Source organism: Embiotoca jacksoni, unplaced genomic scaffold (genome assembly GCF_022577435.1).
Source record: "Embiotoca jacksoni isolate LCO1_2020_lvr unplaced genomic scaffold, fEmbJac1.0.p SCAF_27, whole genome shotgun sequence".
Lineage (NCBI taxonomy): Eukaryota > Metazoa > Chordata > Actinopteri > Embiotocidae > Embiotoca > Embiotoca jacksoni.
The window spans coordinates 2702456-2772795 of NW_027185378.1; the positions used below are offsets into that span (position 1 = coordinate 2702456).

Here is a 70340-nt window from a genome sequence, read left to right on the forward strand (position 1 = left end):
CTCAGCCCCCGCACGCACGCGCACGCGCGCACACACACACACACACACACGCACAGTAATTCACACCCTTAGCAAAATGCATGGACACGACACACACACACACACACACACACACACGCACACGCACACGCACACACGCACCTCAGTTGGGGGCTTACTCTATTGGCTGGTCTTAACTGCTTTGTAGTATTTTTAGGCCTGTTATTCTGGGGCCGGTCCGGACAGGCCACGAGCAGAGTATAAAAGCCTCCCCCCTGCTGACCGGGGACCACTGAGAGCACACAGTGGAAACATCTCCGCCGATACTCCAGCAAACATCCACCTGGCATTTTCAATCCTTTCAGGGTGAGTAAAACATTTAGGCAGTTAAAATCAACCCGGACAGGGTTTACCTTTCATTTACTTTTGAATGTGGAGCCGACATAAATCAGCATTTTTTTTTTTGGCGTTATCAGGGGTAAAATCCTAAATTGTGTACATCTAGATGGTGCTATTATTTTACCATTGGGGTTGGATTCACTCCAAAATTGGGGTGTTACCTTTCAACATCACTCTCCAGCTAGGTCAGAGGTCACGGCTGCAGCTCAGTGTGCAACAGATCAGTAGGACTTGATGACCTGCAGAAGGGACACTTGAGCCAGGCGGACACTTGTCAACAAAAGCTGCTTCGGCCTGGGTCATTTAGTTGAAGGACGGTCACTGTACCAACCTGCTTTCCCCTTTAAAATAAAATAAAAAAATAAATAAATATATAGTTTTCCAACAATGTATGTAATGTATTTTTCCATCAGTCTGCAGGTTCATCACATACAGGAAGTTAATGTTGCTCTAATGTGCTGCAGCTTTTGACGTTCTTTGTGCAGTTAGCTGCGACAGTGACTAATGACTCCAACCTTTTGCGTTCATTTATGGTTATGAATAGACATGATATAATTGCCAATTTGTCACTGTCTTACATAGAATGAACCATATAGAATAAACCTGCAGCTTCCCTCCTCGCGTGCACCGCGTGCCAGAGGGCTGCGGGTCTTTTGTGACGGGTTTCCTTCAGCGTCTCATCTGAAGCAGAATAAGTGACTGAAAGCCGACCTGCAGGTTTCAGCTCAGAATATCTCAACGAAAACGTTAAGATTCCGTCTTCTTTCTTTCAGGACGCCACCATGCAGCCAGCATAATGTCAGCGGAAGTTGCAATCCAGAAGTTCTCCTTCCCGTTTGCCTGCGCCGCACGCCTTCCTCAGCAAGATGAGGTGACCCAGAAGGGCTGCGCGCAGGTGAAGGCCCTGCAGGGGAATCCGATCTTAACCAAGCCGAGTCCCGTTACGGCCGTAGGTGCTTTGGTGCACAATGAGAAGCAGATCCAGGAGAGTCCGAAGCCTCCTCCGGCGGCGGCTGTGGCCCCGGTTCCGGTCTGTGCCGAAGCCCCCCGCGGAGCCGTGCTCTCCAGGCAGAGCGTGTTCGAGAAACTGACGGTGGAGAGCGAGGACCAGCGTCCCGCGGCGAAGAGACAGCTGTCGTCGGAGAGCGCGGCCAGGACCATCACCGTGGTGAAGAAGAGCGCGGTGAGGAAGGAGGCAGACGAGCGGAGACACCCGCAGCAGAAGGCTCAGCCGAGAGGGAAGGCGGCGCCGTGGGCGGCCGCGGCGGGGAAGAGGAAGAGTCGAAAGGACCTCTTCAGCGGCTCGGAGGTTTTCCTCAGGGTGGACTCGCATGTCATCAGGGCCGGAGCGGAGGTGAGGACGCCTGCAAACTACAAACCCACTCTAACACAAGTTAGAACAGTTCTTCTTCCGAGTTCTTTAGTCTCAGCGGTGACAAACACCACATGTCAAGATAAACAAAATGACCAATTTAAAGCCAGACACTTAAATTATGTCATCCACTCCAAAGATCTCACTCACGTCTTAAAACCTGGACGGTAACCTGGTTTGTTCAGGAAACACGATGACGCTGAGAGAAGCTGACAAATAGGAGGACGAATAAAAATGAAAGTTTCTGATTTCATCTGACTGTGTATACATACATATATATATGTGTATGTGTGTATGTGTGTGTGTGTTAGCTGAAAGAAAAGTGTGTGTACGACGTGAAGACAATCGTGCAGAGCATCACACTGGGAGCCAGAAACGAGCTGGAGAAGCTTCGTGCCATCTGGGTCTGGCTGTGCCACAACATCGGTGGGTTTACTCAACTATACAAACTGCGTGCAGTATTAATCAAAGTGCTCTTGTTATATTTACACCTTTGAGACGACTTCGATTGTTGTTTTCACAGAGTACGATGTGAGCGGGTACCTCGGGCGCTCGGAGAAGCTGAGCTCCGCCGAGGAGGTGATCGCGGCCGGTCGGGGTGTCTGCTGCAGCTACTCCAACCTTTGTGCAGAGATGTGCAGGTAGACGGTCTGAAAACCGAGGCCACGAACAACAATCTCTTACATTACAAAATAATGTATGTTCGACAGTGCTGCTGGCCATTTTTCCATCTACGGCCGACTTTTTCCATCTTCTGTTTGCCGAAAACAAACGTGGAAATAAGTTTGACGCGAGTTGCAGAACAGAGAAACCTTCAAAAACGAGCTAAAAGACACTAAAACGCCCTGTAGATACGAGGGGAGCTGCAGAGTCAGGCAATAATCGAGGGTTTGTCGTCGACAGCGTTCACTTAACACGAGCTATAGAGACACAAGTACACGCTCAAACATGTATTCATCTATTCAACATTCAATGCCGAGCTCTCTTTCGCGTCCTCGAGTTCAAGGCGGACGTTTCCGGTAAGACAACGTGAAGTGAACTGACTGGATTTGACACCTCGAACGACGACCTTGAGCTCGAGTTTGAGGACACAGGATGGAAAAACAAAAGGCAGCGAGCGTGTTTGTGTGCGGTGTGTGCTTACAGAGAGGTGGCCATCGAGTGCCAGGAAGTGCCGGGCCACAGTAAGGGCATCGGGTACCGTCAGGGCCAGAGCCTGAAGCACGTGAAATCCGATCACCTGTGGAACGCCGCGCTCCTGGCGGGACAGTGGTTCCTGCTGGACGCCTGCTGGGGAGCAGGACGGGTGGATATGGAGCACGAAAGCTTCGTGAAAACGTATGCAAAAGGAAATTATCCCAGCAATCATTCAGTGGCGACGTAACGGTGTGCTTTTTTTCCTTTTCTTTTTTTAGTCGAGTCTCAAACCAGTCTGCTGTCTCCATCTGTTGCCTCCAAGGTTCGATGATTTCTATTTCCTGACTGACCCGGAGGATTTCATCGATTCGCACTTCCCTGACGAGGAGAAATGGCAGCTCCTGGACGCCCCCGTCCCCCTGGAGGAGTTCGAGAGGAGGGTGTTCAAGACCTCGGCCTTCTTCGCCCTGGGGCTCAGGCTGATTCAGCCTCGTCACCGTCACATCGTCACAGGTCCTCCATCAGCTTTTAAAAAAAAAAAAATTAAAAAAAAAAAAATTTTTTACAAGGGGCATCGCTTATTTAAAACTAACAGAACCGGTCTTAAGAAATTCGTTTGTTTACCTACTCAGATGACGGCGAGGCAAACGTGTCCCTCGGCTTCTCCAGGCCGACGACCTTCACCTACGAGATCACGCAGCACCAGGACCTCCTCCACTGTGGCGCTGCAGAGCAGGAGTCCAGCAGCTCCTCGTCTGGCCTCCTGACGGTCTCCCATCGGAGCATGAAGTTGCAGCTGCTGCCGCCCGCACGAGGCACGTACGACGTGAAGGTGTTCGCCCGACCTGAAGCGGCCACCGCGCCTCTGATCTGGGTCTGCTCCTTCACGGTCGAGTGCCCGACCCCGAGGGCCATGGAGGAGATCCCGGAGAACCCCTTCATGTCTTGGGGTCTGCAGCCTGCTGCGGGATCTCTGGGCGTCGTAGGCAGCAGTCTGGGCAGCGAGGCCGCCGAGGTGGACGGAGGTGCGTTTGATTTGGTGCTGAAGACCTCCAGGCAGCTGACGGTTCTGTGTGAACTGGTCCACCCGGAGATGGAGGCCGCCGTAGCCAAGCGCTGCGTCGCTACTCGGATCCAGCCCGACGTCCTGACCTGCCACGTCCTCTGCCCGCTGCGCGGCTTCTACCGGCTGTCGGTGTTCGTGCGGGACTACGACAAAACAGACGTCAAGTTCCAGAACGCTGCGAACTTCCTGCTGCACTGCAAAGGGAAGGTGATCGGTCCAGATGAGCTTTTCCCTCCCAACCTGGGCTCGGCGTGCGGTCCGGGCACCCGGACGTCCGAGGCAGGGTTGTCCAAGTTCAGTCACACGACCGCGGTGGTGAGCACCCAGCAGGGCAAGTGCAACCTGACCTTCCACAACCAGCGGGACCTCGAGCTCCACAGCGTGCTCAGCAAAGGAGACAGCAAAGCGGCGCTTTCCCGCCACTTGTTCTGCACGTACACGGACAGCAAGGTGACGGTGAGCGTCAGCCTGCCCGGTGCCGGGGTGTACCGGCTGGGCCTCTACGCCAGGCTCGCCCCGGGGGCAGATTTCAACCCCATGTGCGACTTCGTTCTGAGGAACAGCTGCGATCAGACGGGGCCTCCGTTCCCCAGCGTCTTCTCCGCCTGGAGGAAAGGCTGCGTGCTCTTCGAGCCCCGCGTGGGGCTGCTGGAGCCGCTCGCCCGGGTCCGCTTCAGGGTGCGGGTGCCCGGCGCGCAGAGGGTGAGCGCGGTGGGAGAGACGCGGGCCGACCTGAAACTGAACAAGAGCAGAGTGTGGGAGGCGGACGTTTTTACGGGAAACGGCCCGCAGCAACTGAAACTGGCCGCGTCCTCGGGGGAGTCCGGTGACATGGCCGTTTTGATGACCTTCGACATCAAGCAGCGGGAGGGAGGAGTGTGAAATCTAGACAAGGCGGCTGACAGGGAACTCGCGCAAATCCGACTGGGGAGGAAAATATTTGCTCAAACTGTGAGCCGTGATCATTCAGGTTTAACTGCATCAACATAACAGATGGATCCGGATTAATGCCGGTCACAATGAAGTGCGGCAAAATCCGACTTTAAAAGTTATTTGAAAGCTATTTTACCACAAAATAACCTCTCGAGCGTGACGTTGGTGCTCAGCTGTGATATTACTGATAGAGTGCATTATTATTATTGTGTTAAGACAATGTCTGCATTTTGAAATAAATGGTTGTCAAAAGGTGTGCAATAATAAAAAAAAAAATAGACTGTGAAGATGATAACTAACTAAAGTTTTGTTTTCTGACGATTATCTTCAAACATTTTTTTACTTTTAGGACTTCCTGGTAGAGACACACGTGCATCTAAAACTAGATCCAAACATACTTGCATGTATGGAAAGGTATATAATGTTTTGCGTCTATAATAAGCCCCTCCATTTCCTTTTTATGTTGCATTAGTATTAAATGAAAGCAGCACTCAAGACTTCAAGTAGCTTTTTGCGCATGCTGTCGATACATCCTCCCTTCCTGATGATTTGTTCTAAGAGCTTCCTGTGTTCCTCTGGCAGGACTGATGCATTAGACCGCTTCACTTTTAGGTCGCTGTGCCTAATGAACGGCTGGCTGGGTAACAGCACGTACTCAAAACTCCCAGGTAGCCGGAGGAAGCGGCAGCCTTTTTCTTTCCATCCCGCCAAAAACGGCGCAACTCGTCACGGTGACCCGGGACCGCTCGGCAGGCTTTGGCAGACGCCAGCGAGAGTGATGAGTGTTTACATGTGGCTGTCATAATAGGCCACAAATAGCTTGAGCTCGGTGCTTCAGTAAAAGTACAACAATAGCAGGGTGGTGTGTGGGGGGGGGGGGGGCTCATGGTGGAAGAGATACGGTAAGGGTGTGTTTAAGCGTATCTGGGCGGTCGGTCTTGCCTTCGAGTCGCCGGGGAGAAACTGGCGGCGAGCTTGGTGGCAGGAGAGAGGGCGAGGAAACGCTGATGTCAGAGGTCAGCCATGTGGAGCACTGTATCTGCCTGGCAACAACACAAGGGCACACACACACACACACACACACACACACACACACACACACACACACACACACACACACAGCAGCAGGAAGCGGAGGGATATGTGGGACAGGATTCCTCACATTCTCTCAGCACCATTTCAGCTGCCGTTTCTCTTCCACAAAGTGCATTAACACACACACACACACACACACACACTCCGTAGATCCCCGTCACACACAGAGCTCTCTGCAGACGTGGGGGTTTAGATGCAGAGCGAATTCATGTTCTCTCACCAAGTGACAAATCCAGGAGTATGCTGCAGTGGCTGAACGTGTCGCTGCAGACATCCGAGGACCAAACAGTTACCACAGCGACGGAATGAGGATTTAAAAAAAAAAAAAAAGAGAACATGTTGCATGAAGGAAATACAAAGAATCAACTCTCATCAACCATATAAATATTTAATGTATTACGTGGTGCAATAAATACAACAATTAGTTTATAAAAGCATCAGTTACAGGAAAAAAACAGAAGTTAAAGTAGTTTTGTGCAAATGCATTTCAGTTTCGCTCACTTTTCTGTGAACGCCCTTTAAAAATGTGCAAGTCAGTTTGGCACTTTTGAATTTTTTTTGTTGTTGTTGTTTGTTTCTCGTCACAATGGAGAGCAAAAGAAGTTATATTTTCATGTTACTTTGGACGGCCTGCAGATCGGGAAGAAGAAATGAGCCCTTTGCTTTTTTTTCTTTTTTTTTTCACACATATCTAATTCTGCCATCAAACGCCTGCCAACTGGAATCACAATTGTTCCTTGACGTGGATTAACACATTTATTTTTTTCCTCCTGCTGCCGGTCGCTGCGCAGCTACAGACAAGAAGGTATTAACCACAATTTCACCTCCATCTTCTATAAAACTCAAAGAGTTTGACAGGGCAAATGTGTAATCTCGGGTACGGAAATAGTGGGTACGCCTGAGCTGTCTGGACTGTGAGGTCAGCAGCCTCTGATTTCATTTGAACCCTGATGGGACAGAACAACCCAAACAATTAGCATCAACAGCCGCCCGAGGCCTGAGAAATACTTGGTTGAAAGAAAAAAAAAAAAAAAAAAAAAAAAAATCTATTTTCAAGCTGCCTTTTTCCCCCCAATGAGAACAAAAATACCATTAAAAACATCCACTTCTTCAGGAAGGGCGCACGTTCCACCGTCGCTGGCCCTGGAAAATGCTGCGTCGCAACGCTGCGGTGCGCGGAGAAACGTGGCGTTTCCCGCCTTCGCGTAAAGAAAAAACCGAATTGACACCAAACTTTGTTTTTGTCCTATAACTTCAGCTACAACATGGCTCGGCTCCACGTAGAGGATGAAGAGTGCTCAGTCTGCCAGAGAGCTGCGTGGCGGGCACACGGAGGGGCTTGTGGGGGGGTGGGGGGGGGGTGGGGGCTCTGTGTGTAGGGGTGGGGGTCCCGCGCGCAACGAGTGGGGAGCGCCCCCCCCCCTTCTCCCCCCTTCACCCCCCCGACTTTAGTCACAAACTCAATCCTCCTTTTTTGTAGATTTGATACAAAAACGTCACGTTTTTATATCCCAACTGGGGCTGGGCATTAAACCCCACAAAATAAAAGACAAAACATCTTATTATTCTAGATGTTAATGATGATTTTAAAAATAAGTGGTTTCTGCTGTGGTACCCAGCCCCATTTTCCACCGTCTTTTTTTTTTTGGCTAGTTTGTAAGAATACCTGAATTATCGCGGAGCCAGCCGGCGGCCTCCCTCCGTGCGACATCGCCTACTTTACCCTCTGGCTTTAGTATATATATATATATATAATAATAATAATTAAAAAAAAGACAACATTGCTTTAAAGAACGACTCCACGGATTCCTTTCACCAACACTGTTGAAGGACAGATCTTTGCCTGACAACACCCCTCCCCGACCCCCTCCCCCTCCCCCTCAGCCCCCCCACCCCACCCGTGTCCCGGGGCGAGAGGGATGGAGCGCAGCTTTAATCTCTGCATTACTTAGCTTGTAGCCAAGGCACTGCTGGATCAGAGAAAAACCCGACGTCTCACAGCTGATCAGACTCTCAAGGTTTTGTTTTTCTACAAAAAAAATTGCATCTGATTTTGCGGTTTTGTGCGAGGAAACCTTTTTGTTTGCATCGAGAGTGTTCAATTCACAGTCTTACAAAAATACTATTTGTTCTTTTGAGGTAATTCAAATTCTTCGCGGACATGTAAAATAAATGCGATTTCTTTTTCTTCTCTTTGCTGTACCAGTTTGGTGAAAGGCAAGTTTTGTCAAGAGTATACGTAGTCTCATATATCACATGACATCTCAACAACATGCTTAATAGTGAGGACGTACTTGTAGTAGCAGTCGTGTATATGTGGGTTATGTACATCTTACGTAACCCTCCGCTCTTTAAGGAACTACTTTTTGGATCGCTCGGCCAATTAGGGGGTTTCGTTTTTTCCCCTGCTCTTTGGAGTGCGGCGTTTTTTTTTGTTTTTTTTTTGTTTTAATTTGTGGCACCCTCGGTCTCCCATACGTCTGCCTCGCAACTATCTCGCTGTCAATCAAAAGGAAACTCTACAGTATTACGTAACAAGAGAACGATGCCAACTGTTGCTCCAGATAGGCGGCTTAGAGAGAACATCTCTGAAACACTAAACGGAGCATCCAGCTTAAACAAGTTACCATTTTGTTACCAGAGGATTTACGTTATTTATGATCTTGTTCCATTTGAAAATAAACGCCGTCTTCTTACATTCGTAAGCGGAGGTTGTACTTTTGTTGTTGTCGTAACCGCCGAACCTCGACTTGTTACGTGAGCTACAAGCATTTAAAGCCAGGAGTCCCTCCGACCTCACAACACAAGCCGCGAGAGACCGAGAATTTAGCAGCTCGTTTGTTTTCCTTGTCCTTAAAGAGCTCTTCGAGGGTACTGCAAGTGGAATATATAAAAAAAACACGAGGAACAATTGCACTTCTTTTATAGAGTAAGGACTGTCAGAGAGGAGTTAATGGAATGAGTAAGATGAGGTGAGCTCTTCCTCTTGCTGGCTATCTGAAACATGCCAGGGTAACACATGTTAGAGGCATACTTCACTGCTATGTTATGTGCTATTCTACACTATGTACGATTGGTATAAAAGACAGTGGCACACCTAGCGTGGTATGGCTTGTTCAGATCAGAGGAGACTCTGCTGAGGGGACGAATGGGGCCAGCAGTGTTCAGGCCGGTTAGAATCAGCGCAGATAGAGACGTCATGTTCAGGGAAAATGACTTTCCAGCAATGTAATCGCTTCGTGTTTGTCTGGCAGGTGGAAAATTATGGATCCTGTCAGTTTCGCTGGCTGTTGATAGCACTTGTCAGACGCACATCACGATGTTAGCGGTCAGTGCTGATCTAAATATATCTTCTCAGATAAGATCCTAACGTCAGCACGTGTTCGCCCTCTCGTAGCAGAAACGCCCCTCCGATGAGACCCGTCAGGGTCAAAATTGGCGGAGTACTCGGTGCTGACTGCAGGCAATATTTGGTACGGTGGTCAAATGTAATGCACCGTGTCGTACCTGTGTGGCAGCAGCGGTACGAGTGCCTTTAAAATGCTCCTTTACGTGTCCAGACAGACCCGGACCACCTGACCCAGACACGGTTTCGCCTGTGTGCGACTCTGCTGACCCCATAACGAATGAAATCCATCAAACCTCCAGACGCTGCGGCAGGGTTCCTACACACGTTCAACTTTGAAATCCCAGCTTTTACTTTGAAGGGCTTGTTTTGATTAGATATCAAAACCAACTCATTTCAGAGGGTTTTACATCACCTTAAATACGGAGCTGCGTAAATAACAGCTCAGGTTTTCGAAAGAAATTAGACAGATTTAAAAAAAAAAAAATTAAAAAAAAGTGTGTAGGAACCCTGATAAGAAGAAGACATGAATAGAACATTAGTGTGACACACAATCGCAGAGCAAACAGCAGCACAGCGACTCATCTAAACACTAAGACTGACTCTGCAACATCAGACTACTGATACAAAGCCTTTTACCTTTTTACTAACGGCTCTACTCGTGTTTACCCAAAACTAGACTGGACCAGTGTTTTCCCAGATTATTTCATTTTGCCCTTTTTCCTACCCGGATGACACAAAAGATTAAAAAAAATAAAATAATAATAATAAAATCATCAGACTTAACCAAATGCAACAATAAATGGTGCCCCGAGTGATTCACACCCGCCTTAGCTTAACTTCCTGCACCTCCCCCGTTAACTAGCAGCATTATAAAAAAAACTAAAATAAAAAAAAAACCAGGATTCGGTGCTTTAAGGGAGAGTTGGTGGCGGACGCGTGACGTCGGTGTTTTAATGCGTTTCACAACGACAGCGCTCTGCTGCAGGGGCTGACGTCCGTATTACTGCGCTCTCATTAGATTGACTGCAGGAGTCTTAAAATAAAGCGCGGGCACGGCGTGTAGCCGTGTGATTAAACGGCATCGTTCATCGGCAGCAACGCGGCCGACAGACTGTCCCGTTGTTTACAGCCCGAGGGCCGAGCGCTCCCTCGGCCGCAGCGTGGCCCGCAGACAAGCTAACAGGTGGGCCGTGGATTGGGTGACAACAGAGGAGGACAAATTCATGAGAAACACCACCAGGGAGCCCACCAGAATCACACGGCTCTCCATGCCTGCCCAGAAATAGAGGCATTAATTTGCCAACTGCGATAAACAGAAACGCTCTCCGCTGTAGGAGTGCGCGCCTGGAAATTCCTCCCCCCTTCGATTGCGAAAGTCTCATCGCTCGCCGGCTTAGTGGCGTAATCACATCGGGTTAAAAGACGGGAGTCTCGTGTTGCGTAATGTTTCGGATTCGTCTGCGGCGATGAGCATATCTTCATCTCCGCATGTACATGTTTTGATTTGAATAAACACCAAAGTGCTCACGGCCCGGTTAGCGGCGGAGCGAGGCGAGCGGCCGCGTCGTGACACCACCGGCTTGATAGGTGACAACACGGCTCGAGAAAACAAAACAAAAAACTCGCTTATCCTTTTCTACGAAACCGCATCGGTAAACAAAGTGACAGTGTGTAGATGAACGGACTTCCAGCAGCAGCAGCGGCCCGTGAGGATGCATGCGGTGTGACCTCACGGACCGCTCCAGTGGAGTGTTTCGCTACGTAACCCCGGTGCCCTCCCCCAAATCCCTCCCCCCCCCCCCGCGGTGGTTCCCTTATGGAGTTGACTCAGACAGACGTACAGGCGGACTCCGTCACGGGTCAAACAGGTCACGCTGCGCCTGCAACTCCAGCTGACAGTTGAAGTGCTCGATCTCTTGGTTGGCCTCGGCGATGTACTCCTTGATGAACTCATCCATGTCTGCAGTGACAGCGATGTAAAGAGAACAGCGCCACGATGGCCGACACACACACACAGATACAAACGCATCTGCACGACTCCTGGTTACAAAATACTCAAAGACTATACTCATATACTGATACTAGTTTTAAAAGGATACTGGGATGGAAGCTTCTCTTCTCCCCAAAGATGTGCACATATTGATAACCGTTGTAGAAGTAGCCCGGTGGCAGAGGGTCCAAGTGTCTGCTCACCTAAACAAAAACATTTAATAGCAAGGTCAGTCAAGGTTATAGGTAAGTTAATAGTTTTCAACGCCAGCACAAACGCTCCTAAAAATGATAGAAAACAAACAAATCGGAGCACAAAACGAACCCTGCAAATGTCCGACCAGAAGTGTATTTAACGTGAAACATTTTGCTCTTGCGGTGATATTTCATCATAACCAATATAAAAGGCAGCCTTTGGAGTTTTTTGTAAATGTTATGTTTTTCCCCCCAAAAAAAAATAAAAAATAAAAATATATATATATATATATATATATATATATATATATATATGTATATGATGCGTCACAAGCTTTCACAAGCTTGAAAAGCAATCTTTTGGGGGAATATTATAAAACCTGCCTAATTTCCATCCATGTTTACAACAGCTACTCGTCTTCTGTCTCTGGCAGGTGCCGTGCTTCAAAAACTCTTCAGAGTAGCTGCAAGCTGTCCTGTACAGACAACACTCCAGAAAAATGTACACTATGTTATATTTAACCTGGATTACAGTTGCGTGCCTCCACCAGCCTGTCAAGTTGCAGCTTACACCAGATCTGTCCAGACTGACAGAATACACGTAGGAAGACTTTGAAGGAATTTGAAAAATCAAGCTGATCCCGATACAACAGAACGTTGCGGCCGGGACAGCAGGCGGTGCTTCAAATACGGATGATGCTGCAAGAGCCGAAAACACGGATGCGTCACGCACATCTTCAACCCGGCGGCACGGGAGATCCATAAGTTCGTCGCAAACTCCAGGCGTGCCAGATCGTGTCGTCCCCGAGATCTCGCCTGTCACGAGTCTGGGACGGACGTGGCAAGCAAAACTACTTGAACAGAGACAGGAGCACTTTGCATGTACATCAGGCTCTTCCACATGTGCTGCACAAACGTCCAAGTGCTCCTGCGGCTCTCCAAGTGTTTTTAGTGGTTTTGGACCCTTTTATGTTGTTATATATCACATCATAAATAATTATAATGTATTACATAGTGTAATTATCATGCTGTCTTGTGCAGGTGACAACAGCTCCTCACAGTTTGGAGCGTGTTACTTAGACAACGGAGACTCACGTGTATGCTCTTGATTTCCTGTGTTGAAAGGGTACTTTTAGTCTTCTTGGTTTTCTTTGTGTGCCTCTGGAAAACATCAGAGAGAAACCACGGCCTTGGTTACACAACGCATTATTTCCTGATACCGGACTGATGCCAACACATGTACACACGGGTCTCTATGACCATCAGACGCAGTGCAGCTATTGAGCGGTCTACCTGCTTGGCACACAGTCTCAGCCAGTCCTTCAGTCCGTCCTCGGCGAGGCCGACGCCATCAAAGACCAGGAAACAGGAAGCGTCGGTGTCCTCGGGGCCCGGGGTCGGAGGGTCGGCGCTCTGGTCGGAGACAATGCTCAGGCTGCCGCTCGCCGCATTGTAGCTCACCTCCATCAGCTGCTCTGAGCCTGGAGGTTTTCCACAGATGAAGGAGTTCAGATTGGAGCCTGGCATTGCAGTTCACACCTCGTGCGACACCTGCTGCAGCAGCTTCGTACGGTCGGTGGGGTGTTAATGCTTTAACATCCATACAGCCCTTCTGTTCCCCCCCAAAAAAATGGCTCACAGAACTCACGTGTGTCACAAAACAAGAGAAATCAGGTTGAATATGTCCCAATTCAATGAAAGTATGTATTGAATATACGACAGCTAAATACAAAAAGCAAAATAAAATAAGTGAGGTGATGTAAATGATACAGTACCCTGAAGACGGGGACTAAGATACCCACCAGGGGAGTATTAGTCTCAGGATCATACAGCTGTCACACTCACTTCATACCGTAACTTCCCAACTCTCTCCAACGACCTGTCACCTGCACTCTCTCCACATGCAACGACTCCACACACGTCTTCACATTAAAAAAAAAAAAAAATTAAGTTTAAAAAAGGAAGGAGCGAGAAAACTACGTGGAGAGAAACCAAACCGGGTGGACTATGAGCTGAAGTCTAAACACCAGACACCAGAGCAACAACCGAGCAGTGTTCCTACCGTCGGGAGCTTCTCGCCTGCCTTGAGAGAAACCTTTTCTCTAATCATTCCCAAAACTGGGAAATGCAAATGCAGGTGAAATATTCGCCAGGGAAAGAAGTCACATTTGTTTAGTCGTGCTTATCATTAGCGAGGTCTCTGGAGGTGAAACAAAATCTGATTGGAAAATTTCAAAAGGTAGCAATTAAATGAAATAAAAAAAAAAAAAGATGTAGCTCCTACCGGAAAACCGGACTTTTCCCCAAACGTTGTACACATTTCCTCGGTAGGGGCTCGGCCTGAGGGACGGCTTGATTGCTACGGAAGAACAATGCGAATATTGTCAAACAAATGAATGAAAAATGTCCTGTTAAGCAAGATTTGCAGTTAGATATTGTAAGTGCATCCTTCGGGAATAAAGATTATTGAACAGCGGCGGCTGATGATTACTTTGAGACCTCAGCTGTCTCCATATTTGGAGGGAAAAGACAGCTTATGTAACCATAACCAAATCCTGCCAGCTCATATCTGGAGCTCCAGTCACGTGTAAGAGTCCAAAAAAAAAAAGAGGAGGAGGGTGGGGGAGCGAGGGGGGGGCTCTTTTCCATCTCACCTTTACAGCGGGTGACAAATAGAGGCCTCTCCAGGGGCCGGTTGAAAGCCAGGCGCTGCTGGGTGAGGACCAGAGTCCCAGAACCGGAGAAGAAGCGCCCTTTGCACCTAGAACACAGAACACGTGCACATTACACAAATGGTGAGAAAGTTAAGTGGAGAGCACGCCAAGTGTTTGGGCTACATTTCATCTTTGGCTGCAAACTTGTTTACTCTACCAGCTGCTCGCGGGAAGGAGGCCAAGTGTTTGTGATTCGCTGGTGAAAAACTGTGAGAGATCTGCAAAAGCGTTCATTCTCTTTAAATCAGCAGGCGAAGGAGTTTACCCTCCTGGTCTGAGAGAGCTTAAAGACGTTTAAGAAGCACCTCTGACACGACACCCCGCTAATGCTCGAAGATGAGTAAATTGAAGGGGCCACACGCTGGCCGGACACCCCGTGTATCATCTGAGGGGAGGATTTAGCAGAGGTTCATATTAGGCTGACCATCGAGGCATGAAGGCTGAGTGGACCCGGTCCAGAGGGACAAGAGACCCCCTCTGTGTACATGGAAACTGCACTGCCAACAGCTTGTTACTGCGCTGCCAGGAGGCAACTGGTGATAGAACACAAGATGCCCTGAGGGGCTTTACAGCAATCAGCGGCCAGCGGCCAACCCCCTCCCCCCCTCCCCTCCACCACCACCACCACCACCACCACCGCAGCTGAGTTGCAATTAAACTGCATGGAGGTGCAGAGGAGGTGGGGCCGAGGAACGCCGGAGCAGGAGACACTCTGGAATTTTGGGGAGGACACGGGAGGACATGGTGGGGACACGGGGGGGGGGGGTCTTACCATCCGGGGTAGAGGACATAACGCGCTCGCAGCATCTGTGACTCGCTGAAGCTGCTTTCAGACAAAATCTGATTCACGTCTTCATTTCTAAAGAAGGACAAAAAAAAACACAAAAAAGAATAGCATTTAAACAGCAACATGAAAAGTGACATCAATTGAGTACTTGAAATTGTATAATACCAATGAAATATCCTGTGAGTATAGAATATATTGGGAAAATGTTCATTACACATTCCTGTGCCGACTGAGCGGAGCTTCTGACCCGACGGATTTAAACACAGACTCGGGAAGAGGAATAAAACCGGAGCCTGGATTGAGTATTTTCGAGATAAAAGCGTTTAAGTGACTGTTCGCAGCATTGATCTCGATTCTGCGGGCGCCTACCTGGTGACAGCTCCTCTCTCTGCCAGTATGAAAGCAGCGGTGGGGTTGGCAGAGCGTACCAGCTCCCGAACATGCTGCATGAGAGGGTGCTTCTCCTCTGCTGTCAGCCCGGTGAACACCACTGCGCTCACAATGCCTGACACACAATGAGGCACAAAAAGAAAGTGTGAATTCTGGGAGAGAGAGAGAGAGAGAGAGAAAAAAAAAATGGATCGCTTTCGTAGAAATGCAAAAAAATAAATAAAAATAAACGTCGGTCTTGCTGCCGAGATACCATTTTTCACACTCGGCTTGATTTACTGGCATCACTGCTTCTGCCTTCTACCTGGGAGTTGAATTGATGGCAGGAAACCCAAATAAAATATGTGAAAATATGTCACTTCAGAATACAAGATGAGGTGTAAAGTTTGTCAACATGCAGATGGCTGAAACAATGGGGTTCTGAACCGATCATGGTTTGGCCCTTTAGGTTTTTATATCGCAGCCTCCATTAAACCTCAACGATGCTTTGAGTATGTGTGAAAAACACAACCTCCAAACCTTAAATGTGCTATGAATGGGTATTTCAAGGTGCGCGTCCCGTTCTCTGTACAACACTACGACCTCCATATTTGTGTGATTTGTCAAGCGGTCAAAGAAGGACGGCCCTGTTGGAGGGTTGAACGGCACCACAACACATTTCACTCGTCACGAAAGTAGTCACACATGAAGTCTCCATATTAAGCTGCATACAAACATGAATAAATTCCCTGATTCAGAGTAAATGAACAAATGGAATCAGTGAATGGTTTATAAAAAGATCTAAATGTAACTATAAACAGTGAGAAGAACATTTTTCAACAAGAGGATTCGTTTTCTGAAACAAATTGAATATTAATGTGGTGTCTGCTCAGTATATAATGAAAGAAGTTCATCCTGTAAGTGCTTAAGATGGATTTGGTGGTTTGTTGTGCGACAGACAGAACTAACCTTGGCTGCACTGCTCCAACAGCTTCGGAAAAGCAAACCTAAAGTCACAGATAAGAGAAGCAGTTCAGTCAAATATACAATATAGTTGAGTACAGGGCGAGACGTGGCTGTCAGATGTAAACATGGTCCGACTGAGATGGTCACTGCTGCGTTGTACACTCAGCAGAAAGACTAACAGGAGCTGTGTTTTAATTGAATCAGTTGACAGTCTTTATTTAACCCATGTCTTGTTCCTCCACATCATCACTAATCAGAACTGTATTTATGACTGATGGGTGCGTGCCAAAGTTTTGTGCGGCAATAAACAAGCTAATTCCGTGTTATGGCCCTTGGCTAGCGGGCCCGGTTATCCATCATGAGGCATTTTTCATAGCATGACATCATGACTGTGACTGGCAACTGACCAATGCAAAAGCTCTCTGTAATCTAATTCATATAAGCTATTATAATAATTCATCCTGGGGTTTTCAAATCTATCAGAGTTACACACCACTTTCTGCATAACCATTATGAGCTAAGTCTCCCTCAAACCCACCGCAGACCCAGACCCAGACCCCCCCCCCCCCCCTTAGCCCGAAGGCTCTCAGAGAGCCTGCGGGTTGGTGGTGGTGGTGGTGTGGGGTTGGAGGGAATCAACAATTGGAAAGGCATTCATCTTCCATGTCCTGATGTAATGAACTGTCTGCATCCATCACAAAGAATAGATCATGACTGACTGATGAGCTTCACTGAGGATGGTGCGCTGGTCACGTGGATCTGAGGGGGATTAAAGGACTACGCTGAAGGGGGTGACAGGCGGGTCAGGCCTAAGCTGGGCTAACCACACCCAATTAACGCCCTGGTAGGGGCCCGCGGACCTCCGCACAGTCTATGGCAACGGACAGCAATAGGGGGGCTTGTTGACGATGCCTCAAATGGAAAAGTGCAAACCGCATTGCTAACTAAACCTCTTGTTACACATTTTTCCACTGATGAAGCAAGAAGGATTGTCAGAGTTTGACTGCTTAGCTTGCAGGACAATCATTGTCTTTAGACTTTGTTTTTAATATTATTATTTTATGATGTTATATCACACGTGAAGAACCAAATTATTACGTTGCAACTGCTTACCAGGGCATTTGTTTTTAATACCGACTGGCTTTTCAATAACATTTCTGGTTAAGACGGACAGTTTCCAAAGCACGCTGCAAAAACTGGACCCATCGAGACGGAATTCATCTGTGTGAGAGTATCACTAGCCAGCCTAGCTTGACTGTGCATTAAAAACAGCCTATTAACCGGAGTGGTATGTCATATTGTGCGGGGCAGCTCAGTCAATCTACGACAGTGAGAAGCTCTGTAAGCTACATCTAAAGCCCGTAACAAAAGGACGGTGAGATTAAATGTAGGGCTGATCCGCTCTGTAAAAAGGGACACAGCCTTCAATTTTAATAGCTAAAAGTGTCATGTAACCTTGTCCTGGAAACCTCCAGCGCTTCAACAATTTATCAGCATCCATCCAGCGCCGTCTGCATTCATCTGGTGTGTCTGTATGTTGCTAGACAACATAACCCGAGTGAAGCCCTCGGCACTGGTTTGTTTGAGTTCATGTAACCTCTTTAAGTTTGCACAATAAGCAAAAAATAAGACTAAATACACGGGTGACATTTGTTGCTAGGTGCTCACCTTTTTGCTCACATTGGTGCCAGGCTGCTACTTGTGCAAATAACAAACAAACGGAAGCTATTTCTGGTGAAACAACGTGTTTTTGAAGCACGCACACAGATAGGTGGATAGAGAACTGTGCAAGCAGGAGTTACTTCAGTATTTCTTTTTAATGTGAATCTGGGTCAGTGAATCCACTTTAACTTTAAACCTGGATGTCTGAAAATGTCTTTGTCTTCTCTCGTGAAGCCAGTTATAACCTTTTTTTGAGCCGTGTTTCGAAGCTGCTGGTTTTGTTTTTCCTTTTAAAAGTAGTTGGGACCCAGGAATCCTACCTGTGCTCCATGCAGGAGGCGAGAGGGTTCACACAGGCAGTGACGGCGCCAATGGTGAAACATGCCTGGACCACCGGGTCGGGATGGAAGAGCACGGCCTGGACCACATCCAAGACATCAGTGTACCTGGGAGTAGGAGCGTTCGTAAAATGTAAACATCAGAAAACAGTAAAGTAAATCAGTATTTTCTTTTTTACTGTCTGTTATTGTTAAGATTAAATATCCCAACGCACTAACCAGGCACAGATTGAATAATAAGTGTATGGACAGCTGGTTTTTCTTACCCAGGTGAGAGCACCAACAGACGGGGTTTGCCTCTTGTGCCTCTCTGGCTCTCCAGGAAGCTCGACAAATACTGCTGGAGGTGAGAGGCTGAGAAGCTGTCAGAGCCGGGCTCATAAACCACCCACCTACGGGGGTGATGATTGAAGAATTTGTGTCATATATTTGCGTTGTACGTCTTATACTGTATTTATTATGATAATGTATTCATGGTGAATTCTCTCACCTTCCACGCTCCTTATTCAGGTGGACCAGGAAGTTGCAAAGTCTCTTGTTATGGCTGCCCGGCAGTCCAGTGATGACGGTGATGACGACCTTTTCACACGTTAAAAAGTACATGTCATTAAACTGGGATGGCAAAAAGCAACCAGAAAAAGTATTTACTGTGTCGATAATATTCATTAAAGAGTCTATACACTCACCTTGTCTCCCTGGCCTCGGGCTGGGTTCCTGAGCTCTGCAGAGGGGAACAGCACCCCCAGGTGGTCAAACAGAATGGGCTCCTGACCGATGCTGCTCAGAGCAAAGTGCTGAAGAAACCTAATAAAGGCCAGAATACAGCTTCAGTAAACAGAAAGGAAGTCACAACTGACTGGCACACATCGATGAAAATATAGATATAGATCAAATTAGTGCTTTTTCAGCAATGTTTTTAGTTGTTATTGATTGTGTTTGAGCCATTTTACAGAAGCAAGTTATGCAAAAGCACTAAATTACTAGAGATGAATTCTTATAAGCGCTGTTTTGCATGTTTATGTTCGGTGCAAATGCTTGAAGAATTGGAGGTGTATTTATAACAGGTGGGAGATTTGGAAAAAAAAAAAAATCTAAAATCTGTAAGTCTCACGTCTTACGTGTTTTAGTTCTACTGACAGAGAAAAATGTTCGCACTGCTGATTTTGGCCCAAATATTGAAGCTACATTATCTTGTATACTTTCTCTCGGCTGAAAAGACGTTCTCGGAGTAGATGATCAACAGTGTATCAAATCCAAAACTCTATTTTGGGAATACATACTCATGATTGAGTACTACCCAGCATCAGGTTTTACTACTTGTTAAGTCTAGCTCCGAAGCCCTCTGCTATGCACTCTGTGTGTACTAACATGTCCTGCTCTGGCAGCTGGGAGTAGGAAGTCTTCAGACTGCCTCTGCGTTTGGCCACCGGTGGCTCCTGACCGTCGTGCAGCTTCTGCAGTCTGCCATGCCTGAATGAGAAAAAAAAAAAAAAAAAAATCATGATATTTTCTTTTCTTCATACTCTAATTATTAACCTGAGCAAAATATATTCAAACATACTACATGATAGCTGAAACTGGTAAAACAAAAGATGTTTGCTTACATGTTTTTCTGGTTCCAGGTCAGGTGCTCTTGGTCCAACATTTGCAGAGTGAGACCAGATTCAGAGTTTTTCCACACTTGCAAAACCTACAGCACAAAGATTAAAAGTTTATATGAGTATTATTATAAACTTTAGAGTAAAACTGTAAACTGAAGATCGCATCTTCACCCTCAGTGCCAAAGGTCAATAGCTCGAGGTCTCACCTTGGAGTAGAAGGCCCTGTGGGCTTTAGACCTGGGCTGAAGAGCAAACACCAGACACTGATCAGAGCTGTGCAGCGGGAACGGGAGGTGCGGCAGCAGGCTGGCTTCATACTCCACAAAGAGAGAAGCCACAGCGCTGGAGTCCTGGTGAGAAGAGGAGACACGGGTCATACAAGAAGGTACCAGGAAGTCTCAAAAATATAGACCCATTTTAGCGCAATTTTACATAGAAGCCAATAAAATTGTCTTTTTAACCAATAATGAGCGACCAGATCTCTCAAACATACTACACAAAAATAGTGTTTGTATTATTCATACCGGATCAAAGAACCGGATGTTGTTGATGTGATCCTTGGACAGAGTGATGCTCCCGTATTGAGAATGGACAAACAGGAGTCCCTCAGAGAAGAAAATGATCTTCCCTAAAATCAAAATGACATTCAGAGGTTGTTTTTTTTGTCATAAAATTGTACAACACTGGACCAAGAATAAGACAAAAACTTTCAGAACACGTGTGAGAGAGTCACCTTCTTCAGGTGTTGAGAGCTGGCCGCTGGAGAACACATATGCAGCATCTGCTCCAGTCAGAACTGTCCCCAAACAAGTGCCGTCCTCTTTCTGTTGAACACACATATGGTCATTGGGCCGCATGAACACACATATCAAACATAGGCCGGGAAAAAAAAGCAATGCCTTCAGGATGTGAAGCTTCTGAACTCACCTTTGTGAGGTCTTGGGCTTGTTCAGACTGCTTCACATCAGATTCCATCTAAAAAAACAACATGACAATAAAAAGTTTTCCACCACAAAAAGAAAATGGTTTATTTCTTAATTAATTTTTTAAGCATCAATTAATGTGCAATTTTTTTTTTTCTGCACCACACTTACCAGCCAGCAGGCGTAGCGAGGCACAGTTGTAGTCAGGATGGTGTAGCAGCTGTCTGAGGACACAGCGCCATCTACAGGAGAGGAACCAGATGTGTTAGACATGGAGCATAAAGAGCAAATCCAAAGAATGACAACCACAGAAGACGAACAGCAAATCTGATTCTCCCTGCGGGTAAAAAGCTATTTTTAGACAATTCCTCTGTTGTTTCAACACGACTTTTGGCTTTTTCTGCTAACAGTGACCTGCAGATTTGTAGCCTACTGCTTGTTGTGTAAATTACATTCCCTTTGTGGTTTCAATCAGTAATCAATCTTAATTAGTCTTAATCTAATCAATAAAGATTGTTCAACCTCTCTGCTGGATGTTGATGCTGGACTCCAAGAAGGATTCAGAGAAGACCACCGATCCCAGGTCGCCCCGGTCCCTCTGCAGGTCCGGGATGTCGTGGACAGTCAGGGAAGCCTTGAAGAAAGCAGAACGTTGTGTAAACAAGTCATTTCATTCAGATATTTTGATCAAGCAAATAATAATGTGCTTCTTTAACTTACTGTTTTGACTACATAACGGCAGCCTTCATCAGTCAGAGGAATTATCCTGAAAACCAACAAAACGGCAAATTTAGATCTGAAATTTCATATCAAGAAAAAGGGTTTTACGAAAGCAACACAGTAAAAATGCCTTCGTGCTCTGTCAGAAAATAAAAATCCATTCAAATGTCCAGTAAAGACTTGTTAACACTCACAGTCCTTGCTGATTCACTGCTTGAATGCTGAATTCACATTTGGACCTGTAGAGAGGAAACGGAACCAATTCAAACAATAAATATAACTTTAATTGGTATAAGGTTGGATGAAGGTCTCATACTGTGGACAACGGTGAAAAATGTAAATCCATCTGTACCTGAGAGAACTGCGGTACTGACTTAAATTCATCGAGTCCAACGCCATCAGAAAGGTGTTCTCTGCCACATCTTTAGCCTGCAAACATTTTTCTGAATGAGCAACTGTACATGCTGTAAAATGAATGTTAAAATTGGTGCTCTTTGTATTTTCTCACCTTGGTGGCGCTGGTGGTGCAGGAGTAGCATTTGATTCCCGAGAGGACTGCTTGAACAGCAGCTGAATAAATCTGTGACAAAAGTCTAAAAAAAATAAAAAATAATAATAACTTTTCCCTTAGACATTCTCAAACATTTAACAACCAAAAGCTTCCAGGGAAAAATATAATAAGCTACAAAATGAAATACTTACAAGACCTCAGTTTTCTTTTGCTGCGTGTTCTGATTTCCTGTGGGAGAAATACAGAGCATATAAACAAAATATACAAAATATACCCTGCATGTAGAGTAACTACACCCAAAGCCACGTTTCACACTAGTGTGTCTGACTGAGGACTTGTTAGTGATGCTTCTTAGCAGGGTTGTCTCTGAGATCGTGAGGACAACGATGTAAAATATAACAAAATCCTTATAAATGTACAAATGTTCAACTGATCATCATTACATAAACAAAGTCAGGCACTAAACCTCACCAAGATATGGGGTGTGTGTAGTCCCAAAGAAATATGTTCGGGAGCAGGCCAGTGGTCCTTTGGGAGACACACACTGAAGAATCTAACGGGGTGAAAAAAAACAAAAACATTTTGTTTGAAAGATGCAGACATGGCATGTTCGCACCAAACACATGACACAATCAGAAGTGGTGCAAAATGTGTTTCTTGCTACAAGATGTTCATGATGATTCATCAAAATCCTGTCCTGCATGTCACTGATGGTTGTACCAACTTTCTTCACTAGATGGTGCTGCGGCCAGTCTTTCTCTCTTATTCGAGTCATTTGTTTTATAGAACAATAACAACACCTATAGAAAAAATTGCAGCTGCCCAGCCATTAACAGGGAGTATATACTCAGTAGTTTACAGGCTTATCTGTGTCACAGTTTTCTATTTTAAACTTGCTCTCTGCACCACCACAGTGTTAACACGCAGGTATTCTGCTTCACTGAGCTGCTGCTTCTCACCATGTGTCTGGCTGCAGAACCTCGAGGCCCTGTGTTGCGGACCTGATGACTCTCTGAGGGAAAGTTGAACGAGTAGCTGTCCAGATCCTCTGAGGAGGAATGTTTCCCAAACAACACAAAGGGCTGCTGGCTTTTACTGAAATGAAGACATGTTCGATTAAGCAATAGTTGTTGTTTTTTTTATTCTGCAACAGCAAAACCCAGAATTCCAGTATTTAGAAGGCACTAATTACAATAAATACCTTTTATCTGTAATGTTGCTTGAGATCAGTCCATGAGAGTAGTAAATACGGAAGGCCTGTGGATGAAAGAAAAAGCACTTTAAGTACACTGTACTTCTGTAAGACCTGCCATTGAACAATGCTGTCTGTAAATACTGTTTACATCTGTTGTAAACTGCCTGAAGGGTAAGCAGACTATGGCTCGGTCTTCTTTCAGCCACTCCAGCTCTGTGTGTATGTCCATGTTCAATTTGCAGGAAGTGGAAATTAACTAGTAATATTCTCCAGAGAGGCTGCTTCAGTGCTGGTTTATCACACTTCACTACTCTTAAATGAGTGTGGGAGGGAGGAGAAAGCCTGATACAAATTTGTACTCAACACTTCTCTTATGCTGCACTGTGTTTTTATCGCTGGATTTCAAATCAAATGACATGAATATGGTGAGCTTTAACCTAAAAAGGTGAAGATGGAAAACATACAATATGGTGCTTGTTTTGGTGAAATTTTGCATTTGCAGACAACAAAACACAACTCACAATTTGCTTAAATAACATTTTTCCAAACATCATGATCATAATAATTACTAACTATATCATTAAAAGGCAGTAAATTACCGCCCAGAAATCGTTTGATTTTTGTAGGAATATGCGGAAGTAAACGTACCTCTCCAGCCTGAGCTTCAGACAGCTCCAGGATTGACAGATGACTCTCCAGGTCCATGCTGGAGAAAAAGCCACTCCACTGCTTTTCAAAGTTGACTAAGTCCTGAAATACAACAAACAGCACCTGGGTTAGAGTACATGTCATGTTCACACCTTCACATACTTAATATGACTTTGATCCGGTTATTTATGAATGACTAAAACAGATGATGATTGAAATCAAACCATTATATAAAGGAAAAAGAGCAAAAGTCTTATAATTTCCTTTTATCAACTCATGCTAATAAAAAAAATAAAAAAAATACAATGGGTTACTGAACATTTTAGAAGGTCTGGTGTTACCTCAGTGAGGAGATTATCCAGGGACACGGGGTCAAGTCTGTTGTAAACCTGCCACAGCTTCTCACTCATGTCCATCAGCTGAAAATGCAGAAAAAATATAAAACACAATGAAGCAACAAGCAGATGGCAACAAAAACAGTATGATTTTTTTTTATGTTGCTGTTGCTGTTTTTATTTGTTTGAATGTACCTTGTATTTCATGGTAAAAAAGCTTCCTCCACCGATGCCTTCCAGGGCAAAGGCTTGAATCAGGGGCCACTTTTCCATCATAAACATGTCGAACTTCTGGACGTGTCCTAAAATGAACAGTAGGGTGAGTATAATTTCCTGTTTTGTTGCTGTAATTATACAGCAACATGCTTATATTTAATGTGGCGATTAACATATAATGATATGTACCCTGGGAGCTGTAAGGTACTCCTATACGATAGCAATCCTGCACCATCGTCACAAAACTGGAAATTTTGAATTCCTCTGCTGCCTCTTCATCTTCATACTGTATGTGGGAAAATTAGAGGCAGACAATTAAGACAAGGACTTTATCTCAAATAAATGTGCTACTATCATTGTGCATACAGGAAGTCTATTAAGCAAGTCTGTATGGGAGGAGGAGGTTTTTTTTTGTTGTTGTTTTTTTTACCTCTGTCGCTGTCATGCAGTAGAGATGCAGGTTCCTCCAGTGTGACACATAGGGCAACAGGTAACTGTAGTTCAGTGGGTTGCAGTACAGATGAACACACTCCGCCTTGATCAGCAGGATCACATCTGGCAAGTGGACAAGGGTTGAGTTAGAGTAAATAGAAACAGCAAATTTGATTAAAAATACAGAAATCAATACTCACCATCCAGCATCTCTTCAGGAAATTCCTCAAGGACATGTTCCAGATTCACCTGATATCGTCCATACAGTCCGTAGAACAAGTATTTTGCAAGCTCAGTGCATCCTTCATTATATCTGCTGTCAATCCCTGAAACACCACAAAAAAGGCATTAATATTTGTGGCTTTGGAATAGTCATATAGATTAGTCATTTCACTATTTGTTCATAGCCTTAACAACTGACAGAGCAGTTCACCAACTAGATAAAAGTTAAACAATAAGAAGTTTGAAGCTGTACATACCGAGGGAGCACAGGACGCCATCAGGAGTGGAAGTGCCACCGTCACAGAGCAGAGCCTGAACCTGACGCAGCCGACAGCAACTGAAAAACATAGCAATAAACAAATTAAAAAAATATGCTGTCACAATACTGTCTGGGCTTTGTTGGTTATTATTATTATTATTAATAATAATAATAACAATAACAATACTACTACTACTACTACTAATAATAATAAACTACAAGTGAATGTTGAGCTGAAAGGAAAAAAAAAATCTAAATATCAACACAAGGTCTGTAAGTATGTTTCCAAGTTGGACCTTAGACCTGAGATTTTTTTTTTTAATCTAAATTTATGGACTATTTAAAAAAAACAATAACAATGGCACATAATAAAAGCATGATAGCTAGTTAGATTTTAAAATGAATACATACAATTTTACAGTTCTGATTTCAGCAAATGAGAGACCAGACACAATATACCACCACAATATACCACTTTAGTTACATCATTGTATTTTTTTTTTTTTATTCATATCGAGCGTTTGTCATCTTCAGTTGTATATTTTATATTGTGGGGGATTGCCGTGCATTTCTACGACTCCATATGTGTACAGAAGTACGTGTACAGTAGGTATTGAGACAACAGTCCTCGACAGGCGTGAAGGGAATATCAAGGAATGGATGTTACAGCGCAGCGACATTATTACGGAGCTCAACCAACTAGTTTCATACGTGAAAGTCACCTGTAGCTGACGAGACACCTTGCTAATGTTAGCATTGCAGTTAGCATTAACGTTAACGAGAACGACCGTTAAAATGATACTTAACGGCTAACGTTAGCTCGGTTAGCTCGTCAGCTGCTGTGAAGCGTTTTCTGGAAACACAACTCGACATTACCTGACAGCTGGGTTGATCCCAGATAACTTCCCGTTTACTATTCTGATACCGGCCATTGTATTCTTTTTGTCACGGCGCAGACAAAAACCGAACAGCGTCTCGAATGTTTCGTTTTCCTCCTCAGGCCGAGTGTCTACATGTCCTCGTCTATCACCCTGGAGAACGTCCACAGAACATAGCGTAGCAACGGAGTGAACCACTCGATAAATAGGGGTGTTTGGAGCGTCTCATCAATACCGCGGGGGCAATCTTCACAATATAAAACACAGATTTTAAGTACGCCCGGGGGTTTCATTCGTTATATAATCAATTGGTATCGTCCATATTAATCCGTTAGAGTAGATGGACGTGTCCTGATTCAACAGACTAATCTCCCCCTTTACACCCTGTGGTACCGCCTTGTTTTGGGCCGTATTGACAGTGGCAGGCACTAGCGCGCAGCTGCAGCAGATGTTGCAATCCCTCGGTACTCTCAGTGGTGTATGAGGGAAACCCCTCTATGTACTGTAACTATGTTATATTCTGTTATGTGACATTATGGAGGCCTATGTCATATTGCGCGTGTGTTATATTTTCTTCGGCTTCTCCCCAACCGATAAGAGGGTAAAGAAACGAATTTAGGTGCTGTTTTTTTCTTTGAAAAGTTATTTTAAGTTTTCATCTGATTTCTCATTACATCACAAATTCATAAGGACATTGGGTCCACATTTTGTCTTGGATGAATCTCTGCATTGTAGCTGATTCAGCAGTAATGCAGATAAGAAACAATCACAGGATGTTTTGCAGACTGGCTTCTTTATGCAAGGGGCAGGAACTTGGAAGATTAAGGTCAGAAAAGGAGGCCAACTGATTACGAGTTCGCAAAAAATAAAAGTGAACCTTTTCTGGATAACACTGGTATTTGTATTTGAACACTGTAACAGACTTATGAAGTTAGTCTTGGGTCTAGGCCTTCAGTAGTTATGGTGTTATGTTGTCAGGGATAACTCCATTACTGTCACAGTTATGTCTCTTTGTCTTATTAGTTGTTATTTCTTGTTTTTTTTCTCTTTTTTTTTTTTTCGTTCTGTTCTCGTTGTTTAGTCTCTCTGTCCTTCAAGTCTTCCATGTTCACTTTCTGATTTACTTTAATAACTCACCTTCTTGTCCCTCTTCTGTTTTCTTGTTTCCGGCTGCATGCAAGTCTGCGCTCTCCCTAATTCCATTGTCAGATTGTTGTCATTCTTTCCTCCAAGCCGGTTGTCTTAGCTCTCTTTCCAGTGCTCAGTAGGTTTTTATGTTTGACCTGTTGTTGTTGTTTTGCCTCCCTTTTGGACTTTGTTTGCACCTCACTGTTTTCTTTGGCTCATGGCCTTTACACCTCTGAGCTTCTGGACATTCCTTGTACCTGCTTCTGTCTGTTAAATGTCTAACGTTACGTATTTCTGTGTCGTGCATTTGCGTGCCATAACTCTGACAAACATGCCACTTAGAATTTTGCTTTGTGCACACATGGTTGAAGTATGAGGAAAATGCATGTTGTACGGTGGAATGCACTTCCTTGTCACATGAAATGTTGTTATCACAAAGCAGCTTCTTTTTTTTTTTTGCCCTTGTATTTCTTGCTTCAACTGTTTTCTCAAGCTGACAAGGAGAGCAGACCTACTGGAGCACCTGCAACAGACATGGCACACAGTGAGTAGTTTATGTTTTCATATATTTCTAATGAAACCAGTATCTAAATATTGTATTTAAAAAGCAAGGACAACTTCATTTGAGCTATTACCTCTTGAAAATGTGGCAATGAAACTACCTCCAGGTTTGCGCATTTGAAAAGTCATTGACAAGTTGTTTCTCATATGGTCGACAGGCAGCGTAACTAACACAAAGCACACGATGGCGGTCATATCGACGGTGGAAGAATGGTCCTCTCTGAGGTCTCTGCTGCAGGACAGCTCAGGGGATGAATGTCTCCAGCTGACCTTCAGTTCTCTGGGATCAAACCAGGTCTGTGACTTGACAGTGGAGGGTCACTCAATCAGCTTGCACTATGCAGATTTACATCAAGACATGACAGAGGAGAGCATCAGCCAGGCATTAGAGTCCTGCTTCAAGTCTTGCAAAGACAGGATCAGTAAATTTCTGCTGCTGATCCGAGGTGGATATTACACAAAGAGGGAACAAAGAATGATCGAGATCCTGCAGGAACACTTTGGAGCTGAGGCTTTGAAATACCTCGTAATTCTCTCTGTTGACAATGGAAAGGTTGTTGACACGCTGGACGACACCCTCCTGGATTTGATAAATGTGTGTGATGGAAGATACTGCCGCATCACGTCATCTGCTGCAAGCGATGGGCTGTATGCACTTCTCGAGATGGTCAAGTACAACGTGACCGGGGACACTGAAACCATGCTAACTCAAGGGAAGAGAAGGAGCAAAGAGGACTCGGCCATGAGCGCAGCCAAACAGAGGGTGGTTGAGGCGGAGGAGAAAGAGCAGGCCTTCGAGCAGCTGGTTCAACAACAGGAGAGGAGAAGAGCCGGAGAGCTGGAGGAGCTGAAGGCGAGGCATGCAGAGGAAAGAAAGAAGGAAGCAGCTGATAAGATGCAATTTGGGACAAAAAGAGAGAGCCTGGAGGAGGCTGTGAAGAGCCGCGGAGCCATGTTGCATCTCCCAGCGACGGCTGCTGATGGTAAGAGTTTCTAAGTTGCTTCTAGAGTTAAGCCAATGTGTACTCTTATGTTTACCATTTTAAAACGTTTTAAGATGCCTCTCACAGTCTGTGTCCTTTTCTTTTTTTATGGCTTTAAGATGATGAAATGAAAGAGCTGTCCGTCGTCCTGCTGGGTATGATTGACGATACAAAGTCTTCTGCTCTAAATGTAATTCTCGAGAGAGCAGGTAATCGGTACTCCGTCAGCAGGTCCAGTGACAAACTACCACCGATCTTGTCCTGCGAGAGGAAAGAGGTGTTTGCAGCGGGGAGGCGGCTCATCCTGGTGAACACCCCTCCTCTGGATGATGAGTATGGGGTGTTTGATGTAGAGCTGGTGAAGGACTTCCTGGCCCTGGCCTTACCTGGACCCCACGTCTTCCTGCTGGTGTTCGATAAGATAGGCCTTTCACAGGGAGAGGAGGTACTGCTCAGATACCTGCAGAAGCTCTTCGGACAAGAATTCGCAGAGCGTGCCATCATCCTGTTCATTTATGATGATGACGACAAGCGGCACAAGCCTCAGAGGGTCGAAGACTACGTGGCCGAGGCTCCCTCAGTCCTGCAGGATTTAATCCGGAAGTATGGCAGTCGCTATTATGAGCTGAACATTGCAAAATCCCAGAATGCTTCGAGCTATCCTCAGGTGAAAGATCTGCTCTCAGGAATGATCAAACTGGCTGCCGCACACGGGGGACAGTCCTTCTCAGTGAAGAAATTTCCTGTGCAGAAGCTGCAGGAGAGGTCTAAACTGATGCAAGACAGAGAGAATGGCGAAACGGAAGTTGGTCACTTATTAAGTAATAATTAATTTCTGTTCTCGAATGCAGAGGTCAGAACAGCTTATATGTAAAACCTAAACAGCGCGAGACAAATGTATGTAATATTGCCTCTTTAAAGCTTGAAGTGTTGATTCAGATGTGTGGGATGAGCTGCCAGTGCAGGTAGTTTGAATTGAATTATTGCTATTATAGATGTGAATGTGGTATCATGGTTTAGTAATTCAGGGGAATTCGCCTTAACTATATCTTTTTAATGTGAGACACTGCAGGCACAAACCCAATCCAAAATCCGCATTGAGGTGTTTATTTTACTATCTGTAGATTTATCTTAAATTCACCAAAAGCTGGTCTACATAAATGTTAAATAAAGTTGTGAATGATTTATGTAAAAAAAACAACTTCTGAAAATAAATGAGAATGAAACTGACAAGTTTGTTGAGTGGATGTGCTGCTGAAATGGAGACTGGAACATGAGGAATACCCATCTTTAGAAAACTGCATTTAATCTTGAAATAAATCTTGAAAGGCCGTTTTCTTAAAACAATTTTTTTTCTCCTATAAAGTGTCTGGCCTTAAATTATTCAAAACAATTGGTGGTGGTGGAGGTGTGGGGATTTTTCCAGATCAGGAATTATTAATGTTTATGTTTATCTGCATAAAGCAGCGGAGGGTAGAAAAGAAAAAGTCTGGATGCACATTTTATTTACTTCTGGACACATTGGAATGAAGACTGACGAGTTTCTGAGATTTACTTGTTGATATCTTGATTGCGTTCGAGTTACATCCTTGAAAGTCATTCTTCTCGTGTGCCAATAAACAGAAGCAAATGCAAAGCAATGTTTAGATTTGATTACAGTTATTGTGTAACTTTTACATGATTTAGTATGAAATAATGTTCTGTAATTTAACACGTAAATTATCTTTTTTATTATTATTTGAAGTTAAGATCATGACATCTTTGTACTCCTAACAGTTACAGGGTTTAAGGAGTACTTTTGTCTTCATGTTTATTTCAGCACATCTCTTTATGTACTTAATATGATATCAAGAACTCCACAACCTTAGAACTATTTGATCAAATAATGTGAAATACATTATTGCAGTCCAATTGTTTGGGCAGGTGGTTGTAGTGTCCACCATGCTGGCGATTTATAGCAAGAGACATGCATTAGTTCTGCAAAATATAAGTACATCAGCCTAAAAATGTATGACTCAGCAGAAGCAGGACTGTGGCAGACACGTGGTTGCTGTAGCTGCAGTGTCTGCGCTCTTTTATTTAACTGCTCTGGTCTGGTGCTGCAGCCGCCTGCGGGGTCATCTTGCTGTCAATCCACTCGGTGTAGTGCGAGATGATCGTGTAAATTCCAGGCTTTTTAAGTTGGCCACACTTCTTTCCTCCGTTGGAAGTGATGCCCACTGCAATGCCGTTGTAGAGCAGCGGACCTCCAGAGTCTCCCTGACAGACGACAGAGAGAGAGGCAGGAAACGAGAGTTTTTAAACCTGCATCTGAGAATTAATCTAGTTAGCAATCAGTGAACGAAACTGAGTTAGTTTCTGTGTGAGCATGCTACATTATAAACAAGACAAGCGTAGCTTTTTGTGGACAGAGAATTGGACGACTGCTGATTGAAGGGCAGTTTGAATTTTACTCTCAAACTCTGGAGAACTGACTATCTGTGATAAAATACAAAATTCTGTAATGAGCAAGAATATTCTTTCTTATCGCTTCCATTGGGTGTCTTGTGAGCAACATAAGCATTGGCAAAAATATGCAATATGAACACATGGATACGACTTTCTAACCCAGTGTCACGGCAAAGCGTGAAATAGTCACGCCCGTCCGGTACAGCAAAACGTGGGATAGCCACGCTTTGGGTTACACGATTTGCAAGCGTGAAACTTACACACACGTTAATGTCATTTGAGACATGATCACATGATCAGGCAGAGTCCCGTAACAGAGGTTGAGACCGAGGACAAAGGACATTTTTTGGCACTATTATGATGTTTGAATCCAGCGGGTGATGTTTTTGTTGAGTTGTTTTTTGTTTTTTAACCCCAACCATGTTTTCTTTTATTATTATTTTTTTTTAGGAAAACGTGTAACTTTCACGGCTAGACAGCCTAAAGCGTGGCTATTTCACGCTTTGCCTTAATACCGGGTTGGACTATCGTATTTGCTGACAACCTTTTACCATTTACATTTAAAAGAGGAGGAGGAGCTAAAACTTACATCACAGCTGTCTTCCTTTTTGTATGGTTGATCACAGGGTTCTGGACAGACTCTGTGTGCACAAATCATGTTACTGGTGAACTTTCTGCCAAAGTAGTCGCTGCGCCTGCACCGGGCGGAGCTAAACACATCGATGACCACCTCTTTGAGCTTGTCGGGTCGGGACCCCAGGTTGTCCAGAGATCCCCAGCCGGCCGTCTCTACTTCCGCGTCAGTGGCGGGATTCGTACCACCGACTCGGAGGAAGGTGACAGCTTCAACAGCTTCAGAGACGTTAAACGGACGATCCAACTGTAAAAGTCACAGATACATATAAATATGATTTTTATTTTGATGGACTGATAGGGGCTCTAAGTTCTGTTGTTATCTTTTTCCCAAACTCAATTTACTCTTGAGAATACTGACAAACTTTACATTTACCTTAATCAAAGCAATGTCATTATCATAATTTGAAAAGCTGAAGCCTGGGTGGTTGTGAATGTCCAGAATATCAAAGGTTTGCTTTGTGTCTTCAGGTTCACTCAGAGAGTGGACACCCAGGACGACCTTCCTTCCATTTGCCCTGTAAAAACACAATAATATTAAAGTACTGAACAACCCATAAAATATACTGTTATATAGGAAATTACACATGCTTCTAAAAAAAATATTGAATGAAGTTAATGAGGGACTTTATCCACATAAAAAGAACAAGCATACTGGGGTATGTTGGTCATAATCTAAGCTGCACTAACTCTCAAACATCTACACATGGAGAAAAGCATTTTCTGGAGCTAAACTTGCACTTATTTGTTCTCCACATGTTCTTCAAAAAGTTGCCTCACCCGGTTGGCAGGCAGTGCGCTGCAGTCATCACCCACTGATCTGCGACCACAAAGCCTCCGCACTCATGTTTCATATTCTCTTCTTCTGGTACCTGGATGGAGGCCATGTAGGGCCGAGAGTGAGGAGCTGCCTCTCTGCCACCAATTATTGCCTCACCTTTAAGTCAAAAATACAATATTTCTACAATAGAACTTGTACCAGCAACAAAAACATTAATAAAACAATCATACAAACTGAAATGATACAGTAAAAATAAGATAAATAAATCATTAGAGAAACAACATTAGTGCCGACTCACTCTGTGAAATGATGGCGACAACAAAAACAGCAGCAGCCGCGAGCACTTCTCTCTCTGACACCATGATGTCGGTTTAACTAAACCGAAAAACCTGCAAGCAAGCTGTTTTAAAGGATTCCACTTGAAGCACAGGAAACATAAATCAAGCAAATATTGTGCAAAACACGAGTGGGAGTCTGACACGCATCCTGTTCCCTGTTTCCTAGAACAAAAAAACAGGAATGCATGTGAAAATATGTTTGAATTTGTTTTTATCCAATTAGATGTTTTTTTTTTTCCACTTAAAATTGTCGTCTTTGTGACATTTCTTGACGTTTAATATCGTCACTTAGTGGGTTTTAAAGTCCAGAAGAACAAAGTAATCTGTTTACATTATCATACATTCACTACAATTGTTGACACCAGCAGAAGTTTTGAGGAAAATATCCGTCCATTAACTTCAACACCACAAGTAAAATAATTAGAGTTTTGCTTGTGCCAGTATTTGACCCCCCATGTTTTCCATTTTTTTCTTACTTAAAAACATTCTCAAGATGTACCTCACAGACAGGGAACATTTCAGACTACATTTTTTGTTTTTTTGTTAACACTTTTCCAGACAAACTGTGCTCCTTGAACAGAACACAAGCCAAACAGCTCTTCATCACTCTGAGACTGAAACTCCTTTTGGCTGCTGCTCTGACACAACAATCCTGTTGTGACCTTGTAAAGAAATATTATATAAATATTCATATTTATGAATGTTGAGACCTTTTTTCATTTGGAAATTCTAAACCCTTAAAGTAATGTGCTGCAAAGCTAGACCAAAGACACTACGTACTGTGCTGTAGTACATATTGTGAATCATTGGAGTGTGTTTTGAAGTCTGTGATGTTTTACTGCTGACACGTTAAAGAACAGGTCACTTTCTAATAGACGTGTGCTGCCCTCTGCAGGTGGAAACAATAAACTACTGGAACATGTGAATATTTCAGAAATATAAACAAGCTCATCAAGTTCGCCTACTGCTTCAACATTTAACATTTGAATTGTTTACTGAAAGTTCATATCAGGTTTTGAGGCTGTTACAGTAAATTGAATAAATGTTAAAGAGTAAATTATACAAACACATTTCCTGCCTTAACAAAAAGTGTCTATTGATTGATGCCAATTTGACATCATTATGTCTTTATCTCTGAAACAGACCGATTATGATAATTAAAGTTGCACAAGTGCTTACTAAGAGTTTCCTTACCGTCTCAGGGATTTGACCTGACAAAGGTCCTGTGGTTTCATTACTGTAAAGTGGGGAAATAATACCCGTGTAGAACCTTTCTTTTAATATCTCTTTGTAACATTTTCCTGCTGCTTGCCAATTAAGTCATGACTCATAAACTCCCAATTACAAGTTAGGAAGGATATAATAGTCAGACATTATAGGATGAAACTGACAAAGATTTGTGTTTCCACCTGGATGATGATGAGTTCATTTAGCTACGAAATTATTTGCTGTAAAGAGGAATATTAGAACATTTAGAGAAAATTCAAATTCAGTTTACATATTCAATATATTTCATGTAGTACATTTTCCCCATAACTGATATATGAATGGAGCAGAATATGTTTTGATTATTGGTCCTTTTTAATTGCTTGACTGCAACTGTTTCAGACTTTCAATTGTCACTCAAGCGTTGCTGTTTGTTGCCATGGAGACGAAGTACAACATGCAGCCTCGGGCAACCAAGCCCACCCAGCCAGCAGTGTGTGTGTGTGTGTGTGTGTGTGTGTGTGTGTGTGTGTGTGTGCGCGTGTGTGTGTGCGCGCGCGCGCGCGCGTGTGTGTGTGTGTGTGTGTGTGTGTGTAGACGTCCCTATCTGTGCATCCCTGTGTGTGGTCTGGCACCGAAGCAGTTATCAGAGGAGAATTAACGCACATTTTCAACTTTTTTTGTTTACCACGTTTCGTTGCTCCATCTCTCCTCCTCCTCCTTCTCCTCCTCCTCCTCCTCCTCCTCGCCCGATGCCTCTCTCATTCTCAGACACTGAGTCAGCGACCTTGTCAGTCTGTCTGGCAGGTTTTTCTCTCCGTCAATCAATCGTTCAGTTTGATTGTTCGTTCACCTCTTTGATCTCTACTTGTGATCGGATCGTCAGAAAGTACTATATTTTCTCAAATACTGCATTAAATTACAATTTTGGCGGTACTTGCACTTTACTTGAGTATTTCCATTATCCTTTGACTCCAGCACATCACAGAAGGAATTATTACACTTTATACTCAACTACATTTATCTGACCGCTTTAGTAACTTTTCAGATGAAGATCTGGCACAATGGATGATATAACAAGCTTTTAAAATTATGGTTGAAGGTCTTGAATTAGCTTCTTATGCACGCGTTTTCCTTTTGAATTTTTACAACGTACAACTGCTGGAAAATAATTAGAGCTACTGCGGACAAAGCTGGGAGAAATGCTTCGATCTCACAACGCTCAGCAGTTTGTACACAGATTTCTACACAGGTGAAGGACGTTGGTGTGACCACCAGAGGGCAGCGTAGAAGTAATCACTCCAAAGACAGACAAAGCAAACGCCACTCACACTTCCGGTAAAGACTTTTAAAAGCAAAAGTCATGAAAACGCAAATAAGAAATATATATATGTACATAAAAAAAAGATTAAAAAAACAATAATTTTTGCTTCTGTAAATGGATGGTTTAGTGGAGGAATTTTCTTTTTTTCTTTTTTTTTTAAAATGATTCTTCACTCCTCCTGAAAAGTGATGAAATGAAAAGCAAATGTCTCATGTTCACCTGCATGTTTTTGGTATGTTAGAGAGTAAAGCAAAGAACATTTTGCAGGTGAATCACAACTGCTGAATATCAGTATTTTCTATGTCTCAATAAACTCATTTTACCAACAAATAAATTGGTGAATTACTAACAAAAAGCTTAGATAAAGCTAAGAGAGGTCCGTCTGACCATCCATGAACCAGACTTTAGATTCAGGTACAGAAAATCTGAACTGTATAGAAATGATTCTTCCTCATCTTTTGATGTTTTTGTTTTATAAAAGCTTCACAGAAAGCACACAAAACACAAATTTATGCTCTGGTATCATTGAATTATTCCTAATAAAGTGCAATTCTGCTTTTTAAATGCTGTGATGTCGAATGATAAAAATCCTCATTAGCTGTTATAAAAATTGAAATCTTGTTAAAAATTCAGACTCTCCACCCTCGTCTGTCTCTCTCCGTGTCTCTCTTTGTCTCTGCGGCCGAGCGGTGGTCTTCTGCTCGGCGTTGGCTCAGCTCCAGAAGAGGGGGATTACTGTTTAAACGTGTATAATCTCTGCTGTTTCCTCCATCAGTCCAGGCCCATCTGATGGGAGCTGGTGTTTAGAAGGGGCTCCACAGGACAAGATACTCTTTAACTGTAATCTCTCTAATCTCTCTTCTTACTGCAGGCCGGGGTCCCACAGACCTGCAGCTCCTGGTCATATTTCTTCTCCCTGAAGACATTTGACAGCCAGTATTTTAAGTCACTTAATTATTTTTTTAAACACAAGGGCATAATGATGATAAATCGTCAGGTAGTACATTTGGAAAAAGGGTTTTCTCCATCTTTTCTCATGAAAATGAATTTATATTTGGATATAAAAATGTTATATCTATGAAACAGACTCATTACAACAAAAAATTAATAACCTTAAATATTCATGTCTGTTAAATAATATGAGTAATATGAGTCAAGTTTTGGTATCTAACTGTGCAGTATTTCCCATTTAAATCCAAATCAAATAAAATATTTTCTTATTTTTTTATCACATGAAGAATATTCATGTGAAGTAATAAATGATGTACGTCAATCCAGGATACAGAACTTAATTACAATTGTTCCCAAGAACAAAACTCTTTAAATTAATATTTAAATCTTTCAAAACACTATTTAAAGGAGATTTTGTAAATATACATTTATATTTAACACAATCAGGTAAGAAATGTTTGTGTGCATTTGTGTAAATGTGTTTGTTATTATTTTCCATTCAAAAGCTGAATCCTGTAATCTGACATTGTGACTGAGTTACTGTGTATTTGCATATAATCACATGACATGCGAGCTCTTACAGCCAGATCTTCACAGAGATGTGTGACCGTACGTGTTTGAATATGCCTGTAAGTGCGTGTGAAGCCCATCAGCTCGTTTTCTCAGCAATGGGAAAATGTGTAAAAGCATTTGCCGACTCTAAATGTGTGTGTGAAAGTAAAACTCTGGACTTTGAGCGAGTGCGTCAAAACCTCCATGTTTCCCAGGAGAACAGTGAATCCTGTAAATCTGACGTTTCTCTTCCTGGTGTCGGTCCCAGGAGGATCAGCGGGAGATTCCACCTTTCCCACATCACTCCTTGATCCACCTGACTCCTCCTCGCCTCACCCCTAAGCCCGGCTTTTGTCCCCATCGGTACGCAGCGCACTGCTCTGTTTGTTTGTACATCCAGACAACACGGTGAGAATGTGCAACAGTCCCACAAAATAAAATAAATAAAACAAAAAAAAACTGTCTGCTGACATTCCCACAAAGAGAGAAAACCTAGAAACACATTCAGATACAACAGGATATGGGATTACAGAGAAGGACTCAATATTAATCCTTAAATAAACAATTTAACTTAAAGGATCTCTAATATTCTGAGATCACAGTTAAGGGTGAAGAGAGAAAAGACAAAAGTTTGAGGAGTAAAAACTTCATGGTGAGAACATGTGAACACATCTGTTCACACTCTCAAATAGGGACATTTTTCAGGTTTTAGTGCACCAAACTGAAGTTTCTGATGATATAACTGTGAGAAAGCTGAGTATTTTAGTTTAAGTAGATAAATAAACTTTTGTTCAATAGTTCATATTTCTTTTTTTTTTTCAATTTGGAAGATGAGAAATAACATTTATGACACTATCTGCTAAGAAAGTTCTCCCTTTTGCTCAAACATTTGTCACTGGAAATTCTGCAAAAAATAACAAATAATGAAGAAACTTTAGTTAAAACAGTTAATCAGTTGATTAGTTTGTCAACAGAAAGTGAATCTGCAACTATTTCGTGATGCAAATCTTTAAGGTAATTTTTTTTTTCAGTTTTCCAAAATGCTAAATATTGCAAAATATGAAAAATGTGCAAAACATCTTGTTCTAGCTTTTCCGTCAAGAGTTTTCTGCACTTTATGCGGTCCCCTTAATATCTGTCAGAAAAAAAGGCACTAAAACACTGAAGAAGATTAATCAATTATGGAAATAGTAGTTGTTGCAGCTCTAAAGTGGTCTTCTGTGATTGGCCCGGTAAGAATTCAGTTTGATTTGTACGCTGTTAGATTTCATGAAATGTTGTCTGTAAAAGAGCGTCTAAAAACTTTGACCAAATGTTTGGCATTGTTTTACCACACAATAATATTATATGGTCATTTCATTTATTTTATTCAAAGTTGGCAGAAGCTGAGCTGAACTTTTTGTTCTGCAACACGTCAGCAGTTTCTCCTAATTTGTTCCGTTTATTTTTATTTTTTTATTGCAATGATGATATAATGAAATATAATGAAATGATAATATGACAGAATGGAAAAGGAAAACAAGAACAGAAGGTGAAAAGAGAGAGAGAAAGAGAGAGAGAACGATCTGTGGCCGCGAGCCTCGTCTCAACATGTTGCGAAAGTGAGGTTTTCAGACGCTGTAATTTACACAGATTCAGATCACTTTGGCAGAATATTGGACCACCTGCACTTCAGCTCATGTAAGCAGCTTCCAAACTCCTGAGAGAGGCAGAGAGCTGGTGTTTGACTGAAGCGTGAGATTGGAGGCCGGTGCCGGCTCACAGTGCTCCTCTCTGACAGGCCGACACCTCCAGCATGTTTGGGTGTACTTGTGGGCGTCTCAGCCTGCAGGTATTCGGAGGGTTTAAAGCGGCCGTCATTGCTGAGGAAGATGAATCGATACTGGAAGCTGTCAGTGCTTTAATTGAGGTGGATCGGGACACTGTGTATCCCCTCTGACCGTCCTCCTCCTCCTCCTTTCTCCACTGTCTCAGCCACTTTATTACTTTATTCTTAGTTAGAAAATGATTTTTGTGCATTGTTCTGCTTTAAGGGACAAATAACAGAAAAGATCGAGAGCAAGATTTTCTGGTAGATTTAAAAGTAGATTGATGTATGAAGTACCCACCACTCTACTACTGATTGGGTTCATTTACTTTTAAAGATAGCTTTCAAGAAAGTTTACCTGCATTATTGATTTTGAATAACTGACTACTCTTCTTAAATAAGTAAATGACAGTTTGCTAAAAATATTTTCGAAATATTACAAATCTCTGAACTAAAAAGTGCCCGAACAAGATTAGACTCCTTTGAGTTTTTTCACCAACTGTAATAATGTCTCCATAAATATTCACCGACAATTTGCACAATAAAATGTGCACCCTGTCAATGAATGTCAAACATGAGTCACAACATAGAAGGAACAAAGCTGAAATCTTATCAAAACTTATCCAAATTTCGACATCACTCTTTGAAGCTGGGCACAGACTACACGATATATATCTCATTTATGACGGTAAATATGTCAGAACAAATCAAAGTGTCATAAATTATTGCTTTGCCTTGTCTTTGTCAAGAGATTGGCAGCACCACAAGTACGGCCCGGACCGATCGGCGTTCACGTTGAGTTCCTGTGTCATTGGGTAGGAAGGTCAAAAGATCGTCAATCACAGCTGCAGAGGCGCCATGTGTGATGCTAACGGTTCTTTTGCTACGTTTACAAATGCACGCCGGAGATCACAAAAGGAGGTCATCCTATTGGTTCACATCAAGGCGCGTCGTAAAATGGGTCAAACTAGACACGTAAAAAAAACCCAAGAAAATTAGGACATGCCCGTTTGTTGTATCCGAGTTCATATTTGGGGCGACACTGGACATTTTTCGGTGATGACTAAATCGTGTCAACCTAAATCTTAACAGCACTGAAGTAAAATTGTGTTTTTTAGCTGCACAAAATGTATGTTTCCAGTTCATTACGGTCAGGTTAAAGCGCACCTAAAAATAAGGAGAACGAGCACGAGCTTGTCGAATGCTGTGAAGGGCCAAACCAAAGAAAGTAGCTGCTTAAAAACCGTCCTGACCAAATCTCTGACTGTGTCATCTCATCCATTTAGTACAAAAAGATCTGACTTCTGCAGGGACTTCCACAGGTAAGTAAGAGTTCCTTCACTCGTGTGTACAGTTTGATTGGCAGAGACGAGGACGGCGTGTCTTTGATGTGCAGGACGTGACAGGCCGCCTCCTTTGAAGCCGGCGTGACTGAATGTTGGACGCAGACATCGGACATTTAGACGGGCGAGAGAATAGCTGAGGGTCACTCGCAGGCGCTGACCCTTCCAACCGTTTTCACCCAAGATGGAGAGTCACTCAACAAGAGAAAGACATTGACCAACTAGTGATCTGGTGATCTTTGATCCTGGTTTCAAAGACTCTAACACACACACAGACACGCACAGAGACAAACATATTTTAGGATTAGTTCCAGAAGTCTGACAATTATTCCCAAAAATTAACTTCAGTAAAAAAAAAAAAAATTAATCAAAATCCAAACTGTCATCAGTTAAATTGTTCCGATTTGTTCTCCAGTTATTCTGGACCAAATGCCAAGAATTGTTTCCAAATACAATCAGACCCTCTGGCACATTCATAAAAAAAAAAACACACGCACACATGAAGATTCAGAGTGGCACCTTGGAGTGGGTGTCATCTGCCGTGCCCATTCACAAAGGCAGCACAGAAACCAAAATGCCAAACCCGAAGGATCTCTGCTGTCAGTGCGAAGAGAGGCAATCTTTTTCATTTCAAGGAGTGTAAACACCCGGGGATTCTGGGACTAATTTGTTGAACATAGTTACAGTTGTCAAGGTAAAATCTGCCACATTTGAAGCTCCTCTCTCGTCAGTGTTTATGTTGGAAGCGGTTGATTCCTCCGCCTCTGGCGTATTATGGCTAGACGGGGCAGATTGTCAATAACTGTCACCTGCAGAGGTGGGGTGGGAAGGAGCGGGGCCCATCTGCCCTCACCTGCCGTGTAATTAGCATTAAAACAAAATGCTTTGTGTTGAAATGCAGAGACTGGCACCCCTGCCAAGCAAGCATAGCACTGCATGCCCAAAGAAAACATCAATGGGTGGCATGATGGAACATAATCGCCTTTTCCTACTCATGAGGTATGCAAATGATGCAGGTCCGGGACACAAAGGCACTATTACGAACTGATTAAAAACATTTGAACTATGCCATCCATTCTGCAGCGCTGACTCCCGGTGTGTGTGCGTTTGTGCAGACCCAGCGAGAGACTGCTACTAAAAATCCACCTGTTCCCCCCGGGGCTTAGGGATCTAAACTGATGACAGATATATGTGAATATTAAAAGCATTTAAATTCTCCTCCCCTATACTACAAAAACAACTGAGCCATTGTGCCTTGATGCCCGCTTGTGTTTTTCCTCAGTGTTTTTTTACTAATGGGGGTGATAAATACAGCTCTCTAAGTGGCTTCCCTCTGGATCACTCGCAAACATTATGTCTCTGCCAGATCATCCACACAGCTGGATTAGATTCATTGATGCACGCAGTGAAACACCAACAACAATTTATATATGCATTGCTTTGATATTAGTTACTTTTCTCCATGCAGACATTTGCAGCTGAAAGGTTACAGTGAATTTGACCCTGCAGGTGAACGGCTGCGGCTATACTGTGCGGATCTAGGTCAAACCACCAAACAGAAACTCTCGTCTCCAGCGTATGCCCCGCCCACTACATCCAACTCAACTCGCAAAGGTTTTTCGCTTCGCAAGCGAAAAGTCTACTTTCATAAGCAAAATTTTGATCAGAACTAACTAAATTGTACTAGCAAACCTGTTTGCAATGCAAATCATTTTATTCTCAGTTCATATATTTTTACGTACAAACTTGATCTTTAATTGCAGTGCGAGAACTTTTGCTCTCAAAACTGTTTGGCTTGCATTATAAAGACACAAAAATACCTTCATATTCTGGCTGCCTAAAGTTCATATACAACATTTTTTTGTGCAGTCAAATGGATAATCTTGGGGGCCAGGATATAACATTTTTAATGTTAAGTTCACATTGCTGCAGCAGCAATGAATACAGAGGGCACTGGGCTTTCTCTGATGTTAAAGTGTGTAAGTATTTCTTCTGCAAGATGGTATAATGTTGCTTTTAAGTGTGTATGATGGGAGACGTGTGTTAGCTTAAGTGAAACTGCATATTTTGTGGCCACAATTAAAACCCGACTGGCAGAAAACTTTTCTTTTGTTCAGTTTGCAGATTTCAAAGCATTTGCCTGTTTTATTCTGACTTCATTACACAGCAATCAAACATCATAACCGTTGAGATCACAAAGATTCCTCCTCGTTACGGTTTACAGGATCATAATTAGACACCCAAGCAGTCACGACCCAGTTGGAGAAACAGAGCCAGGAGTGTTCAGCAACAACACCACAAGGAATTTAACCCTCTTCACGGAGACAAATCACTGAAACCCCGAGCGAGTAAAACAAATGGCTTTTGATTATCATGATGCCACGAGACTCTCTCTGACAACTCACTTCAAAGCAAACCACTCAGGGGGATATGTGTATATGCTAATTATGAGCAATAAAACAATTTGCATCTGCAGCCATGTGGTGAGCCAGGTGAGATGATGCACTGTGTGTTAGGATGCATTTAAACAGAGTCATGTTTTACTTTTTATTTGCTGTGGTTTCATGACAAGTTATGGTTGTTTTTTCAGCCAGTTGGTCCACCACGTTGGTCTTTCACACGTCCTTTAGAATATATTGCAATAACTTTGGTGAACATCAGATTTTTTTTCCATCTAAAACCATCATCAGGTCCAACTTTCAGTTTTTCAGCATTACATGCTAATAATCTGCATGCTAATAATGCTGCATACAAGACTTTCACACAGAAGGTTCTTGTTTTGTTTTTTCTTCCTCTGATTGCCCAGTCACTGTGAAAAGCTTGTGTTCATTTTCAAACATCACTATATGTAAAGTGGTGCCTTCACGAGCACTACCTAGTCTCGATATTGTGCCACCTGCATTGTCCCGTAAATCAGATGAAAGACGGATTTGTCAAACGCCTCATGAAATCAATTCATAAATAAATCTTTCAACACAATAGAAGCATCTCTCCAGACTTCTAGACTCGACTATCTCAGCTCCTCACACCTTGAAGAGCCTGTTTGCTCAATCCCCCTTCGAGCTTGTCAACAAACACAGGAAACTCCTCCCATCCTCTCTTTACCCTACTTCCCCCCCCCCCCCCAACCACCCAACCCCTCCCACACACACACACACACACACACACACACGCACACACACACACACACACACCTCTCTTGTCTCCCCAAACACTGGTTAGATTTATGGGCTTGTCGAGCTATCTGGCCCGGGCTGACGGGGTCATTTCCATTACTGCTGGGATCCTCTCTAATAAGGGGATCGGTTGTAATAGCAGAGCACGTGGGCCAGCTGAACAACAACAACAACAACAACAACAACAACAACAACAACAACAACACACCTCCGAAGACCGAAGATATTCAAACGCACTTGATGTTGTTGCATGTATCTGCGGCAACATGTGTTCGCAGCTATGTTTTACTCATCGAACCTGTGGGTGATGCGCTGTTGGCTAATCTTCATCCATAATTTATGTTTGAGTCATAAAATGGAAATCCACCACACAGACACTTACGCAGGCGAGCAGCTAGAAACTTGTCCACATCTGCCCGCAGCGTTTGTCTCCCTGCACACAAATATATCAACAAAATGGCAAATTTTACAACGCATTTAAACGTGTGATTGACGGCAGAGATGTAACACCGAACCGAGGGACGTTTTTTTTTTCCACGGCCCCACCTCCTCCTCCTCCTCCTCCTCCTCCTCCTCCTCCTGAGCCGAAGCGCCTCGTCTGTCAGCGGGGCAGGACGGATGGTTTGGCTGGCCTCTTTGATTTTCAGCTTTCGTGTTGTTTTTTAAATCTCCTGGCTCGACGTTACATCACTTCCCCTCCGAGCCAGACGAAAAGTGTCACTCAATCGTCGTTAACTGCTCTGACAAAAGGGGAATTTGCACGTTGCTTGAAAGCTCAGTGCCTCTAACAGCTTCCTGATCGAGGATTTACTTAAAATGACCTTTGCTGAAATGGTAAAGGGACATCACTCCTTAAAAAAAAAAAAATAATAATAATAATTTATGGTTGTAGTTGTGTGAGTGGAATAATCATTAATTTAGATAAATAACAGCGGAAAGGACCATAAAACTGACATAAATCCAGTTTTGGTGGGTCAGTAAGTTTACTTTTGAATTAATTGAAAAAGCTAAATTAAGTCAAATTTTCTGAATTTTTAGAGCTGCTTGAAAGAATGTGATGTTGATAAACTCTAAAGACTGCAGACAACTGTGGATGTTACATCTTTGCTTTTTGGAGATTTTCTGAATCTCTATGCTGTTCTTTTCTTTCTCCGCTCACCCCAACCGGTCGAGGCAGATGGCCGCCCACCTCTAAGCCGGGTTCTGTCGGAGGTTTCTTCCTGTTATAAGGACGTTTTCCTTCCCTCTGTTGGAGGTTTTTCTCCCTTAAAAGGAGTTTTTTCCCTAGCTTATGTGTGAATTGTTGGGTTCCTCTGTATAATGTTCTGTTGTAAGGACTTTACAATGTGATGTGCCACGAAATAACCTGTGTTGTGATTTGATGCGATATAAATGAAATGGACTTGACTTTTTTTTTGGCATTTTAAGAAAGGAGAGGAACCCATGTGACCCGGGTCGTTTTGTTCTCAGAATTTTTTGTTTTTGTGCCAGTATTTTTGCAGCCAAAACAACAACAACAACAACAACAACAACAACAACTACAACAAAAAAAGTTCATTAGGAAGTGTAAGATGAATTGACAGATTTCTGGCATGGGCTGCTGGAAACTATGCCTCACACCGACTGTTCAGCAGAACTCATGCATAAAACACTTGGCTCTTCTGATTTGTAGACCGCAGCCCACAATGAATCACAGCAGCCATTAATAATGGGAAGTTGTTTATGAACCTGAAAAGGCAGATGACTTATTATTGTCATCAGGCTGCTGACAGACGTGCTGTCTGCTCTGTCTGTCTCTCCTTATCTGATAGTTTGTTTACATGCTTATTTATATCATATTCATTAGGATATAGGAGGTCAATTAACCCTTGTGTTGTCCTCGGGTCAAAATGACCCGCAGCTGTGTTCAACCAAGTTCTATTTTATTTTCATATTTTTTGGGATCATTGGTGACAAGGAGGCTGTGAGGGTTTCTTTAAAGAATGATGGCCAATGATCCCAAAAAATATAAAAATATAGAAATAAAATAGAACTTGGTTGAACACAGCTGCGGGTCATTTTGACCCAAGGACAACACGAGGGTTAAACACCTGAAATATGTAACAGCATTACTGTTGATGGCGATAAACTGAGCTGAGGACTTGTAGAGACTTTATGCATAAATCATAGTTTTAGTAACTGGGGTTGACTGTAGTGTAGAAGACTGAGTTAACTGACAATACTAACATACTAATATACAGTATAATCCATTCAGAGTGAAGAGTACAAGGGGCAATATAAAATGTGGCTGACACATGAGACTAAATAATATTCTGCTTAAAAATGATGTAAATGTTGTAAATTATATTTCACAAAAATGATGCTGCATCCTTGAAGCTACAAAAACATGTGAATGGCATTTTGCTAAACGACCTACTGATGTTTCTTTGATTGTCATAATTAAATAATAGGTCTGTATCTTTATGACTTGAGGAGGAAATTTTAAATTAAACCTGTTGACAATTGCTCAGTGTCAGGATCACGTCCGCCTGCCAAGTGCAAGTTGTGCACCAGGAATTTGACTTCATTAATTCGTGCTGGCACGTTACAAGACAGTTACACAATACGTGAAAAAAAATAAAAAAGGACCTCACATGCAGCTCAGACAAGGTGTTCGCTCCGACAGTAGACTTAACAAAAACACAAGAAAGTCCTGTTATTGCATAAACATTTTTGTAAACTATTTTCTGATGACAATGTTTGCAATAATTCAGATCTAATTAAGCAGAGATATCCATGATTTGGACACACAGGTGTACGTACGTGTAGGATATCATGTTTGCCCTGTTGTTATGGATTTGTAGATCTTCAAATTTTTATACAAGCAGTTTATCACCCCAGTTAATATGTTGAACCTATGAGCAAGGAATGTTTGTGTTTTGTTTTGGTCTCCACCAACTTCATGAAGGAAATATCTGTGGCTTTAGCTGCTAAATCAGGGGTGTCAAACATATGGCCCCCAGGGGTCCAGCTCGCCCGCCGGATGACTTTGCTAAGTGTGAAAATTACAGAAAGACATAAATTGCATTTCTATGAGAATATGGAGGTTTATGAGTACAAACGTTTTGTAATTTTTTTTAATCGATCCAGTAATTGCTTCAAAAATAGCATAAATGCGATGTCTGCTCTGGAGGCAGCAGCGCTCGCTGCTCGCTTTGTGACGTGTTTGACGTCAAACGCGTCACAATGCGAGGGAATCTGCAGAGGAGAGCCCAGGCAGATAAACAGTGGGCTGATGTCTGAGTTTTTGCTCTTTATGTTTCTAGTTTATTGTAGAAAGACCTTAAAATAGGGCTTATCATCCAAAAACCTTCACCAATGATTTAAACATAGAGAAATATTGTCGTTATGTATGCGTTATTATGCTATGATTTTACTGGTCTGGCCCACTTGAGATCAAAGTGGGCAGTATGTGGCCCCCTTAACTAAAATGAGTTTGACACCCCTGTGCTAAATACTTCACTGTGTTTGCCTCTAACTTTGTCCGCTGTTTGGTGTTGAGTAAAATCATTTATTCCAAAATTTCTGAAGTAAGCTGCCTGTTGTGGAGTGACAATGAAAAGACTGGAAAACCAAAACAATGGCTTAAAAAAAAATTGAAGTAGTACATTCTTGAAAAAGATCAACCATTTAGTCCATCTATAGGTCCATTTAGTAGCAGCTAAAATTAAAAAAATTTAAATGTGAAATGTCCATCATGAAATAGATGAAATTTCAGTATCAACTGTGTCGCACAATTATGTGGTAAATGTATAAAGTGTGTATATGGCATTGAAAGCAAAAATATGTAACATTTACTGATAACAGCGACCTCTATGGTCACAAATGGTAACTACAGAATTCTGGTGTATTAAGTTCTGCTTCATGACTGCATTTACAAGGGGATAAACCCCAACGGTTCTCAGAGCCACTGATAGGAAATTGCTTGGAAGGACTGGCGAAGGCCAAGATCTCCCCGTCCTTCGCTGGGCTACTATGAGCTTTGGAGCTTTAGCACGTGACTGGAGTAGCTGGAGTATCTGACAGCTGAGATCCTGGAGCTGGCTGGAAATGCTGCCGAGACAGCAAGACCAGGATCGGCTGCAGCTAGCCATGCGGAGCTGAACAAGCTTGCTGCTGGTGAAAAAGTGGATTTTTCACGGGAAATCGGACCCACTTAAAGTTATATAGTGCAAGAGACGTTCAGGGCGCGGAGTGGGAATGAAAGAGGTGTCTTTCCTCCTATTACAGGTTGGGATGGGACATCATTTTCAAATATTTGAATAGTCATTCAAATTTATTAAAAAAACAACAATCTTCCTTGTTTCCCCTATTTTTATCTGAGCCTGGTTCTAATGAGTTATTCCCAACAGAAGGTGGCAGTAATGCACCTAAAAGCTGTCTGTGTTTTTAACCGAATAGTTCCCAAATGCCTGTGACGAATTACAGGTAAGTCTGCTGTCGAAATGATTTGGAAGCTGCGATTTCAAAGTAAAAAGATTCATATTGCGGCTTTAAATGTAAGATGAGACCACACTTTCTTCACTCTTTTACTTCCACCCTGAGCTCTAAAAGGTAAAAACCGCCAACAGTGACAGAAATCACCCGTCTCAGATGATTTACCTTCTGCTGATAACGTGAAGAGTTTCTCCTCCACTCGGGGCATCTTCTTCACGTTCATTCAGAGCTGGGCTCGCTGCGGGCCACCTGGCAGCGGAAGGCAGGCCGGGGGCGGGGAAGCGTGGTGGGTGTTCTGCTGCGTCTGGGCTGGACCAGGCTAGCGCTGTCTGTGGCTCAGCGGGCGGGTGTGTGTTGTGTAACCCAAAGCTGTGGATGGGTTGTTGTTTTTTTCCCACATAGGCTGTCAACTGGCTTCAAGGCACAGAGAGAGAGAGAGAGAGAGAGAGAGAGAGGGAGCAATAATTAATTCAATTAATTCCCACAGTGACAGTTTCCTTCATTGGAAAATAATAAAAAGCATATTGTTATGCTGAGACTGCTGTTTGTCTGTAAGACTTTTAAATGCTATTTATGCTACAAACACAAATATAAACAAAAATAAATCGGCATTATTTTCATTCCTTTCCCTCTTAAAAACTCTAACCATGAATGACTGACAATATGATCATACTTAGTGTGATGTACCCAATAAAACTTTTATGTGACTCGTAAAAAGTTGTAGGCGTAAATTAGAAGGTTCAGGTGGATTTACCCTTCATTACATGCTGAAAATTTGCTTGGATGTTGGAGGGAAACGGTGAGAGACCAGAGATGGAATAGGGTTGAAAAAGTGTCACTTTTGCAGCAAAAAAGTTTGCAGGAGAAAGTCGGTGCGCGTAAAAGAAACGATTGTATAGATACACCCAGTCCTTTCTCCTCGGTCTCGCCAGACAGGGACTCTCTCACGCACTCAAACAGGCGGCGGGCGTACCGTTGTGTGAGCAGAGGAGGAGGGGGGTAATTTGGAGGTGAATTAGGACCTTTTATACTGATGCCACATTGTCAACACGGCCCGTAAAAACCTCCTCCTTCGCTCCTCTTCCCTCCCCTTCTCCAACCATTCTTCCCTCAGTTGCTCTTTATTTGTTCTAATTCCAGGGACCGGCTGGGTCTTGCCTGGATTTGGAGAGTGCTTGGTTTCAAAGGGGGTAATTGACACCTTACCTGTAATTTCATGGTTTCACTCCACCTGCCTTTGATGTCTGGGTCTCGGTTGGGGTTTGGGATGCGGAGGAAAGAGGGCGATGTCGGTGTGCCGCTGCATGCTCCACCGCGAGCCTCTTCTCTGAACATGAATGACGTCTCATGCAAACCCAGGTTATTAAAGAAGGGGTGGAGGCGGGGGGAGGTGGGGGCTTTTCTTGTGGTGACAAATAGGCCTATAGAGTTGTCAAGACTGACTAAGATGACTCAGGGGCAGAGATGATGGCTTCTCCGATTTAACTACATCACATGAAAACCACATAAAAAAAAGTCCAACGTGAACTTTTCTGGAATTTAGGGGAGAAAAATTACACCCACTGGAGGCTTTACTACTATTGTCAATTAGTGTCCTTTGATCAGAAACCCAAGACTGTGGAATATCCTGAACTCAGTGTTCTTGTAAAAGCACTTTTTCTGTAGCGTGCAGCCATATTCTTCAGTAAATGTACAGTAAAGATTGAAGTATCTAAACACCTTCAAGTATCATTTGTTGTCATGTTGCTGACATTCAGTCCTCAAGTCACGCAATGACATTCAAGCAAGTTCAAGGGCATTAAAAGATCTGGGGAAAAGCAAGTAAAACCCAGTTTTAGATCACAGATTGAAGGTGAGGTGTAACTGATTTAGATTGTTGCTGGAAAACTTGAAGCGGTGTGAACTGGTTCGTCTCAGACTCTGACGGTGTTGCCTGCAACTCAGCTTGTCAAGTCGCCAGTGGGTAGTTTTAGAGAGCAGCTAAGGCACATCACTTCTTTCAAAAGCCAATCAGCTTATAGCAAAGTGAGCTTGTCACGCCGGTTACAAACCAAAATGGTTAGATGAGTTTTGGACTTCAGAGAGAGACGATATACAAATCCATTTATCAGACTAACAGCCACGTCTGTATGTCCCAGCTTCCAGTTGATGCATTGGAGATGTCTCCCCCTCTTTCACTGTTTCATCACGACTAAAAATGCAATTGTTGCAAGCAACTCACTGTCAATGTTGTCATTCATGTTTTAAGATGCTAAAAATGATGTCTAGCCCAAGCAGCAAACGACAGGGATGTCACCCGTTGGTTTGTGAACAGCTGTTATGAAGCCTCGAGTTTAGATTTCGGCATCTCGCTAGTTCAGAGCGGTTTGGAGCAGGAAGTGACCATATTTGGACAATCAGGGGAGGAGCGAGCGGTGGATCTGACTCGATCTGGTTGGAAAGCCCAGGACATTATGCCACGCCCACATCAAGTAGAAACGTGACTGCAAAACACTGTCAATCAAACAGACACGCCCCCAAAAACGCATCTTTTTGAGGCTTAATTTCCAGCGGATTGCGAGTAGTTCCAAGTTTCATATCATCACGACTTTTTGGTCTGAACTAATCTTATGTGAATCTCGAGGTTAGAATATTTTAGCAAAGGGAAAGCAAAGAGCAGCAAAAGGTGAAGACAAACTACTCTTTTTATCGTTGTATGCATTTAGTCAAATAATGTTTCAAAGGTCTATCAGACCTATTTGATATATGGCTGATATATAACCCAAAAATATATAACCAAAAACTATGGGAATGTGTGGAACATTTAGAAACTTTTTTCAGCCACTGAGCGACTTTCATTTGAATAAACAAGGAGGCGTTTTATTATCTAGTGTCTAATTCTCCTTATATCTGAGTAACTCACTTTCTTTTCACAGTTGTGATTATTTATAATTTATTTATCTGTTGAAAAACTAGCATTTCAACAAATATATAAAAAAATGTGTCCACCTTTCTTCCTTTTGTTAGTTGTTGTGTTTGTAAAGAAACAAACAATAGAAAGTTTCATTAAAAAAAAAAAAAAAAAAAAAAAAAAAAAAAAAGTGTATCATGGTAGGTAGGTAGGTAGGTATATACTTTATTAATCCCAGAGGGGAAATTTTTTCGCCACAGCAGCATACATACAGAAGCAATAATAGAAACAATAGAATAAAATAATAGAATAGAATAATAGAATAGAAAAGCAATAAAATAAAATAGCAGTAAATAGCAGTAAAAAATATAAATATAAAATATAAAATGCACAGTATATACAGTATATATACAGTACATTATATATCTATATATATTATATACAACAAACCAATAAACACAGTCAACATATATATATATATATATGTCTATATATACACATACAGTACAGTATATATCTATATATATAATATACAAGCAACCAAGAAACACAGTCAACAGTGTTATTGTACTGTGATGGATTTTGCCAGAGGTGAGTTATTGTAAAGTCTTATGGCAGTGGGCAGGAATGATCATCAACCATTTTTTTCTGCAGGCTGTCTGTTAATCCCGAGCTGTTTTAACCTGAATCTGCTCGATTGTGAACACGAAAAGGTTCGATATCCCTCCTTTATGCCTCCTTCCTAACTGCGTGCTCACACACGCATGCTGACTGGAAGTAAACGGGTCACATCGTACGTTTGAGTCATCTTTCTTATTTGTCGGAAACAAATGATAATATTCATGGAAGCAGCTCTTTTTGGTGGGATGAAAGAGATGGTTACTGCCGGAAGCTCCGCTGCTACCAGAAACTACATGGCGAAGCCATTAGAGAGAACATCAGGCGAATTCATGGAAAGTTTGTTTTTTTGTGTCTGGTTAAAACAGTAGAGATGCCCCTCGCCGAGGTGAGAGGAAGGCTACCTGCAGTTCCAGGCGAGCAGCAGTGAGTGATGACAGGAAAATTGCATTATGTGCAACCATGAATCATTACAAACAAGCCTTTAAAAAGGCTCCCTCACTGTAATTACCTCCTCCGTGATGCTCTATTACGGGGTACTTCATTACCTTCTATTACCTCGCCGTGCCTGCCTTGGCAGATGTAGACCTCACACTGACTAACAACGCTTGGCAGGTGAATCTACAACACTCGTCTGTTTGAGACACACACACACACACACACACACACACACACACACACACACACACACACACACACACACACACACACACACACACACACACGCACGCACGCACAAAAAGAGCAGCGTTTTAAAGGAGGATTACGTAATCTGCTGAGAGTTTACAGCCTTCTGCAGCTGAAACAAAGAAAAAAAAAAGTTCTTTTTTAAAAGTGGGCTTAAGAAAATTTGTCATTCTTATGTTTCCCAGGTCTTTGTAGCACATAATATGAAGCCATAAAAAGGTCTCCTAGCTTTGGATTGGCTTAATATGACAGGTGAGAGGTTAGCTGGGAACACTGAAATAAGAAGTCTGATTTTTATTGTTTTTTGGGGGTTAAAGCTTCACCAATCAAGACACGACTAACAACATAGAATTCTAACAGGAAGCAACTGTTTTCATCAAAATATCTCAAAACAGGGTGAAAAGGAGAGTGACTGGTGAAATTATATTTATCAGGTGGGAAAAAACATGACTTCAAATAAACAGGCTACTATTGTTGGATGTAGAAATAGGCAACTGTTTGCCAGCTTTATAACGCGCTGCAGCCTCTTCTCATACTGCAGTTTTACGTAATGTTCCGTACAACACGTCAGATCCCTTTGGGTACATTAAAGTTAAATATGTAAAGGAAGTTTACTTAAAATAATTCGATCAAATAAATCTCTTTTTGCTGCCCTCAAATGGTCAAAACAGCCTGTTCATGTTCCAAATGGTCTCCCCAGTCACAAAAAAACAGCAGCAGGTTCCGCTCAGATTTCTGCCCATTTTAATGAACAGAAACAGAATTTTGTTTGTGGTTCCTGCCATGGAAACCTTCAGTATATTTGATAAACAGCTTGTTTTACTGCAAAAATGGGTGCCCAGCGGGTTGTTTACGTTACATACTTTAAAAATATGTATTAACTATATGCAGTTTGTATTATGTCTTTATTTTTTCTTTTACTTCTCAAAGAGAAAAACACGGTCAAATATAAAGTGTATTTCTGCAGGAATGCCTCGTTAACAATGGAGTCGATGAAGCGTCCGCAGGAGTAGAGACAGACTAAGCTGATCACAGAAAAGTGGATCAGTACAGTGAGAGAGTGGGGGGGAGAAAAGGGGGGTGGGTTATGTGTGTGTGTGTGTATGTATGTGTGTGTGTGTGGGGTGGGAGGTGGGGTGGGGCGGGGGAAAGGGGCAATCTCAGGAAAAGCAGAATGAATGAACGAATGAAAACATATTGGTCATCCTGAGTTCAGCCCCACTTCCCCGCTGCGAGCCCCGACTGTGGGCTGCTTCACTGCCTCGCTGCCCAGGCTCCGCTGGGCCGCTGGGCACCGATCCAGTTTTCTGTCCAAATTACCAGCTCCGCTTCGCAGAAGAAGGCCAGCGGGGTGAGAAGATCTCACCCTCCAACACCCCCCCACCCTCCCCTCCAGCGCCGTCTGAACCCCTCGCTGGCCCGGTGCGAAGCTGACGGAGCGACGCGGATGGCCCTGGGTTGCACCTGCACCGGGGGGGCTTTCCAGCTCTCCTCCCCCGTTTGGTTCACACACACACACACACACACACACACACACACACACACACACACACACACACACACACACACACACACACACAAGCAAACCCCCAGACCAGAACCCTCTTGGCCTTTCTGTGGGTTTCAATCAGGTCGAGAAATTCACAGAGAATCCAAACGTTGGAGCGTTCGCCGGCGATGTTAGCTTGGACACAAAGATGCATCAAAATGTGAAAGGGAAACTTGGCAGTCATAAAGAATTATTCAACTGAATTAAACAGCCGATTTGTTTGAGAAAGTGATGACTAACTAATTTTATTTTTCATAAAGTCGACCTGTTAGCGTCCCAATTATCATGTTAGTTTACAGACAAACCTTGTGTCAAGAAACAAAAATAAAGAGGACAGTTAGATTTAATGCAAATTCCTGTGGCGTTGCAATATTTTGCATTGCATCGACACCTTCTGAGCAATAATCGATCTGCAACATCTGGCATATACAATATTTTCCTGGCTTGTTGGGGTGAATCTTAACATAAAAACATCACACTAGAATAACATTCCTCAGCGTTTGGATGTTCAGTGACACAGGCGGCACCAGTGTCCCTGAATGCAACATACATTGAGCAAAACATGCAAAAATGGAGTTTTGCAGTAGTAGTCCCTTTCTGTCCAATCGTTCATGACTTCAGTCTGTCCCAGACAATTAGCACGCTTCATAACGGAACAAGTGATACTCAGGTCGTTCCAGAGCATCCAAAACACAAATGTGCATAATTCTAAAAAATAAGGAGTTAATTCTGTCTCCTGCTTGAATAAAATATTTATGATGCTGACATCATCCAGGATAAAACTGCAAACAATCTCTCAAGTGTTCACGGACTAAGAAACGTCCTCCCCCTGGAAGGTTCGGAGTGTCGGGGTATCATGGACGACGGGCGGCTTCCTGCGGCTCTGCTGTTTGTCCCGGCCCTGCCTCAGGGTTGGGGGTTGTGTTTACCTCATAACAAAAAGCAACATGGTTTTGATGCCCTGCCAGTGTGCTGCTGTGTAAACTGTAAACAATATACTCACACACACACACACACACACACACACACACACACACACACACACACACACACACACACACACACACACACACGCACGCACACACTGCTCCCTCTCTCTCTGGGTAGAAGTTACACAAACTAACATCAGGTGGTTCTCTCATCACCACCACTATGCTGCCATTGGGCAAGGCACTTCACCTCCCAGCTGCCGCCTCTCGTTCCACAGCAGCTTCCAAAAAGTGAATCGTTTAAAAGGTATTTTTTTGCCTTGTAGACGAGTATGAGCCAAATATTTTTTCCATGCAAGCGAAGACAAAGTTTGATTTATAATTTTCAGTAAATATACTTTAGCGTCAACCTCCTAGGTTTCCTTTTTAAGGAGACATGAATTCAGCATTTGGACTTTGTAGAGGTTGAAAAGTGTCTCTGCTCTTGCACCAAATGATTACATCATAACGTAGCAGCAAACAATAATAGTTGTATGAAATCATCAAAGATAGTGAAGCCAACTTGCTGTTCTGATGATTTTCACAACAAGTGGATAGCAATGGCTCTACTTTATTAGAAAATTATGATCAAAACTATTCTATGGAAAATCTTTGGGGTAATTTTATATATACATGTCTATAAATTAATTGGATTGAACTCACAAAATCATTTGGTGGGCTTTTTATTTATGGGCAACTGTGGTTGTGAGGACCTCTAAGGTTAAAAAATGTTGGCTTTTATTCCTTTGTTGTTCTAGTTCTATTTAATTTTCTGTGTGGAAAAATTACGAGGTAATGATAAAAAGTAATGTTAGAGATGACTGCACACAACACGTTCGGTTATTATTCCTTTCTTCAACCCGCTAAAATGATCTTTTAGTGTTCCTCTTGACAACATCTCTTCGTCTTTCCCTCTAAAATCTGTGGTTTTATTCAGCTGCTTCAGCCAAGAGTTGACCAGCTCAGCCGTGACCTCTGAGCAGACATGCAGGGCAGTGAACCCGGACAAATGTGGTTGAGGAACCTCAGAACTAGTGAACCTCCGACATACTAACTCTCTCACACACACACACACACACACAAACCACCATCTGAAAACCATCAGGAGTGATGCTCTCTCACACAGCCCCTTAAACAAACCCTCCACACACACACACACACACACACACACACACACACACACACACACATATATACACACGCTCATACACACCCCACCCCGACCACACCACCCCATCTCAGTGAATGCTTCTCCAGCTCTTTTCCATGGAGGCTGATTCCGCCCTCTGGATGAACCTTTCCCAAGGACCCTCGGCTCGGAGGGGGCTGGATTAGAGGGAGGAAGGGTGTGTGTGTGTGTGTGTGTGTGTGTGTTTGTGCGAGTGCAAAAGGAGGATTTAGATTCATAGATTTTATGGCACAAATGGATTTGGTTGATGTTATTTTTGTTTTTTTTAAAAAAGCATAAAAATGATTGAATAATCAAACAATTTTTTTCAGTAAAATAATTAAAGTTAATAAAAGAGGGGGAGACTTTTATTTCACAAAGTGAAGAAGTTTTGTTCAAGTTTATGAAGGTAAGGACCATCGACCCCCACCCTGACATCTAACCACACACACACACACACACACACACACACACACACACACACACACACACACACACACACACACACACCAATCTCATACTGCACCGCAGGGGCTCCTCTCTGGACTCCCCCCATCATGCACCTGTTCACAACTCTGTCCCAGCCTGCCCTCCAGCATTCCTCCACACACACACACACACACACACACACACACACACACACACACACACACATCCACAGAAACATGTACAAACTCTGACATCCTGCAAGATAAAACCCTAAAAAAATAACATCACTATTTCAGTTTCCTGCATTAAAGCACGGTTTCTATCAACAGACTTATTTGATCTGCAGCAAACAGCTCAGAATCTACAAACGAGTGATCGACATTCGGCACTGAGCGTGAAGTCTGTACATCCCCAACATGAAATATGGCTCTTTCTTCCTGCCTGCCAAGGCTGTGTGCAAATATCAGCGCCTCAGACAGGCTGCAGCGCCAAGGCCTCGTCTAACCCCTTTATTTTCAGCCTGGAGGTGTCAGGACTTGTATGAGAGCTGCGGCGCCGTGTGGGAAGGTTTTCCTCTCAGCCACATCAGGCAGCACTCTCATCAAATACAGTCTGAGCAAAGATTTTCTGGAGACTGCTGGTAGTTTTTGAGCACAAATATGTCTAATACAGAAAATGAATCGCATGTATGTGGATAGAGTGCATCACAGGTTTGTAAAATTTCTGTCTACGAGGGCGTAGTGGCCAGTGGGCGTCGCGATGTGACGTACAAAAAAGATTTCAGACGGGGAGGGAATGAAAAACAGAATGCTCATGTAGGAAACATGTCAGACCAACTTAAGACAAGAAAACGCAGCATCATGGTCTTGACTTTACTGTCAGTGTGGCAGGAGAGTCGTGGACAGTTAACACGAACAAAATCTGCAGCTTTGGACAAAGAAATACCCAAAAACATGGCAAATTTTGTCGCTAACTTTCTCAGTATTGTGAATTGTTAAAAGATGTTAACCATTAATTACTGTTTAAATAATTTTATTGTATATAGAAAAAGTTTAAAAACCCAGTGCACAAAAATAAAAATACACCAAGAAGGTACAAAGTTAGAGAAATCACTAACAAATCTGCAACTTTGGACAAAGACAGCAACAAAGAAATACTTATAAAAGTAGTTAAACTATTGCAAATTTTATTAATAAGTCAATTGTTAAAAGAAGGTAACTATTAATTATTGTTTGATATATTTTAATTATTTTATTGTGTGTAGAAAAAAAAATTTAAAATAAAAATACGCCAAGAAGGTCAAAAGTTAGAGAAACCACCAACATGCTGCTCCCACATCTGCCTTTTCTGCACTTTGTTGCCAACACTTTGCAGACTATGACAGAAAAATTAAATGAGAATAAAAGGAAACCAAATCCAGTGCGAAAACTGCACATAAATCACCAGAAAAATGTGTTTTCTTTAATATAAAAATGCCAGTTAAGGTCCAGAAGAGTTTCTGAAGGTGGCCAAAATTAAGGTGGTAAATTATGTAAATGATAAATGACATTTTTTTTATTGCCATGTGTTGTATCAGCTCCCATTTTTCTAACAGGTGCTCCTTTGTTCTGTGGTGAGGCTGAAAGTCATATTTTTGTCAAAGCAAAATGGCCAAAGCGAAGGTGTTACAGTTTGTTTTGTTGTTTCCTGGGGGGGCAGTGAGAGTGAGTTCACCTCTTCTTGATCTCCCCTCTCTGTTTACCTCTGCTCCTCCTCCTCCTCCTCCTCCTCCCCCTCCTCCCCCTCCCTTCATCCCACTTCGACCCGGGGCCATGGACATCCAGGGCTCCGAGGTCCGGGCAACAACAATAGCCAGACTGTGCTGTCCTCAGCCCCAGTCCCGCACAATGACCACGTCCATGCTGATTAGCGTGGGGTGGCGGTGGAGCCCGGTCCGGACGGGGCTAATAGCTTATTACGCAGTGTAAAGTGACAGTGTGATCTGGAGTTGTGCCAGGAGAATGGGCCCAATTAAAGGAGAAAAGAGAGGAGGGAGTGTGTGTGTGTGTGTGTGTGTGTGTGTGTGTGTGTGTGTGTGTGTGTGTGTGTGAGGAGGGTGTGGTGGGAGTATCGGGGGGTGGGGGGGGGGGTGAGGACGAGGGCAGCCATGTACATTCCTCTGAGCTTTGGTCTAATTCGCCCATGACGGGTTCCCTGGGGACTGACACCCTCCTTGGTTGAAAATATTTGAGTATCCTCCTGCTCTGTTGCTCCACAACACATCTGAAATAAAACCCCAAACACACTGGCGGGCTGCGGTACCGCCGCACCGTTATGGGTAAACAACGCTGTTTACTTGTTGATACAGTCAGAGAAACGGGACACGGAGAACATGGAGGAGGAATATTCTTATTTGCACCGATACATGACAGTACTTTCACTTCACATGGCTGCCGCTGCACCATTTAAGTTTAAGCTCACCTGATGCTCTTACGCAGAGCAGATTACACTGAGTGCTAAAGCAGAATGAGCTTAAAAGGAGCATGCTGTTGGTTTTCTGTTTGTTCACCCACAAAGCAAATTTTGCTGGTTTTCAAAGAGTGATTTCCTGCCATCCAGGCAGCAAGCAGTTTGTTGGAATAACATGCAGGCTGGCAGATTTCTGTTTTACTTGCATTTCGCTACTTCTTTTTAATATGATGCTCTCATTAAAGTTTTATTTGGAGCAACATATGGTGCAAACTGTCCTCTCCTGAGCTGAATCAGACAGCACACCTAATTTTGCTCCTAAAGATTGTGAAGCAACAAATCTTTGTTTATAAACCTACAGAGATGTGTTCATATCATCAATGTATAAAGAATAATAAATCTGCGTTCCAATATTAATTTGATCCACTAAAAGTTGTGCATTGACCACCTAAACTTCCTGGTTTTGGGCCCAGACAACATGCACATTTCAGAGTTCCTCTAACCAAGCGTGTTGGCTCGTCAAACACTTAAATGGGATGACCTAATGGACTTTAATAATATGGGTGTTTATTATGCAAAGATAAATATATTCTTCATGTTACAACCATTAACTTTTCAATAGATGTACAAGGGATTCATGGGTAAAGGAAAACTATAAGGCAAGGCAAGGCAAGGCAAGTTTATTTGTAAAGCACATTTCAACAAGGCAATTCAAAGTGCTTCACATAAAACCATTAAAAGCATCAAAACATAAGGCAAAAGAAAAGGACATTTAAAAACAATTAAGAACATTGATCAAAACATTAAAAACAGTCATTAAAACATTAAACAAGCTAAAAATAGAATAAAAGTTGCAGAGCAGTTTAAGAAATAGAATACAGAAGTAAAATGCAGAAATGCAGGAAATTGATCAACATCCTTAAGTCTGGTTCAATTGAAGGCAGCAGCAAACAGAAAAGTCTTCAATCTTGATTTGAAACAGCTGAGAGTCTCAGCAGACCTGCAGTTTTCTGGGAGTTTGTTCCAGATATGTGGAGCAGAAAAACTGAACGCTGCTTCTTCATGTTTAGTTCTGACTCTGGGAACAGAAAGGAGACCCGTCCCAGACGACCTGAGGGGTCGGGATGGTTCATAAGGTCGCAACGGATCAGAAATGTATTTTGGCCCTAAACCATTCAGTACTTTATGAACCAACAGCAGGATTTTAAAGTCAATTATTTGTTGGACAGGAAGACGGTGTAAAGACCTCAGAACTGGAGTGATGTGATCCACTTTCTTAGTCTTAGTGAAGACTCGAGCTGCAGCGTTCTGAATCAGCTGCAGCTGTCTGTTGACTTTTTACAGAGACCTGTAAACACACCGTTACAATAGTCGAGTCACATTGCCAACATTGCCTCATAGTCATCGACCATAAAAATGCACGTAGAGTCCAGGTCGGCAGTGGAAGTGCCTCAAACTGCAATACCATTGCCACTAGGGGCTGGCTCCAAAAAAATAATCAGGCTCCAATAGAGTCCCATTTAAAAAGCATAAAAATAAATGTGTTCCAAAAGTCTTTATGGTGTCATTGGCTCTTTCCGATCAATGTTCTTGTTTTTAACTGTATAATAGATTGCATCATTGGCCTCAGAGAGAGGCATGGTTGGGGGGTGTGCCTGGTTTGACTGACACCCCTGGGTTGCAGTCAGGTTGCCAATATAGTTGGGCAGGGATAGTGTCTTTACACTCAGCCAGATTTATGAGTCAGATCCAACCCTTGTTTCTCTCCAGCTCCTCCAAATATGGTCACTTCTGTCACCAAAAAAACCCCAAAAAACAAGATGGTGACGGCCAAAATGCCAAACTGGATGCTTCAAAATGGTTAATTGCCCAGCACTCATTGGGCTTTGTTAGGATGTAAATAGAAAGCAGTGATTTTTTTTTTTTAGACAGTTGTAGCTCAGCATCAACAAAACTGAACCAATATCTACATGCTCACCAAGTTTGTAATCAATCACAAACATGGAAGCAGCGTATTTAGAAATCATGTGACCAAACTACAACCACTGTCTCCATCCTCCCTGAAGAACCATTAAACTAACTTTTCAAGATGAATGGGATTATCTTCACTTTAAAATGATTTATAATCACATCCCTGCATCATACTGGCTCTCATTGTCCACACAGCCTCACTGTGATTAACTCCACCCTTTAAACAATGAGTAACCTTTGTACGTCTTCTGACATGTTGTTGACTATCTCCTGTTGGAGATTATAAAGTACATGCGAGTAAAAAATATATTTGAAACAGTCGTCAAAAATGCTGTGTTGTCTTGTCTGTTTTGAATGATGGATTTATCTTGTTTATTACCAGTAAAACTGAAGCCTGTTGTGTCCTTCGCTTCTCATTTTGTTACAGTAAACAACAACAAGTAGTAAACAGCTGTCCGAGGGCTTACAGCACTTGATCGAGTCATCAGTGGAGACGCAGCACTTCCCCATTGGTGGATAAAGTGTAATAAAGCTATAGTACCAAAGTGTTACTGGGATTTTTCTCAATTGGATGTGGAGTCTGTCAGTTCGATGTTTAAGCTCCAGGAGGAAGAACAACAGAAGGGGTTAATGTAATCCATTTCATTGGTGGGGGCCTCTAATAACTGCTCTCTCCCCGCATCTCCATTGGCCCGCGGAGTTTCCATTGTGCTGGCCGGTGCAGGTGTGGGACATGCTTTGTTGATCATAATCCCCCCGGCGAGGGGAGAGGCTTTGAGTGTGTTTGACGTACCCCACCGGCAGGCCCTTTGCTCCTCGGCCGCCGAGCAGCCACCGTCTCCCGCCGCCGCTCATGGGATCCGACAGGCGGAAAAATAATGAACAACACCTCAACCCGGAGCTGACCTGGCTCCAATTCACCAGCTCCACACGAGGGGTAAACGAACCACTTAATTGAGCCTTCCAGGATCAAATCGCACTCTGGACCCCCCCGAGCCACCCCGACTATCAACCCTCTCCAACCTCCTTCCCGGACACAACCCATCAAGATGTTTTCCGACACACTCAGCCCTCTCTCCGTCTTGCCTTATACTGCTCTGTTATACTTGTGTTAACAGTTACGCACAACAGAGGAAGCTTCACTGAACAGAGCGGGTACACAGTCTGTTTATAAGCTCATCACAAGTAACACATATCTCTGAGCTCCACCAAGGACATGCAACAAATCAAATCTTACAACACATCCTCATACCGAAATGACAACAAAGGTCCATTTCCATTCACTCCCAAAACAGTATATATAAACTAACATGCTCATGTACCTATACTAGCACAGGTCATCCACCAAACAACGTGACTGTTGTAGAGTACAATCAACAGGTGTCCCAGACATCTGTCACCACGGTAACAAGGTGGTTAACGATGCGAAATAGTCACAGTTTCGTTAGATTTAGGTACCAAACAGACTTGGTTAGGTTTCAGAAAAGATCAAGGTCTGTTATGTAAGAAAGTACGAATGTATGTACGCAAGTTCAAATAAGTCAAAAAGTCAAAGCAGTCTCCTGGTTGACAGTCCTGAGTTTGACCCATCCAACTGTCCCCCAACCTCCTTCTAGACTCTGTCACTCTTTATATTACATCATCTGGCTTCCTCCTTTTCTCCCTGCATAATTAGTATGATCACTGGAGGTTGCAGAAAATGTAAATATGGGTCATATTAAGCTGTTTGCTCAAGACTATCAATACGGTTTTAAGGGAGGATGACCAAAATTCTTAAAGAAACATCGTGCAGAATTCAGTGGAATCTAGTGGTGGGGTTGCAGATTGCCACCAATTGATCGCCAAGCTTGTTGGAGAAACAATGGTTGCCGTGGAACTCGCAAAAATGTTCCTCCCTATAATCACAGTTTGGTTTGTCCTTTCTGGGCTACTGTAGAAACATGGCGGTGCAACATGGCGAGCTCTGAGCAAAACATTAGTTTAGGGTTATGAAAAACAAACCTGGGTTAGGATCAGAACTCAGATCTCATTACCTTCGTCGAGTGACTTTTGTCACATGACTTCCATTACGTGACCTCCTTCTGTTTATGTACGTGTTCTTCACGCATTTAAGATCGAATAAACCGTCAGTCACCTCAAATGACGATTTTATGTGTGATTATATTCTTTAATCAAATGAAATACCAATTTTTTGGGGGGGGATTTGACTCAAATCTGCTTTGTCTTTGTGGATAATTTCAGGACGCTGCTGTTCCTGTCACCTGAACTGAGCCAGCCGCTCGGACACGACAACACTCTGCTGTCCTGATTTTACATCCCAGTCAGGGGTCCTCGATGAAGTTGATCTGCTGCCTTTCATGTGAAACATGCTGACAGCTGCTTTCTCTGCTCCACCGAAGATGTCTCTCATTAGTCGGGCGTCACTTCATCCCTAGCCATTATCGGAGGAAGAATTTGGGTTTGGGGGGGGGCATTTCAGGGCATGAACCTACAGTATACAGTCACCGATCAAAATAGCACCAGCAGTCCAAACTGCTTCCCACCCACTCCAACAATGCCGCTTTTCAAATGTCACCCGATAGAGCCGTGCGAATGCCAAATTAGGACGGGTGCCCGGTGTTCCAGGCGTAATAGAAGGCGATCGAACAGAGCCCGGGTCAGTGAATCCTCTCTAATGGAGAAGTTCACACTTGGCAGCGGTGTCTTCATTCACCACGCAGCACTGGTGCAGCCTGCCAGAGTGGAAAAGTTTTTGGAACCGCCGGTGCGACGCACACAAACGAGTGTGACATCTACAGGGTCATCCGATTGTCGCTTGGGAGTCATTCATCGCGGCATCAGACATCAGCACAATGTCTTAAATGTGATCAAATACATGCAAACTGATCCATATTCTGAGTATTAAGTTTGGGCGCTTCAACAAATTAGATCACAGTAACTCTTTGGCTTTGTAGCTGTTTTAATAAAGAGCTAAATTTAAAGGCCTTAATTAGTCGGTCAAAATATGATTAATTAAACAGGGGTCATATGAGTGCATGGGGTGAAATACCTTAAACGATGTTTTACTGTTTTCATATTACTGTTTTCTTTTTTTCTCCTTGCAACTATATTTTGATTCTCTGGTAAATACAAATTATGCAAAAGAAAAATATAGATGCTTATTAGTTTGCCAAAATTCTTATAAATCCAAGGGACGAAACAGAGACAAATTCAGGATAAAGGGAAAGTACCATCATATCAGTTTCATGGGACAGTGCTTAAGTACCTGGACACATGCATGGTGTGAATTATAAACAGTGAAAACTACATAAATCATCAAAACTTTGTGCCTGATCTGCACGCTGGGTGGCAAAATATTTGCAGAGGGAACTTCTTGATGTGTCGTCTCGTAACCAGAACAAAGCAAGATGGCCTCCTCTCGATTTGGGGCAAACACTGCCAGAGAACGGAGACAAAAGAGATGCTCAAATCCCATTGGTCTAAGGGGGATATCTTCACCTCTCTTCAGAGAGCCCCTAATTGAGACATGGGTATCTGCATGAAGGACGGCGGACAATGGCTCTATTGTTTTACCGTTTTCTGTGTCAAGACGTTTGTTGACTGCTGAGTCTTTGCAGAGAGTTTGGCTCAGATCCAAACTTGAACTTTCCAAATTTTTGGGCCAAAACTTTTCTTGGCAAAGCTCAACTGTGTGTGGCATTCAGGAGTAAATTAATTAATTAAAATTAATTTTTCAATTTAGAAATGATATAAGCACGTTAAAAATATAAGAAACGAATCGTTGGTGTCAAAATCTCATGCAAGGTCATGTTTTGAGAAACTTTTCAAACAATTTTTCAAACAATTTTAGATGATTTTTAAATTGTGATTATTTATCAAAAAATGGGACATTGATATAGAGCGTGCTTAGAAAATGTATGTGACAGAGATATCTTATTTATTTGGGAAACCCTAACCCTTTACTTACATTTAATTCTCCATGTACGTTATTCTCTGATTTCCTGCACATTTCACATATTACAAGTTTAGCTGGCCATTATTCAAATAATGTATTCTATAATTATTACCAAACTGTGAAGTTATTTCTAGGAAACTAGGATGTAAATTACTGATCCGTAAAACAAAGCATGACAGTGAACTTTCCTTGTGTTTATCATAACGTTTGCTGTCATTTTAATTAAGTCCATAAAACAGTGTCACAGGTGACAGGTAAGGCAATCAACCAGCGTAAGTGGAAATCTTCCCACTTTCTATCCACAGAAATCAAAAGTGTGAACGCCTCCTAAAAATGTTTTCCGATCATCTTCTGGGAGTAACGTCACTCCTCGAACACGAATCCCTGATTTTACAGCAGGAAAAACCGACTTCATAGAATAAAAGAAGCTGGTTTTAGTTGGATGCAAACTCGATCTTCAATCACTTCACTCAAAAAGTAAAGCCGGGGTCAGGCAGCGAGAAACAAAAGATGTCTTATTGAAAGGAGAATAAAAAAGAGGAATTATGAACACCGAGTAAAAATCCAAAAATTTTAATTCTCCTGCCAACCCTTGATTTTAGTGTGTAGGATGCACTTAAAAGTACTTTAAAATACTTTAAAGATTATTCTGGTCACGCTAAAAAAGCCCAGAGTGATTTTCTTTGAGGTTTATATGAGGTTGCATGGAGCTGAAATGGAGTAGAAGTAATAGATTATGAGATTAAAGAAAATTCATGGGAATGGAAATTATAATAAAGCCCTGAAAAACCTTTGATGTTTAAAAAGGATGCATGACAATACAATATAGAGACCACATAATATTTATTTATGATCACAGTTGAAACTGCCTGGAAGCCGTGTGTACTGTATAAAGATAAAAAAAAAAAAAAAGACAATAAGTAGATACAAAAGCCATTCAATGATTGTCACACTGAATCCTGAGAGTAACCATGATAAAGGATATAGCTTGTAATATAGGTATTTATATATATTTTTTATGACATCTGAGCTTTAGTGATACTGTTTTCGGTGCATTTTGTCAGCTAATATTCACTTCTGCTTGAATCAAACTAGACAACAGTAGAAAAATGCCTATTAGCATAAATAGCATAAATAGTCACAAACTATTCTTTTTTTTTATAATTTACAAAAATACACATTTATCAAGTCCACATGTATTTACATGAGCCTTAGTGCTGTGGTTTCAGTCAACATGGAGGATATAAAAATAAGGCAAGCCCTTTTTTTTTTTGTGTTCATATGTGTTAAATCAATTATTACTGCATTCGTCTAGATAGAAACCCGTCAGCAGGGAACTTTTATCTCATTTGATCGCTGTTTTTGAGGTAATGACGGACTCCCGAAGGCAACTTTGGCAGATTTGGGTTTATTCAGGAAGAAACTGTTTGAAAAATTTTGCCCGCTCCAAAAAACATTTGGCAAAAAAGGCAAAAATATCAAATGCATATTAACATCTTGGATGTGAAAGAGTGGTTTTGACTCAAAGCAAATAGGGAAAATATAAAATATATAGAAAAATATAAGTGTTCAGTGGGGTTTTTTACTTTGTAAGTTTCAGTTAGAAAGGAAATATAAGTGCTCATTTTTTGTTTGGCTTTCTGGATGATATTTCCACTATTGGAAAGTTTATTCAATTACCAAAAATCCTTATATATGCTCTTTAATCTCTGTGGTGAGCTGACGAGTGCAGGACGTGTTTTGTTTTTGGTGCCGGGGCTGCATGAGGCTGTATGAGGCTGCCTGTACTCAGACCTCTCAGAATCAGATGCATGTGTGAGAGTTTTCAGTGAGGATTCGAGGAGCAGGTCAGCAGTGTGGCGTTGTGGGCGAAGCGGCTCCTATAGCTCGGCCCCCTCTCTGGGGTAAATCAGGCTGTTGACGCTGAAGCTGTTGTAGAAGTGACTGTTGAACTGTCCGCTTTGCCCGCCGCCAAAAGTGTTGTAGTACACTCCACGGTTGAAATGCAAGCCCTCGCCGTGGTCCGACGCCGCCGAGTCCTGCCCGCCGTGGTTCGGGTGGTACGGACTCAGGGCCGTTATGTTCCTGTTCGACAGCTCGTTAACCAGTCCGAGGGACCCCTGTCGGCCGGGGGCCCCCGAGCTGAGTGCGGACATGTTGCTGTAAAAGTTATTGAAACACGGAGTGGCGGAGGCATGTCCGGGCGGCGACGATGACGATGAGCTCTTGTGGTTTTCGTTCATCGACTCCATCTCCGGGGAGGACGGCCCCAGGAGCGGAGGGCTGTCTGAGGGCTTCAGGGGGGCCGCCACTGACGGCCTGCCGTCCTCCACCTTCGTGGCCCCCGCTACCGCTGCTGCTGCTCCTCCAGCGCTGCTTGGATCCGACCGTCTTTTCCTTTTCCGGCGGAAATTTCCATTATCGAACATCTTTTCACAGTTTGGGTCCAGTGTCCAGTAGTTTCCTTTTCCTGTTGGTAGGAATAAAGAATTTAATTAGTTCAGTTTTGGTTAATTAAAACTTTATCTGATGTATATTGTACAGAACAATATTCTTAAATTTTACTGTCTAAATAAAACCCTCAATTTCTTTGTTCTGTTGGTGCAATTTTCAGCATTTTCCTATCAAAATATGACTCCACAAATCAAAGCACTAAGCTCAATTGCAGAAATCTGACATGGCACACATTTATCACACACTTTCAACATAAGCAAAAAAATCCCACAGAACAAATGTTTTCTGAATTTATAGTTTCTTGGAAAATGGTTTTAAGGTTTTTCTGCATTACAGGAATCTCTGCAGATTTACGTCACCTTTCCTGCAGCTGACTGGAGAACAGGTTGTAATTAAAAACAACATTCCAGTCATTTTTGAGTCCAATCCATGCATGATTTTGTAGAGAAAAAAAAACCTTCCATATTCAAGTAATATCATCAGATATATATATCTGCACTACATAATAACAGTAATCAACTTGTATGTTTCATTGTGTTTAAATATAATGCTGTATAATTTCTATGAATTTTTCTCCATAAAAATACATCCAATGAAGGCTCCCCCTTTTTTTTTTTTTTTTTTTACAGCTCAGTGTCTCCTTGAATAATATTTTAATAACTTCCTGCTTATAAAATATATTATCAGTTCAAGTCAGATTTTTTTGTAAACATTTTTAGGAGTTGATAAGACTAACCACTAATATAACTGATGAGGCTCCATTTATGAAAACTGTAATAAAGTAAAACTCCCAAATTTAGTGAGTTTAATTCATCATCACCATTCATTTATGTTCCATTTTAAAGCTTTAAATAACAGTCAGTTTAATTTATGCTGACTAAATTTCCTATTCAATTCAGCTTCAATAAGATTTCCCTGCAACAGACCACATATAATTCAAGATGATGTGTTTCTGGTGCGTTCACGGTACCTGGATCGTCCTCGTCCCTCGGCACCTTCTTGAAGCAGTCGTTCAGAGACAGATTGTGCCGGATCGAGTTCTGCCAGCCAGCTTTGCTCTTCTTGTAAAAGGGGAAATTGTCGGCCACGTACTGGTAGATCTGACTCAGGGTCAGCTTCTTCTCGTGCGCATTCTGGATGGCCATGGCGATGAGCGCGGAGTAGGAGTAGGGCGGACGCACGAGCTTCAGCAGCTCCTCCTGGCTGGCGATGGACAGCCAGCCCAGGTCGGGCCCGCCGAACCCAGGTGAGTTCGTTAGGAACTGCCGCTGGGAGCCGTAGGAGGGCGGGATGAACGACGCCGGGTTGTTACCGTGCAGGTAGGACGCGGAAGAGTTGACGCCCGGCCCGTTGAGCCACAGGTACGGGTTCGGGGACGACGCGTAGTCCCCCAGGCCGTAGCCGGCGGGTCTCTGCGCGCCCTGGAGGCTCTGCTGGTGGTACATGCTGCTGAAGTTGTCGCAGTAGACGGCGGCCATGTCCGGGGCCTCCTGGGCGCCTTTGGGTGGGAGAGAGCCGACGGTCGGGGAGGTGTGCTGCTGCTGCTGCTGCTGCTGCTGGTGGTGGTGCTGGTGATGGGACTGAGGGTCGATGGAGTTCATCACTCCCCGCGGGAAATCCCAAAGGAAACGCTGAAGCGGTTCAGGTGGCCTCTCCCGGTGAGCAGGCGGCAGCAACAAGTGTCAGGGAGGATGGAGCAGTTCGGGGAGTTTTAATAGTATAAACCCTTCGACAGCAGCCACATCCAGACACCACATAAGCCCCAACAGCCAATAGACACACACACCGGCTGAGAGGGGGCGTGGTCACGCTGTGCCTCATTCAGCTGAGAGCGGGTCAGTGGTTTCCCCAAATGTTTCCCCTGTCAGAACCTCCTGCAGAGGCACAACAGACGCCTGCTGGCTTCACATTTTCTCTGAGGGACGGAGGCTGTGATGGTTTAACCTCAGTCCTCAAACAACACACTGACTCAGTCCAGGAAGAAGACGAGGTTTCTGGGCCTCCTCTCACACCTGCAGCTGTTATAGAAGATCTCAGTCACTGTTTCAGTTTGAGGGAAGTTTTAACTTTCAGAACTTTTATCCAAAGTAAAAGTTGGTTTAATTTTTTTCTCCCAGTCATTATTATTCAGTATTCAACCTGATATTTAAATTATACTGATGGGAACTGGTGTCAAAAAGGTCCTTATGAAGCACAAGTATACTTAATACACTTATAGTAGTGAATACATTTCCCCAAATTTAATTTTGGGAGTTTGCCACCTGAGAGAAAGAAATCCGTCTGTATATTGAGCTGCTTTCTGTCCCTCCTCAGTGGAAACTGACAAATGTGGCAGAGACTTGTTGTTGGATCATTCAATAATAATTGGAAAGGGGAAACTACCAACCGTGCTATCTAATCCACAGCAGCTGTGCAATCATGAAACATCCCACAATAAAACATATTCTCCAGAACATTTTCAGATTAGGCCCATTTAAAATGTTTTTTTTTTTTTTTTAACTTTTAATCCTATTTTTCTGACAGTATTAAAGGCAGTACTATCCGATGGCCTCATCTGTTGTAATTCTAAATGTTGTGTTTTCATTCTGATGTGTTTGTGCAGCCCTTTGGTCAACAATGTGCCATATAAATAAACTGACCTAATAAGTTTAACTAACAATCCATCATTACAAATCTGTACAGACAAGAACATGACGTCACACCATTTGTACAGCAAAGAAGCAATGGAAGGCATGAGGATGAAAATACACTTCATGTGCAGCAGGCTGTGGCCTCATTAAAAAAAAAAAAAAATTAAACTTTTTTAGAGACCAAATATGCAAAATAAATCCCTTATTCGTGTTGAACTAGGGTGAGGGTTTGTGAAACCCTCTCCGTTCTGTGTGATCAGATCATCTTAATTTAGTGAGATATCTTTGCTGCATCTCGAGTTCATTTGGACCGTTTCACTTGCTGCCTGGTTTGAATTTAGTCATACATGAATAAACCTTATTTAGAAATCACGTTCATTCGTGTGATGTGGCTCCACGACGAGATGACTGTGAAATTTGTGCTACTTTGATTCATGGAGAACTTGCTGTTTGTGTTTACCTGCACCATCAAAGGCTGCAGTTACACTCCATGTATTAATATTGTGAACTGTCAAAAGGTCTCAGCAGAAAATTATTCTGACGATCCTGACCTGCTCATCCTGAGGCCACAAGTTA

At 42.9% G+C, this 70340-nt stretch overlaps 5 protein-coding genes across 6 annotated transcripts; 2 read left to right on the plus strand and 3 right to left on the minus strand.

The window, feature by feature from the left end:
* The first annotated feature begins 283 nt into the window (after positions 1-283).
* Positions 284-5199, plus strand: ky (kyphoscoliosis peptidase). The gene is made up of 7 exons (XM_069160933.1): positions 284-345; positions 1152-1732; positions 2062-2176; positions 2274-2391; positions 2897-3088; positions 3210-3400; positions 3520-5199. The coding sequence occupies exons 2-7, from the start codon at positions 1175-1177 to the stop codon at positions 4833-4835; spliced, it is 2490 nt and encodes an 829-aa protein (XP_069017034.1). The 5' UTR covers positions 284-345; positions 1152-1174; the 3' UTR covers positions 4836-5199.
* Positions 5200-6355: 1156 nt separating this feature from the next.
* Positions 6356-26654, minus strand: dnaaf9 (dynein axonemal assembly factor 9). Its single transcript, XM_069160775.1, has 37 exons — positions 26289-26654; positions 25411-25490; positions 25132-25257; positions 24930-25054; positions 24689-24785; positions 24479-24585; positions 24290-24367; positions 23949-24050; positions 23307-23362; positions 23065-23200; positions 22577-22658; positions 22297-22333; positions 22103-22187; positions 21947-22023; positions 21789-21833; positions 21595-21640; positions 21397-21508; positions 21046-21116; positions 20879-20926; positions 20685-20775; positions 20476-20579; positions 20158-20301; positions 19955-20040; positions 19719-19820; positions 19037-19154; positions 18841-18929; positions 18617-18742; positions 18333-18458; positions 16354-16391; positions 15385-15520; positions 15001-15087; positions 14169-14275; positions 13799-13873; positions 12808-12995; positions 12610-12675; positions 11430-11523; positions 6356-11290 (listed from the first exon to the last, which is right to left on the minus strand). The coding sequence occupies exons 1-37, from the start codon at positions 26342-26344 to the stop codon at positions 11184-11186; spliced, it is 3450 nt and encodes a 1149-aa protein (XP_069016876.1). The 5' UTR covers positions 26345-26654; the 3' UTR covers positions 6356-11183.
* Positions 26655-27321: 667 nt separating this feature from the next.
* Positions 27322-30593, plus strand: LOC138205104 (GTPase IMAP family member 8-like). Of its 2 annotated transcripts, XM_069160777.1 has the most exons (3): positions 27322-27962; positions 28138-28962; positions 29082-30593. In XM_069160777.1, exons 1-3 carry the CDS (start codon positions 27791-27793, stop codon positions 29792-29794), a joined length of 1710 nt encoding a protein of 569 aa, XP_069016878.1. In that variant the 5' UTR covers positions 27322-27790; the 3' UTR covers positions 29795-30593. The 2 variants fall into 2 exon arrangements, with proteins under 2 accessions (XP_069016878.1, XP_069016879.1); XM_069160778.1 differs by lacking the exon at positions 27322-27962 and having other exon boundaries at positions 28125-28962.
* A 75-nt stretch (positions 30594-30668) lies between these two features.
* cfd (complement factor D (adipsin)) lies at positions 30669-33186 on the minus strand. Its single transcript, XM_069160779.1, has 5 exons — positions 33123-33186; positions 32824-32980; positions 32420-32561; positions 32000-32290; positions 30669-31221 (listed from the first exon to the last, which is right to left on the minus strand). Exons 1-5 carry the CDS (start codon positions 33184-33186, stop codon positions 31042-31044), a joined length of 834 nt encoding a protein of 277 aa, XP_069016880.1. The 3' UTR covers positions 30669-31041.
* Positions 33187-66260: 33074 nt separating this feature from the next.
* On the minus strand, positions 66261-68735 carry foxi2 (forkhead box I2). Its single transcript, XM_069160603.1, has 2 exons — positions 68105-68735; positions 66261-67150 (listed from the first exon to the last, which is right to left on the minus strand). The coding sequence occupies exons 1-2, from the start codon at positions 68733-68735 to the stop codon at positions 66561-66563; spliced, it is 1221 nt and encodes a 406-aa protein (XP_069016704.1). The 3' UTR covers positions 66261-66560.
* Between the last annotated feature and the right edge of the window lie 1605 nt (positions 68736-70340).

Bases quoted from the DNA above. Each gene is read 5' to 3' on its own strand.
- ky (XM_069160933.1), top strand. From the start codon at position 1,175: ATGTCAGCGGAAGTTGCAATCCAGAAGTTCTCCTTCCCGTTTGCCTGC. The intron at 1,733-2,061 runs GTGAGGACGCCT...TGTGTGTGTTAG, and splicing joins TCATCAGGGCCGGAGCGGAG to CTGAAAGAAAAGTGTGTGTA. The intron at 2,177-2,273 runs GTGGGTTTACTC...TTGTTTTCACAG, and splicing joins CTGGCTGTGCCACAACATCG to AGTACGATGTGAGCGGGTAC.
- dnaaf9 (XM_069160775.1), bottom strand. From the start codon at position 26,344: ATGGCCGGTATCAGAATAGTAAACGGGAAGTTATCTGGGATCAACCCA. The intron at 22,334-22,576 runs GTGAGGTTTAGT...TTTCTCCCACAG, and splicing joins TACACACACCCCATATCTTG to GAAATCAGAACACGCAGCAA. The intron at 11,291-11,429 runs GTATCCTTTTAA...CTGTCACTGCAG, and splicing joins GAAGAGAAGCTTCCATCCCA to ACATGGATGAGTTCATCAAG.
- LOC138205104 (XM_069160777.1), top strand. From the start codon at position 27,791: ATGAGGAAAATGCATGTTGTACGGTGGAATGCACTTCCTTGTCACATG. The intron at 27,963-28,137 runs GTGAGTAGTTTA...TATGGTCGACAG, and splicing joins TGCAACAGACATGGCACACA to GCAGCGTAACTAACACAAAG. The intron at 28,963-29,081 runs GTAAGAGTTTCT...TATGGCTTTAAG, and splicing joins CCCAGCGACGGCTGCTGATG to ATGATGAAATGAAAGAGCTG.
- cfd (XM_069160779.1), bottom strand. From the start codon at position 33,186: ATGGTGTCAGAGAGAGAAGTGCTCGCGGCTGCTGCTGTTTTTGTTGTC. The intron at 32,562-32,823 runs GTGAGGCAACTT...GTGTTTTTACAG, and splicing joins GCGCACTGCCTGCCAACCGG to GGCAAATGGAAGGAAGGTCG. The intron at 31,222-31,999 runs GTAAGTTTTAGC...GTCGTCTGTCAG, and splicing joins AAAAGGAAGACAGCTGTGAT to GGAGACTCTGGAGGTCCGCT.
- foxi2 (XM_069160603.1), bottom strand. From the start codon at position 68,735: ATGAACTCCATCGACCCTCAGTCCCATCACCAGCACCACCACCAGCAG. The intron at 67,151-68,104 runs GTACCGTGAACG...TCCTACCAACAG, and splicing joins GAGGGACGAGGACGATCCAG to GAAAAGGAAACTACTGGACA.